At 39.0% G+C, this 72,089-nt stretch overlaps 1 pseudogene; it reads right to left on the bottom strand.

Moving 5' to 3' along the window:
• Positions 1–23,204: 23,204 nt before the first annotated feature.
• LOC149773743 (uncharacterized) lies at positions 23,205–46,232 on the bottom strand (annotated as a pseudogene).
• Between the last annotated feature and the right edge of the window lie 25,857 nt (positions 46,233–72,089).

Below are 72,089 nucleotides of genomic sequence, written 5' to 3'. Positions count from 1 at the left end.
CCTTCTCCCAAAATCAAAGTCCATGAAAGATCGGGCATGTTACAAAGTTTACTGGATTTGTCCAAGCAAGAACTGGCTCGATTTAGTCCGTTGCGTACCCCTGCACGACGTGTCATGCCTGTCCTCAAACTGATAAAACGTAAAGACAATCAGTGGCGACGCGTTCCAGTATAAAAAAGGCCTGTGACCGAGTAGGATATCAGTGTTTTTTTGGTGCTCCTGAAGACTCAAAGATGTCACCCTCCAGAAAACCCCAAGGAAAGAAAAGGAAAGGACTGCCACCACGTTTAGCCAAACATGGGGACATGTTATCTGTCCTGTCCAAAGCTTCTCCACCCCTACGAAAAAAACTCATTCAAACAGCCTCCAAAGAGGTCATCGATACCGTGTGCGAATGTTGTTTGAACGTTTTGAAAGGCACGATCCCTTTGTCCAAACACCAGAAACAATGCTTAAGCAAACATCGTCACGTTCTTCGCCAAATGGTTCGAAAGAAAATTCCCATTCGTCAAAAAAAGAAGATGTTAGTGCAACGTGGAGGTATTTTGCCTCTCTTGTTAGGCCCCATACTAAAAGGAGTCTTGGGAACCATGTTGGGAGGACTGGTGGGAGCAAGATAAAAGGCCTTCGGAAGTCCCAAGATCTCAGAATCGACCCCTGACAACCCCATGGAAGGACGAAAACTAGCTTTAGTGCCTTACAAACGATGGATGGAATACCATCGGTGGCAAGAACAACGCACCCCTCATTTACCTCCCAATCCCAATTTGAGCGAGATGTCCCAGTTACAACACGAATTGCAGTCCTTGATGGATCGCCAAGATTTGTCCGAAACAGAAAAATCGCAAAAGTACGGTCAACTCTTGCAACGACTGCAACTCTTTCACCAGAAAGCTTTAGACGAAACAGCTGTACCCACTTTGAAAGATTTTAAGACCTTGATGAAAAGTCCAGCACCATTACCAGTACCATTACCAGTACCAGTACCAGTGGTCAAGACAGAAAAAGGAAAAGAAGAAGAAGAAGAAGGGTTTCAAACTCCACCAGAAAAAGTACGCAAGTTAACAACACCACCTACCTCCAGAAATGGATGGATTAAAAAGATGATGGCCACCCCTTCTTCATCACAAGAGAAAAAGAAAGTGAAGACAGAAGTGAAGACAGAAGTGAAACAAGAACCGATATCCCCCGCTCAGACATCCTCCTCCTCTTCAACACCTGTTGCCGGTCGCACACGCAAAGCCTTGCAATCCAAGAAAATACCCCAAGAGAAAAAGAGTAGCCTCTTCCAAGAGTGGGTGTCTTATTAACACACAAACACAAAAAAATGGAAAAAGTCTTAGCCAGCATTTACTACGATCCCTCGCATCCTGCAGGTTACGCAGGAGTTCAAAAATTGTATCGTGCTGCCAAAACTCGACTGAAAAGTCTCCGTTTACCTCAAGTGCAACGATGGTTACAAGAACAAGCTACCTACACTTTGCACAAACCCATTCGACGAAGGTTTGCCAGAAGTCGCACCCGAGTGGAAGGCATCGATCATCAATGGCAAGCCGATTTAGCCGATGTCTCTCATTTGGCCAGCTACAATCGTGGCTACAAATATTTGTTTTGTGTCATCGACGTCTTTTCCAAATTTGCCTGGGTCGTGCCCTTGACTTCCAAATCCAGCAGCGAGTTAGTGCGAGCCCTGCAACGGGTGTTGAAACAAAGCGGTCGTCACCCTCTTCGATGGCAAAGGACAAAGGCACCGAATTTCTGAACCAAGCTTTCCAAAAAGAATTAAAGAAACGTGACATTCATTTTTTTACCACCGAGAATCCCGAAACCAAAGCCAGCATCGTGGAACGTTTTCAACGCACTTTGAAAGAACGCATGTGGAAATATTTTACGCATCACCACACTCTGAAGTACATCGACATCTTACCGCACCTGGTACAAGCGTACAACCAATCTTACCATCGAAGCATCGGACGTGCCCCGCAAGACGTGACTCCCGAGAACGAAGTGCTGGTGTTTGAGCGTCTGTTTGGTACGTCCCCGACGAGGGCTGTCCCCAAGAAAAGTGGAGAGTTGACCGTAGGAGATTGGGTGCGCATTGGCAAAACCAAACGCACATTTGACAAAGGTTACTTACCTAACTGGACGACCGAACTGTTTCGCGTCACTGGACGAGTGCATGGCCGTCATCCTGCCGTCTATAAATTGGAAGACATGAACGGAGAAGTGCTCAAAGGAACGTTTTATTTACCCGAGTTACAACGTGTCACCAAAAAAGAAGACGACGTGTACGACATCGAAAGCATTCTCGAACGCAGAACCCGTAAAGTGGGCAAACGACGTGTCAAAGAAGTCAAAGTACGTTGGAAAGGATATCCACCCAGTTTTGATTCTTGGATCGACGCTTCGCAAGTCATCGACTATAAAAAGAAGTGACCATCATGCCCTTTCACACAGCAGACGCAGCTACGTCGACCACTCCTCCTTCACCCAGTTCTTCTGTGCAAGATTTACAAAAACAACCCTTGTGGGTGTGGTGTGGAGAACGTGTGCCTAAAACGCAAATCGTCTTTTTCTGCCAAATCTTCGTGGTGTATTGTGTCATCGGGGCAGCCATCGCCAATTTGAGTTTGCAACAAGGAGACAAACAATTGTGGACCATTTTATTGAGCAGTTGCATCGGTTACCTGCTTCCCAATCCCTCCCTGAAATTCTCCTCGAACGGGAACCACGGGAACCTTGTGTCCAGTGCCAGTGCCAGTCACCACTCCAACCACAACCAGAACCCCATTTTGGGAGGAGACACGCCTCTGACGTCCAGTAACCCCTCGGACAGCCACAGAACTCTGGAATTATGAGTCACCAAAACCAATTTTACTTAACCTTACCCAGTGACAGTTCCATGGAGGTGTTTCCCCACAACACGTTGTGCTGTTACACGGCCAAATTACCTCAAGCCATCCCCTTAGATCACGAAGCCCATTGGGAAGTGGCTTTAGTAGAAATGATTCACCCGACCCAAGTCCTCAATGTCCTTCCCAATCAAAATAAATTTGATGTGGAAATTTATGACGAGCGAGTGCAACAGTGGTTGGATAACCATGGCAAATATGACAAGAAAACCCGTTTACAAAATCAAAAGTACACCACCTATCACTTGTTCATTCCCCCAGGCTATTATTTTAGTGGTCAACATTTGGTCAGCACCATAACCTCCAGGTTTAATGTCATGTTTCTGAAGGCTTTGGAGGATGCCAAAAAAAGTGTCACCATGGAATACCACAAAGCAGCTCGTCGCTTCTTGATGAAATTTGACGGGAGTAAAATCGTGTCCATTTTATTTTGTCCTGAATTGTTTGACATGTTGGGCGGAGACATGGACATGAGAATGACCATGATGAAGAAAAACGAATTACCCATCGTTTACGACAACGAGTCTTTTAGCAAGTTATTTCGTGCCCCAGTAGAACTGAATCAAGGACTGAATTTGATGTTCGTGTATTCCGATGTGGTGGAGTACAACGTGGTGGGACACACCTCCGTACCGTTACTGCGTGTCATTCCTTTCAAAGTGGATTCTGCCACGAACGCTGACGAGGAAGGTGGAAACACTTACCACGTCCACCGCGAATTTGTCCATCCTCACTATTTGCCTGTCAGCAAGTCTTATTTGGACACGGTCAACATTGCTATAAAAGGAGATTTGGGACAAAATAGTCCATTCACCAAAGGAAAAGTCACGGTGAAACTCCATTTCCGAAAATGGTTCTCTCACGACTCGTAAGTCATGTATCCAGTGTACTGAGGGGTTGCTCGACAGCGAGGACACGGTTTAGGAGATATGCTGAAATCAGCCTTTCGTTCGGTGGCCCCGGTGTTGAAACCGATGGTGACACGCGGATTGCACGCCTTGAAAGATGCGGCACTGACGCAAGGCAAAGAATTTCTCCAAAATGTCTTCATCGACAAACAAAACCCTAAAGAAGCCTTCATGAGGGCAGGCAAAAATGTCTTGCTGCAAACGGACAAAGACATTTTAGGCCGACGAGACACACCTATAAATGCCCTGCACGCTACCGAGTCAGGCATTCAGCAAGGACAAGGCAGAAAGAGACGACGAAGAAAACACCCTTTCACCAGACTTCAAGCTAGAAAGGCCAAGAAAAGAAGAACCGTTCGAGACTTAGACGTTTTCGATTATTGAGAAAAGAGACAAAAAAATGATGCACCGAGAGTCTTGCGCTTGTTCCAAGACGGAACTGGATCTGTTTGCCATGCCCCCCACCATGATGACGATGCAAGAATCCCAATGGGTGGAATTTCACCCCGTCTCCTCATTGACAGCCTCAGCTCCGATCGAGTTTGAAATCAAAGGACAGCCCGAAGATTACATCGATCTGAATAGCAGTTACTTGTACTTGAAAGTCAAAGTTGTCGATGAGGACAATTCAACCCTAGATGGCGATGAGGTAATAGCTCCCGTCAACAATTTCATGCATTCCTTGTTTAGCGGAGTGGACTTGTACTTGAACAACAAACTGGTCAGCAGCAGCGTGGATACTTACCCTTATCGAGCGTACCTGGAAAATCTCTTGACGTACGGAATAGACGCCAAGAACACTCATCTCAATGCCTGTGTGGTATGGGAAGCTGACGAAGCAGGCCAGTTTGAAACATTCGAAACTGATGCAACCAAAACACCAAACAATGACGGATTTGTAGAACGAAGAGACAAAATCAAAAACGGACAAAGTTTAGAACTAATGGATCGTTTGCATTTGGACATGTGGTTGCAAGAGAAATATTTGCTGAACGGGGTGAATGTCCGCCTGAGACTGAATCGTAGCAGTGCCGCTTTCCATTTGATAGGTAATACTGCTTGCAAAACTGTCATCGAGGAAGCCAGGCTCTACGTACGACGCGTAGAAGTGTTACCTAAAGTGGGTAACGACATCAGTCAGACGTTGAGCAGAACGACCGCTAAGTATCCGATCCGACGCGTGGAAGTGAAAACCTTCACCATTCCCAAGGGACAGCGATCCATGATCGAAGATCATCTGTTCCAGGGACAGCTACCCAAACGTTTGATCGTTGGTATCGTCGAAAATGAAGCCTTCAACGGAGCTATCGCTAAAAATCCTTTCTACTTTCAACACTTTGGCGTGTCCAAAATCGAAGTCAGTCGCGATGGCAAGACCTTGTGTACCCGACCCTTTGAGCCTGACTTTCAGAAGAAGAATTACTTGAGATCGTACTTGTCCCTGTACGAAGCCACCGGCCAGTTAGGAACCAACACCAGTCACGGTATTACGTACGACGATTATGTAGGAGGCTATGCTTTGTGGGCTTTCGATTTCACTCCTGACCAAGGCAGCGACGAGGGACATTTCCACCCTATAAAATCAGGCCAGATTCGTGTGGAAATTCAGTTTGCAAACCGAGACCCTGATGTAACGGTGAACGTCATCCTGTATGCAGAATTCGATAATACCATAGAAATCAACAGTTTGAGAGAAGTCATTCTAGATTATTAGAAACCATGGAAGACTGTTCTCCCTCTTTACCTAGTGGAGAAACTTTAAAGATGGAATGTGAGGAGACTGTGGAAAAAGAAGAAGTGATCATGATGAAGTCGAGATGGCCAGAACAAGAAGCCCATTTAGTCTCCTGTTTTGCCAAACACTTGGTCGACAAAATGACGGAATTGATCAAGAAAAATTGCTATGGATGTCAAAACGATCATCCCAGTCAAATTCAACACGATAAATGCCTGATGTTGAGTCAAGAAGAAAAATTGGACGAGTATCTGGACGAAGCTTGGAGTCTCATCTCGAACAAAGACGTGTTTCACCAGTGGTATAAAGACTTGCGTGAACATTCTTGTCCACCATTAACCACTCAAGAGATCCATCGTATCGAAGCTCTCCTGAATCAGAGTGAGGAAACAGAACGAATAACCGTTTATTCGTCAGACATTTTCAAGCAAAAAGTCAGGATCGAATTGACGACTTATTATTACCTGTGAAGAAAAAAACCACACAAATGGATACCTGGGAACTTTATTACCTTTTGAACCACAGTTCGTATACGGCTTCTTGGAATCCTGTCGTCTGTGCTAAAGATGAACTCCCTCATCGCAAACCTAAAGACCATCAAGCTTACGTGATCAACACGGACGACAGTCATCTCCCAGGAACCCACTGGGTAGCCGTCTACTTTCCTCAAGAAGGATGTGTGGAATATTTCGATTCGTACGGATTGCCCCCTTTGGAAGACGATATCATTGACTTTATGAGAAGAAATGCTCAAACCACCCGATTCAATAATGTGAAATTACAAGGCACAGATTCCTTGGTGTGTGGACAGTACTGTGTGTATTTTCTGCATCATCGCAGCCTGGGCTATTCCTTAGAACATTTAGTGACTCATTTTGATCCTCGTTCTTCTGCTAGAAACGATGTGAAAGTAGATCGATGGTTTTGTGACCATTATGCTTATCTTTTGTCTCAAGCTAGGAAACGTAGTGTCCATCAATGGCCTAATGATTTCCAACAGTGGAAATCACAATTTCATTCACAACGTTGTCAGCCCTGTTTAAAGTAGACTGTCAATTGAAAAAATTGTTTGATGTTATCATGTTGGATTATTGTTAAAAATGTTAGAGTTGTTGTTTAGTGTTAAGTGATTTTTGAATAAAAAATGTTGTGTTTTGAAAAAAAAATGCCTTTGTGGTTTGTTTAGCTATAGGAATGTTGGATTCATGCTCTTTCATTTCTTACTATCCCTCTCATGACACTCACTGAACGTTGCGACTTGAAATCCGTGTGGGGGATGTTTTCCTTCACGTCCGCGCTTTGACTTTAAGAACCGGGGTTGTTTCAAGTCTAACCATCCATTGTCGACTCATCCTCCTAAGAAGATGTGCTCCAAACTAGTTAAGCTCAACGAAGCCTACGTGAATTTGCATAGGGTCAGACACAGTCTGATACCGAAGCCAGAAGAAATAGAGAATGTGAGAATGTTAAAAATCACTGAAGACCTGATAGAAGAGCTCTTCAGAGAAGAAATGAACAGGGAAAAAGAAGAATGGACAGAGAAGTACAGACTTCAGAGACAGCAGCAACAGCAGCAGCAACAACAACAGCAGCAACAACCTGAAGCTGACAGAGGCTTTGTCGATTGCCGTATCGACACCAAAGAGTTCTTCTTTTCTTTCCGAAGAAGCAGACCTATCGCCAGAAAGTCTATCCTCAGAGGACATCGCATTCTTAGAAACTAAAGAAGAATGCCATAGCAAACAAAAAGCAGCCCTTTTCAGGGCTACCCAATACTCAAGAAAAGAAATAACGATCGATTTGCCAATGTGTGTAGGTAGAGTAGTGTAAATATAAACACTAACTCTTTATTGATAGTGAGAGTGTATGTGTTTGTGTGTTTGTAAGTGCTCAAGTACGTTGGTGTGGATAGTAGATTAAAATCATGTTTTTTGGGGTGTTTGAGGTGTATATTTGGAGTTAGATTGGATTGCTTTGCGTATGTGGATAGTCAATTGAAGTGATTTATAAAAAATTTTAAAACAGTGATGGGTAGCATAAAAAGTGAGTGAGTGTTTCTTTTAGGTCCGCGCGTTGTTGTTTTTTTTTTGGTCATGATCTAGGTAAGATCAATTTCATGTTTTTAGGGATGTTTTCCTTCACGTCCGCGCTTTCACTATAAATTGAAAGTCACTCGTCAGTCCAGCTACCCTTGTTGATTGATCAACAGTAAAAAATGAGTAGCAGACTGAATAAATTAATGGAACTTCAGATGCATCTGGAGTATGCCAGATGCCTCCTGAATGAGCTGGCTGCAGAGGCCCTTGTGGAAGAAGCCAGGATAGAGCAAGAAGAAGAGGAAGAAAAAAAGAGAGGGATAAGGTCTCACGTGTTCATGATACAGAAATGTGAGGTGAAGCCCTGGGTGATGGAACCTCCACAGTTACAACCACAACAAGAACAAGTACAGGACCCACAAGAGGTAATTGTTCATCCTCGAATGAGGAATAGAAGACAAAGAAGACAAAGGGAACAAGAAATGTTCACTATTCCGCAAACGGAGGAGTGGGATAGTGAAGCCACTCACCCCCCGTCTGCTCTTCCAACCACTCCAGTCAATTGGACTAATGATTGGAGTAGGCGTTGTGTCTGTGGTGCCAGACCCGGAAGGTGCCACCATTAGCCAGGTGCCTCTGAAGTTCCAAAAACAGTCCTTTTCAGGGCTACCCAATACTCAAGAAAAGAAATAACCATCAATTTGCCGATGTGTAGGTAGAGTAGTGTGAATATAAACACTAACTCTTTTTTAAGATAGTGTGAGGGTATGTGTTTGTGTGTTTGTGCTTGTAAGAGCTAAGGTATGTTTGTGTGAATATTAGATTATGGGTTTGTTTATTGTTTCTTAGCGTATGTGGAGAGTATAGTTAGGGTTTTGTAAGCGCTCACGTACGATTGTGTGGATAGTAGATTATGGATTTTGTTTATTGTTTCTTAGCGTATGTGGAGAGTATAGTTTGGGTTATATTATAAGAAATGAAAAAGTAGGGGATGTTTTCCTTCACGTCCGCGCGTTGTTGGGTCATGATCTAGGTAAGATCAATTTTATGTTTTTAGGGGATGTTTTCCATCACGTCCGCGCTTTCACTATAAGAACCCACAGTGTTGGTCGTTCGCACCATTCTACGGAATAACGGAAAGAAAATGGTAGCTGTATCTGACCTGTTCAACAACTTGAGACACTGTTATTACTGGATAGTAGATGGAGTATATGTTGTAGAAAGAGTAGAAAAGGAATGGAAATATCCAGTTACAAGGGATTTTGTGACCAGACAAGTGAGGAGTCTGAAACTAGCTATGGATCTCCTTGACGGTATGTTACAAGAAGAAGTGAAGAAAATAAGAGGATTAATTAACCCTCCCTATGTAAGAGTAGGTAGCTTGAAGGAAGCTCTAGATAATACAACATTAGTAAGATGCTTCCTACAAGATATCTTAGTTTGGAGTGAGTGGTCTTTTGTGAAATGGGGTGTTGACCAACTTATAAAAGCCGAGGAACTTATGAAACGAGTGCTGACCCAAGAAGTAGAGAACATAAAGGAAAGGTGGACTAAAGAAAGAAAGGAAGAACAGAATAAGAAGAAGAAATTAGAATTCGACCAACTGAATAACAACTGGATGAAAATACAGGCCAAGTTCCGAGCCATGGGTCACCCGGACTGGATGCCGGAAACAGAAAAGAAAAAGAAGAAAGGAATGATGGACAAAATAAGAGGATGGTGGAAGAAGTTAAGAAGTTAAAAGAAGAAGAAAAACCCAAAGGCCCTTTTCAGGGCCAGAAATTTTTCTCGAAAAGAGATAGCCTTTCCATTGCCTACCCCTTTTTTTAAATTTTTTTAAAATTTTTTTTAAAAATTTTTTTTAAAAAAAAAAAACAAACAAACAAAAAATCCCATGTTCAATTTCCCTTGTCGCTAGACAAGCCCAAACTCTATTCCCCATGTTAATTTCCCTTGTCGCTAGAGTGGCCCACGATTTTTCTCCATGTTAAATTTCCATTGTCGCTAGAGTGGCCCAGGGGTCTCTGTAATGCTAATTCCCATTGTCGCTAGGGTGGCCCACCTTACTACTGACGAGACTCTTTTTGGTGCTGCGAAGATCGTTCACCAATAAGACCTTTTGCGGCCAGTCCCTTGAGGAGGAGAAACGTGGGTCATGTCCAGTGTGGCTTTTCCATCGGTGATGTCAAACTGGTCATTGGATTGTTGTGCGTGTTGAACCGTGTCCATGACTTTGGAAGCAGTCAATTCTGCAGGGCTGCTAAACTCGATCCAAACAGGGGATTTCAAACCGTCGTGTTGTATGGAAAGTCTCAAGCAATCGTCTTCTTTGGGTTGACATTTTCGCTTGAGTGTGGTGAGCAAGAATCCCACACCCCGGTGATGAACCCTTCTGCTTTCTCTAACGGTACTTCGGACTTGAAATCTTTAAACTTCACCGTGTATTTGTAAGCCGTGGTTCTAAATTTTCTAGAGGAGCGCTTTTCCGTCTCTCGAATGGAATAGTACTTTTCAGGGTTGACTGAGGGTGGTGAACTTTATTCAGAGGGTTCGGATTCTGGTTCACTCATGTCCTCTTCAAAATCACTGGCATGAATTTGTGCCAAGACTTCAGCCCTGGTACGAGGCGATAGATCACGTTTCTGCCTCTTACTTTCTTCTTCTTTCATCTCAAATGAATTGGATCGTTTCATCTTGAGTGCAAAACGTCAAATGACTCAAGGTTAAACACCATAGACTAATTTATAATCATGGCAGACCAGCGTATATAAATGGGTGTGTGTCTTGTCCTTTCACTATTCATTTCACTCTCAAACCGAGCACAACGATGGAAGAGACTAGCCAAATGGAACGTTTCATCAGAGCTTTGCGAGGGGTCATTAGAAAATTTTCTTCAGACCAGCCTTCGGACTACTCTCCTTCTTTTCGAGATAAAAGTGAAGATACTTGCTATATCTGTCAAAAGAAAGGGCATTGGTCTTCAGAGTGTCCAGACCGTCAAAAAAGAAAAACAGGGGTTAAAAGAGACAAAAGTCAAGACACCTGTTATTATTGTCAAGAAAAAGGACATTGGTCTCCATATTGCCCAAAAAAGAAACAAGAGAGTCAGAAGAAGAGAGGGATTCTTCAGAGGAAGAAGAGGAGGAAGATAGTGGACAGGTGAAGAGAAAGAAACAGGAGAAGAAAAGAAGAAGGGAAGAAAGTGAGGAGGAAGAGGAGGAAAAGACTGTGACGGTGAAGAAATTTAAAAAACAGAGAAACTCAACAGTGAGACAGAAGAAGTGAATGTACTTTTTAAAGTGCTCTGTTGTGAATTGTGAATTGGCTTGCAACTATTTATAAAAGAATAAGTTAGGTATAAAAAGGTAAGTGTCTTTGAGTTTTGATTTTAAATAAGAAGCTACACTCATGCACTCATATACACGTACTATAGGGGTAAAATTTTTTTTTTTTTTTTTTTTAGTTATTGGCAATTGAAAGCCTATCTCTTTTCGAGAGAAGTGGGTGGCCCTGAAAAGGGCCTTTGGTTTTTGGTGTAGGGGTGAGTTTAAGCAATCAACTTTAACTGCCTTAAGCCTTTGCCACGGCCGAGGCCTACTTCTGATGATGATGATTGGGTTGAAATCACTAAGGGTGGTACGGTAGGCTTAGTCACAGGGTTGGCGTGTTTAGCTCGGGAAGGTCGTATTCTCTTCGGTCGTGATAAAGAAGTCTGATACATTTGTTTCAGACTTCTTAACTCCGCTAAAATGTCTAACAGTACGTGACCGTTTGATTTTCACCCTCTTGTTTCTTTGCTGCTGCTTCTTCTTGTTGTTGTTGTTTTTTTTCCTACCTCTTCTTGCTGTTGTTGCTGTAAAAGAAAAGCTTGTTCCGCTTCCTTTTGTCGTTGTATAAATTTCTCCAATTCTTCTTTCTGTCTCTGTCTAAAATTCTCCACGTGTGGTAATGAAGGTGACGAAGGTTCCGGAACAAATTCTTGCGAGGTAAGAAAATCCACAAAATCCCAATTCACCTCTTCTGAAAGTAAGTCCGGGTTCCCTTGGCTGGTCTCCACTGCTGGTGCACCCCAATTGATCGTTTTCTGAGTTTCCGTCATGTTGAATCACTGTCGCATGGATTGACAGCGCACAGGCACTAGCGAATCTATATAGACCACGTGACGTCACACTGTTCTCTTCGGATTGGATGCGAGCTGACTGAATTTTGTAACGCGTGTTTGGATTGGTCAATGAACTCAATCCGTTTCAATCCTTCCTCTAAATATAAATAAGCGCAGTTCACTGCATTGATTTACCTGTTCTCGTCGCCTCAGCATGTGGACTGACGTTGAATCTTCCACCCTTGTGTCAACAATGATGTTCAGGACGGACATACCGATGTATATCCGATCCGAATGGACAGTTGTCCATAGGACCGCCAGCAACCTCAGGATACGTAGGATTTACGTGGAGAGGCAAGGATGCCTCAAAAGAATCATGATTTACGGTCCTACAGTGAGACGAAGCCTAAGGACAAGAAGAAGTCACAGATGCCCTTCATGTTAAGGGCATATATAAACCAAAAGGCCCTTTTCAGGGCCACTCCAATTTCTCGAAAAGAGATCGACTTTTAATTGCCTACCCCTTTTTTAATTTTTTTTTTGTTTTTAAAAAAAACAAAAAAATCCCATGTTCAATTCCCCTTGTCCCTAGAATTGCTTTTTTTCTCCCATGTTAAATTTCCCTTGTCGCTCAACAGACCCACGATTTATTCCCCATGTTAATTTCCCTTGTCGCTCAACAGACCCAAAATATATTCCCATGTTAAATTTCCCTTGACGCCAAAGTGACCCAGGGGTTTTCGTAATGTTAAATTTCCCATTGACGCCAAAGTGACCCAGGGTGTTTTTTAATGCTAATTCCCCTTGACGCTAAAGTGACCCCCTTCACTACACTCGTTTGTCACATTTTTGTAAGTTGCTTTCTTACTCTCTCTCTCTCTCTTTCTATATATATATATATATATATATATATATATATATATATATATATATATATATATATAGAGAGAGAGAGAGAGAGAGAGAGAGAGAGAGAGAATAAAAAAGCCAACTTACAAAAATGTGACAAACGAGACAATCGATAAAACCAAAAGGAACCGTTGGATCTACAATATCTAGCTGAGGCATTATTTTAATATTGTGGATATCGCGTTTCAACCGATAATATCATAATGTAAATTGTATCTACCTTTATTTTATTACTGACATATAAATTTCTTTTCTGACTCCCTCCTTTTTTATCATCATAAATCTGCACTACTGCATCATCACTGCGCAGAGAGAGAGAGAGAGAGAGAGAGAGAGAGAGAGAGAGAAAGTTATTGAAGTCCTGGAATGCAATAAAATAATAACAAATTTATGGATCATTTCTACAAATGAATATGTGAGAATGAATGAATCCGTAGAATTCCACCAATTATGAACGGAAACGTTTTTTGGTCTTGATCCTGTAAGTAATCAACAAACAAATATATATTCAAATTAATCCTTATAAAAGTGTGTGGATCGCTTTGGTTAAAATCATGGGATTATAATAAATATTGTGTTGATTACATATTCCGAGTAATCATGCTGATAGAGGTACGTGAATTTCTTGTGTTTAAATCATGATATTTGTTGTGGTGATTACCCGCATCATAATGACCAAAAAAAGGTTTCCGTTCATATTTGGTGGCATAGCACGGATTCTTGTTTTTTTTTTCTCTCTATTATTTTGTATCAATGATCCATATAACGTTTTATTTTTTATTTTCATTTTTGTATTTCTTATTATTGCATTCCAGGGCTTGATGAACGAGCTTTTTGATGCTTATTGTCGCTGGCGACCGACACAACAGTCAGATTTACTAGAAGGAATTTCGAAAGAGAACACAGGCATTGCATACACGTATTTATGTAGCGATCACTGATATTTGTTGCCACTCGTACGTCAAGCTGTCAAAACTACCTGCTAAACGTCGCATGAATGTATAATCTTTTCATCATATATTTAATCTGATTATAGAATATGAATACATGCTAAACACTACGTTGAAGAAACGAGACAAATTTGGAATATGAAACTTATAACGTATTCAGCTTTCAAAATATGGATTATTGTTCACAGTCGTAATGGAGTTACGTTAAACTTGAAGAATTATCACGTATTTTAAATACTTACTGAGACGAGCACTGTATTTCTATGACTATGTGTGATTGTCGATAGCAACGCTCATTGTTCATCTAAATTGTCATTAAATGTTATATTAAAATACAACAACAGGTTTCTTAATTTTTTCACTCATGCGCACATATATACACAATCTCTCTCTCTCTCTCTCTCTCTCTCTCTCTCTCTCGGTTGCGCATTAAACATAAAACCTCTCCAAATCGCAAATTAAATTTGATTCAAAGGGTTTTCCGTTTTGCGGGGTTTAATATATAATGTTTTCGGTTTATTGCAGAGAGAGAGAGAGAGAGTGCACACACACCCGCAAACGTTTATTTTCTCTAATATTTACATGCGTTGAGAGTTGTAGATATTTATAATTTAATGCCCGAGGGCCTCATGTGATCAGAAAGTGCAAAAATGGAAATGCGAGTAAGAAAGAGAATTTGAATTCGAAGTGTACTGATTTTGAATTTATTCTCTCTCTCTCTCTCTCTCTCTCTCTCTCTCTCTCTCACACACACACACACACACACACATACACACACACAGAGACAGACACACACACGACTGTCGCACTAATGACGAAAAAATTCCGTGTTGTGTTTCACGACACCACAGTGACAAAACAGCGACACGGACAGATTATTTAGTTCTGATGCAACTGAAGTAAAGTGCCTTCACAGGAAGAAGACAGAGCTTATAATCAGGATGACGATGATTACAACGATGGCGATAATCGTCATATACAAAATAGAGACAGTTGAAATGTTTCCAGATGTATGGGCAGATCATTTGTTTTAATGCAACAATATATTTGTTGCGATATAACCTGGTTGAAATGTCTTGAGTAGGCTCAGATTCTGAATAAGGATTGCAGGCTTTATAGCTGGATCAATTAATTAGACCCGTTTAGTAATAAAAAAAAAATATAGTTTTCTATATGCTTTGTTTTAAACAAGGTCATGGTTTTGATAGATTCCATGACCTAATGGCCCAAAGACTGAATAATATAGCTGAAAAACATTAGGTGCGAACAACTTGATAAAAGTAGATTTATGAAAAGCGAAAACGTTGAAGAAAAAAGGAGACAAATTTGGGCTGAGAAACTTATGAATTATAAAATTGGATTTTCATTCATAATCCTAAATGACTTACATTAGATTTATAAAAGTATCACGTTTATTAAATGCTTACAGAGATGAGGACTAAATTTCTGTAACCAGGTGTTTCTTTCAGCATCAAGCTCATTGTTTACATCGATCTTATGTTGATACAACTTTCCGTTTAGAAGGAATAGCAAAAACAGGATATTCTAGATGACCAATGAAGTGGCCATATTTAACATCAGATCCGGACCATTATCACTTAGGAACGAGATATAACAATTCTTGCCTTGAAAAGTCCGTGTTGAAATGACTACTGATTCAGGTTGAGTAGCTTAAACATTTTCAAGATGGTAGCTATAGTGACTATGATGGATATCCAGTGGGCACCGTTTGGATTTAGAATCAACAATGAAGTCTTCTGGTGAAAACCCAATGTCATTATGACTTTTTCTATCAGGAGGCCACGTTTGACAACTGATCTGGCAACCGGCCATCCCGCAAGCTCTTTTGATCTATGACCGTAATGCTAATGTTAAAAATGTATAAATTCCTAAATAATTGATAAATAATAATAAAAATGCATGTAGGCCATACTGAACGTGTATTAAAGATAATCTGTATTTATTTTCAAATATGTAGGAAATTGACACGGTTAAAAACAAAGTTTTCCTGACAAGGCGTGTAAAATTATGTCATGAGACGGAAACCTTTTGAGATCATGGCAGTAATCATCCTGAGTCAACTTTCTCTGCCACTCTTGTTTCTGGCTACATAAACAAGCATCCCTGGAAGGGGCTAGCACTCTACTGGTTGAAAAGAAATTCCAGAAATGAATGATACAAGATACAATTTGGTGAAAACCATGTCACTATGACCATCCGTTCTGGAGCTGTGTTAAAATGTTCCATGATGCCATAGTAGCAGCCATATTGAATATACAATCAGCCACAATATTCAAGACCAGCTAAATGGAGTAAAATATTCAGGTGAAATCTCCATGTCAATATGACCATCAATTCAATAACAGATTTGATAATAAGATTTTCAAGATGGCCACAATGTTGGACATAGTGAATGTCTGGGCTAATAAAACTAATTAATGCAAGGTTAGCAAAAATGTAATTAACATTACAATAGCACTCCACCAAAAATGTATGAAAATTAAATGAAAATGTCTGAGAATATTTTTAATAGTATTATGATAGTTTCAAATTTTCAAAAAATAAAAATGTATACATAGTGAAGGCACAAGTGACTCACAGACATTCTAGGAAATAAAGACAGAAATGAAAGAACAACTTCAGAAAGTTCAGGTATGGAGAACAACCATAAAGAAAGGATTACATAAAATATGATGCAATTAAAACATGTTTATTTTGTCAGACATAATTATTAAATATATTTTGGTAACAATATTATGTTTTTGATGCATGATAATATACAAAATGACAAACCAAAATGACTAAGTTACTATAGTGTACTTTATGTACTTTACAGTAAATGTTAATTTCCAAGATATATTTCATATAAAAATGCTATCGTCAGACTATCACTTCTTCAAAAACGCATGACTTTGTACTGTCATGAATTTATTATTTTCATATACCCCCAAAATAGTCAATCAAGTTACTATAAAATCTACAACACATAGCCAGCTTTCAAAACAAACTTAATAATGATAGCATTCATCACTTTGCCATGAGGTAAAATAACAAAAAATATAACAATACTGTCCGACTACAAACCATTAAATACAGTTCAAAGCCACTAAGTTTTCAATAATGGATATGACAACAAGTCATGTGACTCTATAAGCAAAAGAGTTATGTTGAAAACACCCACAAAATATTCCAATTAATGCACCTGTTCATTTCACATCACTACTGGCATTAGGTAATAGCCAAATCTAGTGCCACATTCAAAATGGTCACAGGAAAGAGTTGTGCTATTAAACATGGAGTTATAATCTGTCAAACATAGGATTTGATCCAGAAATATTATATACATAATAACCCTTCAGTTGACGATAGCTCAACAGCTGCAAGAAATACCAGTAAGTGTATAAAATGTACACTGATGTGTGCAAATGAAACTGTTTACAAATATTTGCAACTTTTAATGAGTAGGTGTTATCAGTCCCAATACCTGATTTATCGGCTTAGTCCAATAACATGAACATAAACATAATCATTATGAAAAATAAACGATGAATTTGGATGTAGCATTGCTTAGTTATAACATTATTAAAAAAAATCAGTCTCTTGTGAATCATCATAAATAATCATTACTATATTTTGACAATTTATTATGCATAATGTAGTGATTAAATCTTATCTCTTGCCATAAGTTTGATCACTCTCAATTAAATGAGTAACCATATGGATTTAAGAGATAATAGCGAAATACTGTTTGTATCTGAGACAACATTTATGATGAAAACAGTTAACTATATCAGTAAGTAAGAATTAATGTATCTTTATTCTAAATGCAATATGTACAACTGGTAATAAGCAAAAGTTCAGAATAACTCTGCAGATTGATAATTTAAAACAATACTATATTTTGTTATATTTTAAAGATTATTTGTTCTGTTTGAAGAATTCAAAATTATGAATTTTTTCATTTAAAAAAAAGAAAGAGACACCACTAAAAAATCTGATTTTTATCCAGCCAACATTTATGATGAAAAATAGTAAAGTTCAGAAAGTATGTATTAATGTAGGATAAATCTCTGAGTGCAATATGTACAACTGAACAATACATAAATTATCTTCAAATGTCCAAAAAAATGTAACATTCCTGAAATCAAGAAGGTAAGAGCTGAAATCTGTAAGGAAATTAGACGAATTGCATAAAATGAAGCACTCTTTCAGCAGTTCGACTACATACAACTAGTAGTCTCTCTAAGCCCAGATAGGAGAAGGAATTTAAATATCCATCTCAATGTCATCAGCCTCGTCTGAAGATGGGTCTGAATCCATCGATTGATACCCTTCAACATCTAACTGTTCTAGCAGATATTCATCTGATACAAGATTGCCAAGAATAGAGGGAATCTCATGGTCGACACTTGGTAAGTCAAACTGTAATATCTTGTGGAAATGTAATGGAACTTCATTAACAATGCATACATTAGAGAACATATTTCTCAGATGAAGAATACACCTCTCTATATGCAAACCCTCCAAGAGAAGGACAGCCCTGTGCACATCACTCTCTGCTCTCTCAAATGAAGTTAGCACTGCTTCCTGTGGTTTCATGTAAAAGCAATTTGTGCTCCTCGTGTCACATGCAATGAGTTCAGTTTCTTCCTCACATCTCTCCTTTGTTTCAAACAAATCAATTAGAAGCCTTTTAAGTTCTTCTGGAACTGCAGCTGGAATCTCTAGAGATTTCAAGCTGTCCAGATCAAGTTTATCTGGATATGGCATTTTGCTGCCTTCCAACAAATTGTACTCCTTAAGATGATGTTGAACAGCTGTGTTTACTTTTTTTAGCTGTCTCCCAAGTCTTACTGCAACAGCTTGTCCACCTTGAATAGACAGAAAAACAAGAAATATGACCTTTTATTATGCCAGTTATATTTATAAAGCCAAATCGACTTAATATATATTACAATGAAACAAAATTCCATACCATAAAAACATGCACCAAATTAATTCCCGACACATTTTGTTTTATTGTTTCTTGTGATTACTTCTAAAATGATAAATTGTAAAGACTGCCTGGAATATTGTAATTCTTCTTAAACAAAGACAACTGTATATCAAAACACATGTTTTAATTACCCAAAATATCCATTAACACTTCTTTCACATTCTTCCTTATCTCATAATATAAAGGCTTGTTATGTCAATACTTACGTGCATATTTCTTCATCATCTGCAGTAGGAAGGTTCTCTCTGCCATCAGCCTTGTCATCGCCTGGACTATGGCAGATATTGTTTTTCTATTACTGGATTCAGTGTGCATTTTATACTGGTCTGATGTCGAAGACCACCTGGTAATTTTTAAGGACCTTTCGTGGGATCTCAAGACCTGTTCTAGACTGAAAAACATAAATCAGAATACTCTGAACTGCCAGTAAATTGTAATAATCACTACACCTATTGCCTTTAATTTAATTAAGTTACTGCCCCAGTGTTCATTTTAGGCTGCTCATGCGCCAATCGCTATTGTTTTCATCTTTTGCATAACAAATTTTCCTCCAGAACAATTAAAACAGGGGAACAAAAAAAGAGAGAAGAATATTTTAGACTGACTGGATTGTATTATGTGTTGTGATGTGATTTGGATTTTTAACATAGCTTTAACACTGTTTCAGTCATATCGCTACGATGTCTGCAATGTGACAGTTTATAGTGATGTCTAGCACTGGGACATCATGCCGCAGACATGTTGCATGATGTCCCACCCAGTCACATTATCCTGACACCAGGCTGAATATTCCTAACACTAACCTCTTAATGCTGAGCGCCAAGCGAGGTAACCGTTAGTACCATTTTTCAAAAGTCTTGGGTATAACTTGGCCGAGGATTGAACCCACGACCTCCCACATCTGAGGTGGACAGTCTAACCACTAGGCCACCGGAGCGGTCTGACTGAATGGAGTGCATACCAAGATTACTTGATAGTTTGCACTCACAGCAAAAGAAGCATATCATGCTAAATTTTACTGGCTGACAGAAATGTTTTACTTATTTTGATTAACTTGAAAACCAATCAAGAGCCAATGATCACTGAAAGAAAATGAAACAAATAGAAGATTAAATAGATATCAAAAATGCTGCATTTATTTCTAAAGTAGCATACAGACTGGAGAAACATCATTGACTCAAATAACTAAAATACATTTTAACAAGTAATGGTAACCCAATCGTGAGGAATTAAAAATCACAGTATGAAAGATGGGGGGGGGGGAGTCTGATAATGACCACAGGTGCAAGAGTCATTGATTTATTCATTTCTGCAACAAATATTCACTTTTTTCAACATTAAATACTTTGACTCTGTCACTTTGGTCTGATTATATGATAGTTTGTTGTAATTATATCATGAAAAGTGTGGACACTTTAACTGTAGCTAATAAGGAAACTATGGAAAGTGAATTAAAAAGCACAAATGAATAAATCCATGAATGACATGCCTGTGATAAAGCTATGTATCTGAATCTGTTGAATAAACATGAAACAGGCAATGATGTTTGCAACCAGTTTCTAAACAACCCCACTTTTAGACCATTTCTGAAATACTGCCACCATACCTACCCATCAACTTGAAAAAGTGTTGGGTGTGCATTTGTGTGTAGAAAAATATGACAATTGATTAAACTGTTTTGAAAAACCTATTTCAGTCTAAGTTTCTGAAACTACTCTGATGCACAGAAACTATAGAATGACCAATTTAAGCCATCCAAAACTGCCTCGCAAACTATGCACGAGGTTGTTCTATTGTAACTGATCCAGACGATTTCTAGTCATCCTGCCAAACTGAATAGGCTGAAGTAAATATGCATCTCTGCAATTATTAACTTGAAACAATCAACAAAAACATATTATATATTATTCAATGTGACCACTGCATCTTTTTTATTTGTTGGTAGTTTAGTGACAACAGGCAGGTTTGACCTCAGTCATAAAATTACAGCATTAATTTTGAAATATACTACATTCTCAAACTATGATGCTGGCAAGATGCACCTGTGCAGTAAAAGACACTGCCTGTACAACAATGCCTTGAACCATACATACAGTAGTAAATGGCTGAGTGACTTGAGACATAATGAAAATGAAACATATTTACCCAGATATTTTCTTCCTGATGTTCTCTGTAACTAGTGGATCAACAACTCCCAGTGAAGACTGACTGAAAGAGTATATATAAAAATATAACTGACTTGATGTATATTGAAATATAATTGAAATTTATGTGAAGTCTTTCCTTTCAAAGAAATTATAAAATTATTAAAGAAAATATTATTGTTTAGGGCAACACTGGCACATTATTCATATCACCATTACACGTTACAAGGACAAGCTACTGTATGAGGTTTTGTATGTATAATTAACAAAAGGTATCAGTTATAAGAGATGAACAACTTACCTCAAATGGTAGTATTTCTTCAAACTGATGGCATATGTCTCTAATCGGGTAAGCGGTTCCTGAAATTTATTATAAAGCATAAATTAAACATATTGCTTGTGCAATTGCAGCTGACATGGTGAAGTCACCTATAATAATTGGAGGTGGAAAAAATCATAGATTTAATAACATACATTACTGATGTTACAGTAAAATATAACTGATTCAGAGCAATTGAAAATGAGTAGTTTAAAGGTATTTTATTGATGAACTTCATTAGAAACAAGGCAAAAACACCTCCAGTCAAATATATTTTAGCACAGTCACTATATTGGATGATGATCGACTCTTATTAACAATGATTTCTTTCCACTCCAAACTGAAATTCAGATCTGCAGCAAAGCAAAAACAAATTAAAATGAGCAAAGATGAAATTTTAGAGATGTGAATTCTACTGACCTATACATAGGGTGCTATCATCTCTTAAACCAAACTCAATGAATGATGTGCTGGTATACCTTGCTTTCACTTCTTGCAAGAGAGTTGCCTGTGGAAAATCGATTTTTATCCTCCACTGACCATCTTCTAATATCATCTGTTGACACACCTTTAAAAAGACAGCGACAATGAAATTATTTCTGCAAAGCCAGAAAAAGTGATATACATGAAAATAAATTCACAATAAGCAAAAAGCGGTCAAGTAATGCATGCAACGCAAATTTCTATATTACACTAACATGAAGCCACGATGGATACTACACATAACTTTGTACTGTGGTATACCACAACTGACCATTTAAATTGTTTGATGGTAGGTCTTGGGATTTTCTTTCGAACTTTGATTTTTTTCTTTTACCTCAAGAAATCAGAGTACATTTTTTAATGCTATTTGGGGCACAGAATGTTCTTCAGAACAATCCCTGCTTACCATCCAAAAAATAGCAAATGATCAGTCATATGAATTAGTCTGCTTACACTATAAGCTACACCCTGTAAATGATACTGTTATAACAACTGAGTGCTTGTGCATAAAAATGGGAAGTGCTGACACTGAAGCATACACTCCACTAGTGATGATGATACAATTGGCAGGGAAACTGGAGTCTGATGCCAATACCAATGCCCCAATCTTAGAATTATGCATGTACTTTTAACAAATTAACATAACAAGTGAAAAATATCATTACTTTCTTTCAATAACAAGATTACTTTGCAATTTCTGTACATTCCTTCTTGATGATAACTGCTCTAATATTTTCTACCATATAACGACTCACACCATAAATGCTTAACATATGGCACCATTAAAATTATAGTCAGGTCCACTAACTAACTAGCTTGTCAATTTAATGAACCTTTGATGCAATGTTCATGTTTGAAGAAACCAGTCTGTTTCTTGGAAATGGGTCATATACAGTTGCTCTAAATAGCGAATAAGGAAACTCCTCTTGCACTATTCTTACATAGCAGTCATCTTTTCAAGAATAATCTCCAGTGTATGAGTGGAATCAAAGAAATGATAATAAAAATTACAAAAGAACTTTTTATTGTCCTTTTTTGTATGCCAAAAAAGCACAATTCATATACAGGCTAACATAAAATGTAATCTGGTGAGAAAAGCATAATGATTCTGCCAAAAGTGTAATGGTTGGCATGTATGATTTAGTGGAAACATAATGTGGTATGTACAGCTGGAACAAAATATCATGAGGAAACTGCTCTACTGGTAATACCCTGCACCTCCATGAGCAACACTGCTTATAAAAATAAACTGAAAGCATTATATCCATTGCTCGCAATTAAATAACAATGCTTATATAAAGTCAATGGTTTGATCTGAAATTGTGATTGATTCAAAAACGATTTGATATTTTGCTGTAATTTTTAAAGACATTTCCAATTTGTTTAATAGTAAGGCAAACAAGAAATACAGTGTCCACCAGAGATGACTAAAATATGTATAGTGTCAGCTTAATTAATCAATTACAAAAGATTTAGCATTAGAGTTCTTGCCAATTTCATGAAAATCACTTCAAAATACCTGTTATTCATTTGTTAGTTCATGATTTTATCAGGTCGGCATCATTTTAACAAACGCCAGCAAAGTTGTTACAGGCTAACATGCATGGATGTTCTATTGAAAATAATATATCAAAAGACAAAACAAGCACAAGTTGAAAATCTTAATTAAAAAAAAATGATTAATTGTTCAAAATATACATAAAGAAAGAATTAATTATTAAAAAAACCTGAAATATTTCCTAGAGTTTCTTGAAACATTCTGTTGGTCTTGACTTTCAGGGCTTCTGCTTTCTTCAACCTCTCTGAAAAGGTTTTGCCTGAAAATCAGTAAGATGATAATTACTGTGTGTGTTTGTGTATATAATTTCTGTAATGAATGTGAAATCTGCGTGTTTATCTAGATGTACTATATTAAGTTTCAACCAGTCAAATCTATTCACCCCAGGATTTGCATGTTAGGACGGGTGTTAATGTATGTATACATTAATACAACAAAAAGATGGCAAGGAATTTTATATATAAATAACATTATGTTTGATAAAACCTAATCTGTTAATGGCACAATTAGATGGTAATGACATATTTTCTTACTTGCAAAAACTACATATGCAGAGACCAAATGTACCTTGTTTTCTTTTAATTTTATCTCCATAATGCATAAGGCCATCAACAAGCAGATCAACACGATTTTCTGGAGTCATCTCCTTGGAAATGCTTTTAAATTTCCCTAAGTATGCCCACAGGCGCTCCAAGCACTCCCCATCAGTCAGTCCTAATCCAGGTGTTCGCCTTGGGTTGTACAAAACCTACAAAAATGGGGAAAATGTAAATGACAAAACTGAATTAAAAAAAAAAAAAACAACAGTTGAAACATTAATACACAAGATTTTGTATTCCCTTTACATGGTAATGTTCTTTTAAAAGAATTTGTTAATAAAGTGAATGTAAATTCTTGAGAACTGCAGTAATTACAAACGCCATTTAATTAAAACTGATCTTAAATAAAGTTTTCGTGATCTTTAAAATACAGTTATCTGAAACAAACTGCAACATTTTTACAAATGCCAGTAGCAAGAAGATTTCCTTTGTCATTACAACTTTGGTGCATACACCGAGCGTCTACATCATCATAAAAAATTTTCATTAAAAAAGACAGGCATTTGATATTGGAACAGTCAACAATTAAAAACATTTCAAAAGGTATATGAAGATATATTTCATTATGTTTTTACTGGTAAAGGGAAAACAAACCTGGCAAGCCATTTTGTGTCCATAGCAATGAAATATTGGGATAACTAGTTTCACTGCATCCAACTGATCAGTACATTCTTTTTAATAAAAATAAACAATGAAATTAAATTACAAAAATGTTACAATATCACAATGATAGCCATGCTAATAGAATGCACCTGAAGAACAAAATCGCAAGCTGAAAATGATTAGAAACAACACTATCATAGAAATTATTGAACACATAAATAACAGTGACGCCAAAAACAAAATGACAACACTTTCACAAAGTGATAATGAGGTGTCAGCTATGCTTCACACCTCAATCTATTGATAGATTATCTGACATCAAATACCCAACCTAAAATTAATTGTAAACAAGAAGTGTTTTTAATTAATACATTAGAATGATTAAAGGAAGATATGTATTGTACAACAATCAGGAAATGAGAGAGAATCAAAACAGCAAAATTGCTGAATTACTGCATGAAATACGACATGGCCACATACACAACCAAGTCAGGAGAAATTCACCCACATAATAGTCAGGGCAGACATGTACCTTCAGGTGGGTTTCCAGGAGACAAGCTATATCATACAATATGTGCATTTGGCTGTCTTTGTTTTCTGCAACTAATTTTTCAAGCAGGTACACTGAATAACCAATTCTGTAATAAAATTGAAATTCAAACATACAAGATCATATTAAGAAAAAAAATCTATTGTATAAATATACCAAACTTTAGTTGTAAAAGGACTGTTTGCCAGTAACAATAAGTTACTATTAATGCATCTCAATGCTGTTCAAAACAAATAATCATTACAATATTGTAATCGACCAATTACGAATAAATGTAAAATTGATTGAAATAACTGAGCCATAAAGATATTTCATTCAACTATGTAGAATATCTTTAATGCAGTTACTTTCCTTGAGGAGAGAAACTTTATTAAGTCTTTAACCAATTTTCAAAGATGGGAAAATAAAACTTTGCACGACAAATATTTACCCAAATGATATTGTGGATACTAAATTATTAAGACTTTTGATAAAAAACAATTGCATACCTTTCACCATGTTTCAGGTTGAAAAAATAGTGTGGGAATTCATGTCGACAGGCAGAACCAAACAGAGTAGTTTCATCAAGTTTCTTGTTCTTTGCTTTGGATCTTAGGGCACTGCCAGCTTGAAACTCACTACATTCCTGAAATAAACAAACTGAAACTTGCAAAATAAAATAACTACACTACATCAAGAGTCCAGAAGGTGAGGCAAAATTTAATGGTAAATATGCAGTGACTTAATAAACTTAGGTCAGAATCCTTCATCTTTATGCAAAGCAGCTAGATGATAAATTATTAAACGCTAATGCACGAGAATAGAAGTTGTTATAAGGCTCATAATCTACAAGATTTTCACTCAAGCATTAGCTGTATGTAAACTATAATTCTGTCTCCAAAACTGCATATATATGACCTTCTAAACTATTAGGTGGGAATTAAGCATACATGGTACTTATTAAGGTAACCATCTGTAGTGGATGTGGATGTGGTAATACATTAATGTATCTATCATCTGATGGCACTGGGCAGGCAACGGTAAACAAAAAGCATCTAAAAAGATAATAGCTTCACAAAAATATGAGTAAATTAATCAAACTGTCTTGAATTGAGGAAAATAGTACATACAGTATAGAATCAAGTAGTTAAAACTCTTCTTACATTGTGAACTGCCTTTTACCTGCATATTCTTTGTCTTTTCTGTGGAGTATCCATCCATGAATTATCAACTTCATCCTGATCAAGAAAGAAATGACTATCATGTTTAGACTTTCCTGCCTCAGCTACCGATGAAATCTTTCTGACCAACTGGAAATCTGCATCAAAAGAAATAATCTTTTGTGGATTCTGAAAATGAAATTGAAAATGAGTTATAAGAAATGTTGTGGTACATCTGTCTGGTCAAAATTATGTTACAAAAAGCCTTTCATTGTTGACTTATTTAAAAATCCAATTCCTTATACCCATCAATATATGAACAAATAAAACAATATCATACAACAGTTAACTTTCAATGTCAGAGCTGACATGCAATGAAGACTTCTATCAGACTGTACAATGAACATGATCAAATAACAAGTGCCAGATGGAAATGTGCATGCTTAATATTTTGCATAAATTTAGATTTATATATCAACAAAGAAACTGTATTTTTTATGTATAAAAGAGCTGTTTGCATATCTTACTGTATCCAAAGAAAATTTATATACCTGTCAGATGATATATACAAACATAATGAGAAACTGCAGTCTACAATACTAGGAATAATATATATATATATATATATATATATATATATATATATATATATATATATATATATATATATATATATATATATATATATATATATATATATATATATATATATATATATATACATTCATCCATTGGCTTCTTAAAGCAGCTGTTACCTCAAAGCATGCTGGGCACTGGGTTCAAGAATCAATTTCTTCACAAAGATGTATAGGGTGACTGATCCTGTACCTAAAATTTTGATACTGCACCAGACATTCATTCATTAAAATTTTATAAACGTCTTTAAACTGGAAAATAAACAACAAAAAAACAAGAATATAAATAACAAGTTTGATTCATTTTAAACTTTATACTGTATCTAACAGAAGGGCATACAATTTTTATATAATAAATATTACTGTTAACTCATAGCACATAAGATCTCCTGTGGAGATGGAATTTTTTGGTCCTAACGCTTCACTCCCAAAATTTCAACAGGATTTAATAAATGAAAGTATCTAAATATATTTCTTGGTTTAATGTGTCAACTTCACATGAAAGTGAATCTTGTAAACACAAAACTTCATATAAAAGCTTGTTTCAACTGTTTGATAGAAGATAAGGCGATGTGACCAACTGAGATAGTTAAAATATACATACTGGATACTTTGCCAAATAGCTACTAACTTTCAGAATTTTGTTTATCATGGATACAGTTTATTTCTTTTGTCCATTGTAAAACAAGACATTGTGATTACCCAAAACAATGGAATGGAATATGTGTCACACAGATGGTACATCTTCCTGCTATAACATAATATATACCTAAATATTATGAAAATTGACATAACAATACAAATCGAATTCCAATTTTTGTGACAGAACATTTTTTTTCTCCCAAGGGGTGATTGCAAAACTTGAACCCTCTTTGAAATGATATTTACTTTGTGGAAAAGATCGTAAAACGTACTAAGTTTTGTGAAATGTCACCTAGAAGTTTTGAAGAAAAAAAAATCTGTTGATAGGTAGACCAACAAAACAGACAGTTGTTATTGTTGTTGTGGGGTTTAACGCCATTTCTCAGCACCAGATAGGCTATACATGGCAGCCAGTATAACTGGTGCAGGAAGAAACGGGAAAAAACCCAAGAGCCGATGGGAAGCTACTGGCAAGCTTTCTCACATACCCACATTTGCTGAGCCAGTGACTCAAACCCACGCAGACAGGGGTGAGATTGCAGTGATCTGCAATGGAGAGTAATTTAGACCATTTGGCCACCTGGGGCCTCCAAAACGGACAGGCAAAGGGTATTAGTATCATTGTAAAGCATGTGGATTACAAAACAACATTTACAAAGATGCAACAAAATCAAAATTATCAGAAATATTTATTTTAGAACAGGATGCAGGTCTACAGTTATTTCTGTTTTAAACAGACTCACCTGATCAAATCACATTATGTGAAACTGAACCAATGAGCAGAATACAACAACTTCGGAAATGTAGAACACCAAATTATATATCCATACACGATGTGTAAATGCTTTCACAGGATAATGTGACCAAGTCTGTCAAATATTCAACAAACCCAGTGTGCTAATTATGGCAAAAAGCATGGGTTATTAAATCTGGGTGAACTGGATGCTTGTTAGAATATTCTGTAAAATCTAAATTTTATGTCGATGTACGGTTGCTACATGCCACAAATTGAAAACCACAAAAAAACTAATTTTCGCTGGAAACAACAGAACTCATTACAAAAACATATATTTACAAACCACTAAAATAAAAAATTTTCATTATATATATATATATATATATATATATATATATATATATATATATATATATATATATATATATATATATATATATTTAACAACTGTTTTCAAGAAAGAATATAAACACAAAAATGGAATAATTATGAAAAAAGCAAGAAGTGAATGCATTACTTCTGAATCAACCAATCCTTTATGATGCTTGGACAATTTTGCCTTGAAAACTTCACAGAAACCTTTGGTATACACATGACATTCCAGCAACAGCGCTGTCATCCACTCAAGAAGTCCTATGTGGAAACCTAAAATGGGATTCTTAGGTGAGGAAGGCCAGAGATAACTACGGATCATTGTAACTGCCGCAGACTCGCACCCACATAATTCAATGATACGCTTGTGCTGTCTGCCTGTTAAAAGAAAAATGCTTATTGGAAAAATGAAGGTGTAAAAAATGAACATTACCTGAAAGCAGCAAAGTCATTATCAGTGGCTGATTAGTATCATTAGTGCAAACTTAAGAAGCCTAATAATGAGAAAGGTTTCCTCTTAAATTTTGCAGGAAGAACTGAATTTTGTTTCCACATGTAGTAATGATGTACATATCAGATCCAAATTTCTTATCATAAGTAACAGTCTGAAATGTAGCCATTCCTGGATGGTTTTCTTCCTCAGATTTGGTCAAACAAGTTAGGTGATTTATCAGAAGCAGTTTGTTGTTGTTGTTCTTGTAGGGTTTAACGCCATTTTTTAGCACACGATAGGCTATACATGGAGGCCAGTATTAATGGTGGAGGAAGAACCCAGGAAAACCCCGGAAAGAACCACCGACCCACGAGAAGCTACTGGCAAGCTTTCTCACATACCGACATTGGCTGTATCCGAGACTCGAACACACGCAGGCAGAGGTGACATGGCAGTGATCCGTAACGGAGAGCGTTTTAGACCACTCGGCCACTTGGGCCCCCAGAAGCAGTTTGTAAATTTCTGTTTGGAAATGATAATGGACCATTTTTAATTTGTATATATTAAAGAAGATAAATGTATGCAACCATTTTCATCCATTACTACAATCTGCTGACAATAGATGGGTTGACATACATGGTTATCTGGCCTTCTCCACACTGGAGTATCTGTGTCCACACAAACAAATGTACCATTCTGAAAAACAAGAAAATGCTGGTTACTTCTCATTTGAAAAATATATATTCCCTCCTGTGGCGTAATCTCTATAAAATAAAAAAATCTTTTGTAAATAAAATTAATACTATTAATATAACTAGTGAAGAAAAATAATGTTAAAGAAAATAAAGAGAATGAAAAAATCACATTAATATACAAATGTTGCACAATGTTATACTACCTGGGTGAAAATCTGTTTTCATAAACTGACTAGATCATCTGAGGATTAACAAGGTAATTAATAAAAAGATAACCTGGACTGTATATCAACATCTTGAAGATGTAAAATATACAGACAACAATTTCAATTCATACAAAACAATATAAATTGATGCTAACAAAACTTACACATAAAAAATTAATAACAGCTTACTTTAAACACTTCAATCACGTGCAGATGTGGCAGACTATGACAAATGTCAAGGCATTCTCTGCAGTACACGGCTGATGTGCCACAGTCCATGCAGCGAAAAATCTGATCGGGACCTTGTGTACAACAAATGCACTGACTGTAAGGTGGTGTAAACAACACTGCTGTGCCAACTTCAACCAATTCATCAGTAAGAGCTGCCCAATTTTCTAGTCTCTTTTTCTTTTTCTCTCGGTAGGTGACTTTTGTTTCATCTAAGGCATCTGCGAGATTTGTAAGCACTTTATTTGTTGTTGATTAATATGAGAAAAATAACACAGATTATACATCATATGATACATATATTGCAGTCACATGTAAAATCAATGTAAATAAGCAAATACATGTATGAGACAGAAAAAATGCTAGAAATAAATTTGCTTTTGTAGTATATTCAGGCTGTAACCACTGTAATTTTATTCTTCTGTAATTATACCTCTTTTGGCTGTTCTAATTTTATTGCTTTTCTGGAAGCATTTGCCAGTTAAAGGCATTTGTCAGGTAAGCATTTATCATGTACTGAATGACGGAAATGTCAATTAAAGAAAGACACGGTAAATATCAGGAAACATTCAATCAAATCTTATAGGAGGGTATTTTTGTAAATAAGAACATGTTTTTTTTGCAAGGACTCTGCATTAGGATCTTAAACTAGGGACAGACTGTAATTTACCTGAGAAAAAAGCTGCCTCTTCTGATTGTTTATCTACATGTTCTGAGTTTACGGCTATGGACCCAGATGCAGATATTGCCTTTGGAAGAGATCCACTTTTTTCATCTATGGCCACTGGGTCTTGTTCTCCACTAGAAGTTGGTGAAATTCTCTCATACTTTACCCTAACTGACTTGTTTTAAACAGATATATATATTTTCTCTTAGCTGGCTTTCGATCCCATGAGAACACCATTTTCCTTAATAAAAAAACAGACACAAACATTTTTATCAACTGTTAAATGGATTCAACAACAAATATTTGCATTTAATGCAACGCCATGAAATAATGTTTCCACTATTAAAAAAAGCACAAACCATTCCAAAAATTGTGGCACTAACAAATAAAATGGAATTATTAAAGTGATAAAAACGAAGAATAATTACGTCAAAAAAACCCAGTTCTTTTTCAGGAGTTTTATTCACAACTGCTCTCAACTGACTTAAACACAACATTCTCGCTATTGCATCTTGTCTAAACCAATATTGAGCAAACTGCTACAAAAAAATTCAGCTTTGCTAAACTGTTCCTACAAATAAGGCTTTGCACATTTACAATTCTCCAGATACATTTCCAGGGTAATTTGTCAAAGCATTTATTTTTAATTGTACAAATCAACATCACGGAAAATGAATTATCAGGCAATCTCTATCAAAGATAATTACTTCTTCCATTTGATACAAATTATTTTTCTTATAATTACTTCAGTAACAGACAACACAATAAATCCAACATCAAAATCTATCATAAGTTTGGGAATGAAGCCATACTCACGATCTACATACCAGGAACAAAGGGAAATTAAATGGCCCACAGCTTCCGCAACCGGATGTTTTAGTTTTAAAAATTACGCACATGCGCAACAGAGAAAATATTCCAGCAACATTGTTAAGGCTTAGTAGCGACATAACGTATACTGCATCGTACGAAAATATACGTTGTTGAGGGTTGAAGGCCTTAACAATATTAACAATTCCAGGTTTGTAGGCTGTAACAATGGACGTATCGGGTGCGAATACAGATTTGTAAAGAAAATTCAATCGGTGTTGTATCAATCATTGGCTGCCGTAGATGAAACACAAATAAAAGAATTTGTCGATTTATCTCGAGCAATTGAAAAAATTAGGTCAGAATTATCTCACGAATATGAAGCAAAAAGATAATTAATGCCCGTGTGAGACAACAAAAAAATATTAGATAATGACGAAAAGTAAAAACAAATGACGATAATTAAAAAAAAATATTTTGCTAGTTTTTACTGATTTTTATCTATTTTTTTATTTTTTTTTACGACTAGAGGTTGGAAATATTCGAAAATCGTAAATTATTAAGATTTCACAAGTAAATTAATACTTAATGTTTCATTTCTCAAATCCAATAAATTCCCGGATTGATATGTTAACCTGAAATTCATCCTTGATAATAGACGATTATGACATCACAGATAAACAGGATTGATTGGTTCCTGCACGATTAAACATCCAGGATGTTCTTTTGGCGAAAATGAATAAAGAATAAATCCTTGTTGAGCTTGATTTGATATTGCTACGTCAGTGCTGTAACTACCTTCGACGATATCACAACCAAGATTAACCGCGACTACGGTTGTGATATTTACGGTTTCTAGTGAAATATGCCGCCTTCTCCAGATGGATCATTATTATGTCTAAGTATAGTTGCTAGTGGTAATGATTTTCTCCACGTGGCTAGTATTTCAGGAAATAACTCATCAATAACATCATTGACGGATTTTTTTTAACTCCTCCGCGTTATATCCGGGAAATTTAAATTTTGGCAGCGACGCCTCTGTCAACTAAAAATCGTTGTTTGCCGGATGTTATTGACATTTTAGTATCAGTTATTGCCTGAATTAATCGCTGCTGAATATATTCCATGTCGGATGCGAGCTGATTTAATATTTCTACGTGTTTGATAATCTCGTTGCATGAACCTGATACATTAAAAATACATTCTTGAAGTTACTGTCGTAGCAGTTGTAATTGTTTTTTATGTTCTTGATTAATTTCTTTAAAATATTCAATAATCTCACTTAGTTCAACAAATGTACCTCCTTTTCTTAAAATTATTGATTCTAATTGAGAAGTTATCTCACCTAAAAATTTCCACAATATATCGTTTTTATTTCCTCTGAGGTAAAATTCACAACTAATAGTTGTATTTTTCATCCTAAATAAATGATTTTTGTAATGTGGATTAACATCATGATATGACTGCCCGTCCGTAGTATAATCGGATTTTTTAGGTTCTGGTGGATGCGGTTGTGTCGGTGGTTGAATTTCAGGCCATCCTAGGACAGTTCTTATCGTAATTGATAAATATCTACAGCATTATTAGGTGATTTTATCTAGATGACCGAGGTCAAAGTTGGTTCATGAGCTGATATTTTTATTTTAGGTTCTTTTTTCTCCGGTGATATTTTTTATTCTGAGTAATAATTCATCATTGATTTCTTCGATTTGATAACTACCGGTTGGTAATCCAACGACGATCCAATCCGGAGTACCGTCGGGTTTATTCTTATTAGCAAATACAAATGAATTATTCGATAGTAATTCACCAAATGATTTTGATCTGACATTAGGCCACCTGTGTTATGCTAGCGCGACCTCATCTACGCGAATTGCAGTTGGAAAATTAATACTAAATTCTGGCTTTGTCGAACTTACCGAGATCATCGTGGTTCTGTGCGGAATTGTGTTTGTTGCTATCTGTTGAAGTAATTCCGACATTATTAATATTTATATCTTTAATATCAGCTTGATTATAAATTTTAATCATTGATGAAAATTCAAAATCGGATATAACTCCATCGTTTAGACTCTCCGATAACAACGAGGATAATTTCGAGTACGCGACCGTCGCTGTGTGTAATCGGATTACATATTCGGATCATTTTTCATTCGTATAAGAACATTTTTTTTTGCAATAATATTAAGAACACCGGCAATCGTTGTTGTCGCTGAAATACAAATTGTCACGGCTACGGGAGTCATCATTGTTACCGCGGATAGTATTATGCCGGTTTCAGCAACAGCTGCGGATACTGAATAAACAATTACATCAACGATAACTAATCGTCGTCGATATTTTTTATTTTTCCTCTGTACGTGTCGATGATATTTTTCATCGATGCCTGCGATTCACGCGCTTGACTGTATCTCATTATTATTTTATTTTATTTAGTAAATAATTGAGGTGATTCAGCTATAAATTCCATGCACCACCAGAACGATGTTGGATTTGTTGTCTTATCAGTTTCTAACGTAAATGTTTCTTCGACTCCCTTATTTAATAAAACAGTCAAAAATCCAAGAACCCTGTCACTGGGATGTCGCCAGGTATATTCTGTTGCAATTATTCTAAATCTCACAGAACTAAAAATATATAATCTGTGTACGCCAGTGACTGCTGCAGTGTATTTGAGAGTATTATTTTCTTGTGTCCATGTTGAGGATCCACTCGATGTCGTATATACGATATTATTGACCTGTGATTCCGGGTGGAATTTTAATAAAACCAGTTTTATCAATAATTCCAGGAATTAATATTCGAACTCCTTCGAATGTATCGACGTTAGTTTTAATATCAGCAAGTTTTGTATTAATTTTATTAATATTTTCATCGGTTTTTCTAAAATTTTCATTGATTTTTGCAGTAGTAGTTTCATCGGTTTTTCTAACAGTTTCATCGGTTTTTCAAAATTTTCTTGAAGACTTGTGAAATCACTCACGTGAGTGCTATACTCGGTCCGTCGAATTATATCATTCAATTTAATATTACTCGATTTTAATTTTCCGTTTTGATCCTGAAAAATAACAATCTCATCTGGATCTATTCCGGATAGTGCTAAAAGATTATTAACCTCGTCTTTTGTTGCATACTTTGACAAATTCACGTCGGGTTTTTTTCCTTTCATTCGTGAAAAAAGAGATCTTCCGTAAATATCAAACATTATTTATCATTGATTGATTTAATTTATCTGCGGTGTATTCGTGAACGACTTTATGATATTTTTTAGTTGATTTTGATAATTCTTCAAGAACATTAATTGCTTCACGACCACATATCGGAGGATCAGGTAATGTTTGTGTAGGTAACGTTGAATACCAAATTGGAGTATTTAATTGTTGTGCATAATTTAGAAATTCCCGTGGTGGCGCAAATCCGTACGAGTCAAAATAAATAATTTCGCGTGGATTTATCGCGAAAGCAACCCAGTGAGTCCCTGGACCATCACTATTATCAAGATTTATGATACCGGTTTCATTATGATTTGGTTGTTCCGGTAACTGATCTCGCATAAAAACACCTCGGAAGAATTTTATTTTTAATTTTTTAGCGGCATTAATTAAATCAAGATTTGACATTGGTGTGATTCTCGTTACGTCTTTGGGAAACGTTTTGGATACCATGATGGCGGGGTTCCTGGTAGTCTTAGGCCGCGTCCGTACCACGATGGCGGGGTTCCTGGTAGTCTTAATCAGGATCCCTTTTTTATTATATTTTCCTCCTGTTATTTTTTCTGCTATTTTACTACCGGCGTATCCAGCAGCGCCAAATTCAGCCTATTACTTCAGCAACAGCAGCTACTTTTGCAATTAACGCTGGTAATAAACCGAAGAGGGGAAATATTCCACCTGTTTTAATCATATTCTTGATAGCACTCGGGGAAAGATCAATTTGAATTCCAGTATTTGCCGATTTCGCCTTATTAAAATTTTTTATTTGAGTTTTAGTTAGCGATAATTTATTTGGACCACCACTGGAAATTTGATTGTATTTTAATGTTTTTTTTCCACAGATTTTTGTTGTTTTTGATTGAAGTTTTTTCACCTGACCCGGAGTCAGAGTGACATTAACATAACTGTATGGCATTTTATAATAAAAATGATTGATTTAAATTAATCTCACATTTTTTCCACTGGAGCATCAATGACTCTCATTCGTCCACCATTACCCTCGAGAAACATTGTTTTATCGCTAAGTATAACAGCAACTGCTCTAAAATTAACAGGACCTACATTATCTGTTTGAGCTCGGAAATGTATATCAATTACAGATTGTTTAATCAAATCAGTATGTTCTAGTGAAAAATAATAAATCGGATACAAATTTGTAAAATCCAATTGTGATATTTGTAAACCAGTATCAACATTTTTATCTCGTCCCATATAACTCATTAAACGATAATAAACACGTGATACATAATTATTATCAAAATTTAATAATACCTCTTCAGATGGTTCTTGATGTCCATTTATTCTCAATGATACTTCAGTGACACCAATTTTGTCAAATACCATTGGATTTCTTTCTTGATTATTTAATCGATTAATATTTTCAAGAGCAATAAAGATATGTCTTGGTGCAGAAACACCTTGTTATGATGATACATGCCAAGTAAAACTATTATTTACTCTGCTAGTGATGCTATCAGTAATTGTTGTTGACCACGACATTATTGATTTATCGCCTTGATCCATAAAAGAAAGTATCTTCTCTTCTTCAATGATTGATGGAGTCCTCACTGGCATCCATAGTGTAAGTTTAGATAATACTACTTTACCAGCATCACCTTTTCGATGAAGAACAACTGTGTTTAGCTACAAAAATAACCTTTCTGACATTTCTGCAAAATCCAAAAAATGTGAGATAATGGAATTGCACATGAGAATCTTCTACGATCCTCTTTTAACATCATTTTACGAACAGCAAATCCTAAATTATATTCAGGATTACCAACCATAACTACTGGCCTCGTATCAGCGACAGCGTTATCAGCATGGTTTCTTGGTCGTCTTATATCATATGGTCTGTGATCAGCGTGATCAGAATTATCCTTGGCAAACATCATAGTTGGACCAGCTGATCTAGTATAATCGTCTGAGTATCTCGCTAGGCCTATAATCGTTGTAGCAACATCAACATTATCATGAATTGACTCAATTTCTTTTCCATCAATCATGTATATTGCACTTTTAAATAATGCCATAATCCCATTATTAACAAGACCAACTCTGACATCGGCTCCGTATGCTGTATTATCTGTTTTTATAATTTCACCCACAAATTCAATAAATGCTTCACAGGGTAGAAAATATCTGCTTGTATCATGAACTCCTAAATCATTTCGTCCATGTTGATCTGGTATCACCGCATCAAATGAATAATATTGATAATCGCGTATATATTCATCTTTACGTACCTCTGTATCCATGTTAAAGCTGGGTCAGACATTCGCTTAAACATTTTATTATAAATTTGTTATCTTCTAAAACGAAGACCACTTAGTGATATTAGACTCGTATTTATTTGTTCGGTTCCTTGATTTATCAACTCAGATAATTTTTTATTTTCTGCCTCATTATTTATCAACTCTGTTAATTTTTTATTTGCTGCCTCATTTATTACCTTACTAACATCACTAGGCATCACCGAAGTGCTAGGCAATTTGACCGGTTGTTTTTTTCTGCGTATTAATTGTTCTATTCTGTCTTTGACGGTATTGAACGCTTTACGAGCAGCATTACCAATAAAATCCATCGCCTTCATTGATAATTGTTTTGCGATAGATGCTGCTTTAGGAGCTAACCTCGTGATAAAACCTTTAACATCATCACCGAATTCATATACTGGTAACCGCGAGTTTATAACTCGAATAGGTGTGGGTTTACGATTGTTTACATGTATAATTATTTTATTTAATTATTTATTTATTTAACAACTAGTCACTGTAATCATCTACAATTTCATCAATGAGATTTCGATAAACTCTAATATCCATGATACCGCCTTGAAATAATTGCCGACAGATATCAGTTGCCTCATTAATTATTTCTGATGAGTTATTTCGAGCTCGTTTTCCTCCAATAAGAACTTCTAATCGTGATACATCATTGACAATAGTATCAGGACAAACATAATTATTTCCTAAACCACTACCAGTAGCACCAGGTGCATCATCAGGAGATTCTTCTTCTGGAGATTGTGATTGTTGAGATTCTTCTTCTGGAGATTGTGATTGTTGAAATTCTTCTTCAGGAGATTGTGATTGTTTTCTCATTGTGAACACTTCGTTTCTATATGTTTTAAAACCCAGATCTTCTAAATTATAATTCATTTTTTAGAAGCAAAATATAATGAAGGAATCCAATTATTAGGTCTTATTTTATTAATATGTTCCGGTTTCAGATATTCCCCTCTATCATCATAACCAAATGCAGCAATATTAATTAATTTATCATGATCTTTAAAGATATAAAAAGCATCGCCGGTAAATAGCATCGCAGATAATGGTATTGATTTTTTTTTCTGTTTGTTGAGAAGGTTGCTGTTTTGGTAAAGAGAGTTTAACCTGTGGTTGTTGATTCGTGCAATATATCTATCTACTGCTTGATAAAACAAAATGTATCTAATATCAAATGTTCTAGACTGATTAAGTCCAAAATGTATACGATATATCCACTTGTACCATTTTTCACGATCTATAACATCATTAACTTGATCGGGTTTTAAAACATCTTTCCGCTGATCATAACTCCACGCGGCAAATTCACCTAAAGTTCTGTTTCTGGTGTATCATCGTCCTCAGGTATTAAATCTGTACCATCATCGGGTATTTCTTCAGCAGGTTGAGGTTGAGCTGCAGTTATATCAGGTGGAAGATCTCGTAAAATTCCTTTTATTTTTTTAGTTCTCAATGCAGTTTTTTCAGCCTGCGCTGCGGAATGTTTTAATACTGGAAGAATACCCTTTTTTCTTTCCTCAGGATCTTTAATATCTCCCAATATAACTCTCTCAGTAGTCGTTGTAATGGGTTTAAATAATAATTCAGATGATTCTGCTAAATCTTCCAGTGCTTCTCCTCGTGATTTTACTTTTTGTCTGACAGAATTTCTTACTTGAAGATATTTCTTTATTGCTTCTAGTCGCTCTCGTACTAATCTAACATAATGTCCTTCTCCAACATCCATTATTATTATACTAATAATAATTTTAATTTATCGAATCGGTCTTGATAAAATATTTTAATCTGTGTATAGCAGCAGGGAGGCGCGACTCCGACTTGGTACCAAATTTAGGTATAATTTTTTTTTTACAATTCCAGGGTATGATAATTCCAGGGTATACATATTAGAGTCTGTTAGCCCTCCCTGCTGCTGAGAGCCACATCCCCAGGCTTTTTATGTGCTCATGGAACACTTATTAATTAGGCCGTCAGATCGAGGTACTATTTAGTTCCTAGCAATCTGGATGTATGGCCGAGGTGAGTGGGATTGGACCCTGCACGCACTCATTGCTTAGGTTGCATTGCCTTGCTGATTGAGACGAGTGGGATTGGACCCAACGCGCACTCGTGTGTATTGCTATGGAGGCTTGCACTGCACGCGTGATTTTTGATGTCCGGTCATGGCAGAGGAGGAAAAGGCCTATGGATCGGGAGGCGGTTCATGGCACAGTTTTAGCGTTTCTAAGCTCCAGGGTATAGTTTCTAAAAGTGTCGTCCTGCATAATTTGGAGGCTACTCTGTGCTGTTATAGAGTTGGTTAAAGATAGATACCCAGGTTGACAACCATGGGTTTTGATGTTGCCACCTTGTGTTGCGGGCCCTGATGGTCTTAGGTATTTGAGACCACCTTGATTGGTATTGGTGTTAGGGTCTTAGTGCTCTAATAGTGCTGTTTGCGTTGCAGCTTTGTGCTGCTGGATCTGATGGTATTTGGATTTTAGACCACCTTATTCGTGTTAATTTGGGGGTCATACTTCCTAATGCATAGTTTTTGTTTTGCAGCCTTGTGCTGCGTGATCTGATGGTCTTTGGAGTTTAGACCACCTTATACATTGATAATTTGGGGTCATTGGTTCCTAAATCGGACTGAGTGTTGCCGGTCCTGAAGGCCTGGGTTCAAGACCATCTTATACGATCTGATTTTTGGGTCATGTCGGTAATTCAAGGTATTGGTCACCCGGGTTTGAATGAGTGAATTCGTAGAGGTGTTAATATTAATGCCAGATGTTGTTTAAGAGACAAGGAAAAGGGAGATATATACGTTTAAAGAGTAAGACAGGAGAGAAGTATAGATATATAATTATTGTTTGAATTTTTTTTAAATTTGAATTTAAATGTGTAAATACATTTTTTATTAATAATTTTAATTTTAATTTTAAGTCTTGCAATTTATGATTTCCAGGCCATGTGTTTTATCCCAGGTGGTCGTCCTTGTCGATTAATCGAGAGCCTGAGGGAGGCGTCAAGGTCGCCTATTCTGGGCGGTCCCTATTTAATTGGCCTAGGTCCTTATCTTGTGTTATGGGATTAATAGTTTTGTATTTTAGTCCTTATTTATATTGATTTACTTTGATTCCTTATCTTATTGATTAGGAATATAAAACTTATTTTATAGTTATTTAAATCTATTTATATAGTCATGTTTTAATTAATTCCTAATTTCCTATTTTAAGTTTCTGTGGCCTTGGATGGTTTTTATTATTCGGGCTATGAACGGCTGTGTCAGTCTGTGAACCCACGAGACCTAGTAGGCCGTCATAATTCCCAAACAGTGATTTTGTAAATGTATTTTTAATGGTCTTGATTTACTTTTTAATTTAATTTAATTAGATTAGATTCGTGTATGAAACTTATGATGTTTTCGAATGTTAAGTTAATATTGGTGTTTGTGTTCATCAAGAATTCTGGGTATGTTGCTGGGGATCCAATCTTACTTTGCTTAACTTTAAACTTAACCCTTTCTATTTTAAGTGTGAGGCAGTTGTTGAAAATATGCTCTAAGTCTTCTGGGACCCGGCAGTGTTAACAGTTAGGGTTGTGTGGTTGTGGTCCTATGTAGTGTCCGAAGCTGCTAGCCAGCTTGGTTTTGCCTGTGAGTATTCTATTTATGATTTTGTGGTCACTGCATTTTGTTTTGGGTGGTTTCCTATTTCCACAGACTTCTTTAATGATGGTTTTTAGTTTCCTGCCTTGGGTGTTTGTGTTCCATAATTCCTGCCATGTATTGTCAATGATGGTTTTAGATATGCTATAGAGTTCACATATGCTATAATCTAGGTTGATGTGATTGGTTTCGTTTAGTTTTTGTTTAGCTGTCATATCTGATATATCGTTACCTGGTATGTTAATGTGGGATGGTATCCACATAAATTTTACTTGTAAGTTATTATTGTTTAGTTTTTTTTAAACAATATATTGGTTTGCCTAAGATAGTTTTCTCTTGATTTGGTGTTGTTATTATGTATTGAATTTATGACGCTTAGCGAGTCACTTATTATTACCGCTTGGGGTAATTTGTTCTCTTCGATCCAATTGAGAGCTTCAAAAATGGCTCAGATTTCAGCTGTGTATATAGGGCAGAGGTTAAGTAATCTTCGTTGTCTGTAGGAAGTTGTTCAAATAATGTATTGACTAATTTCCCTGCTGGTATGTTTTGTGTTAATTTAGTTCTAAAAGGTATCTTGCATTTATATATAGCTAGCCGGGTGGGGTGTGTATAGGGGTGTGTTGTTAGCCTGGCTGCATATCTGAGGGTGGGTTCTTGCCTTCTAAGGTGGAGCGGCAGTTATCCAGTTAGGATTTGAAGCTCCACTAGTGATGTGGATGGTTGTGCTGCAGTGCAAATAATTAGGGCCTTTCTTTTTATACTGTCTAATTGCTTGAGGTTATTTTGGGGTGCCGAGTTGTAAATGTGGCATCCGTAATCTTGTTTGGATCTAATTAATGATTTATATAATGCTAGTAAGGTTTCTTGATTGGATCCTCAGGTGGTTCCTTTAAGGTTTGTAATGAGGTTAAGGTCTTTATTGCACCATTTGACTAGTTCGTTTATGTGGTGTCCCCAGTTTAGGTTAGAGTCATAGTACATTCCTAAAACTCGGGCTACTTTTACGAATTTAATTTCTTGATTTCGGATGGTAAATTTTGGATACTGATTTTAGGATTTACGTTTCGCGGTGAACAACACTGCTATGGTCTTTTCATGGGATAATATGAACCCCCATTTATCAGCCCATTTCCCTATTTTTTAAATACTTGTTTGAATTTCGCTGATTACTTTGTGGTTGGAGGGATTTCCTGTTCTCTATAGTCCACTATCATCTGCGAATTGTGAAAGTTCAATTAACTTTGATATTAAGTTGGTGTCCAAGTCATTAATCATGATGTTGAAAAGGATTGGGCTAAGTACGCTCCTTTGTGGTGTACCGTTTTCAAGTGTGTGTGGTTCAGGGTAGGTGTTGCCAACTCTGGTTGTTATTTTATAGTTGGCGAGGAAGTTTTCAATGAAGTTAAACATTTGACCTGTGATGGCATTTTGGTTGAGTTTTGCTAATAAGCCTTTTGTCCATACAAGGTCGAATGCATTTTCGAGGTCAATAAATACTGCAATTAAATTCCTATCAGCTTTGCATTTGGAGTTGAACGCTAATTTGATTGCGATTTCCAGTCGTTTTAGTTGATCCGTTGTGGATCTTTTGTTTCTAAATCTGCATTGATTATCGGAGATTAAATTATTGTTTTCTAGGTGGTGTCGGTTTGAGTCGGTTGGTGGCAATGGTTTCCATGACCTTACAAATGTTGTTTTTTAGGGAAACGGTCTGTAAGAACTAATATCATTATGGTCTTTTCCTTGCTTAGGTATTGGAATTAGTATTGCATGCTTCCGTTTATCGGGTAGCTTGCCTGAGGTCCATATTTGGTTTAGTAATTTGATAATTGTTTGTTTAATGTTATTTGGGATATTTCTGTATATGGTGTATCCTCTTTGATCTTCCCCTGGGCTAGTTTCGTTTTTGGTTTTCGATGCTAGGTTCCATTCGTAAGTTGTAATGTCTTTATTTAGGTTCGATACTTTGGGACCGAGGTCTTTAAAGAGATTATTATGGGATCTTTCTACTTTGTCCCTATGTAATTGAAATGCTGGGGGGGGGGGGTGTTACTACTCATTTCTGAGAAACGCTGAGCTAGTTGGTCAGCCTTTTCTTTATTAGTAATGGCTCCAGCTATGTTGGGGAGGGGGGTGTTAGTTATCTTCCCTCTAATTGTTCTAATCTTATCCCAGACTTGTTTGATACTAGTTGTGATGTTGATATTTGTGCAGAAAGTATGCCAAGTTGTTTCCTTTGATTATTTAATTAGGTTTTTATGGTTTGAATTTATTGAAGTCTTTTTCTTATCAGTGATGGCTTGTTTGTATTCATCATTCCACCATGGGACAGCTTGTTTATTTGGGTTACCACTAGTTTTGGGTATGTTCGTGGTGGCTGCCTTTATTATGATATCAATCAAGTTTTCATAATAGTTATTAATATTATCATTTTCTAGGTATTTGGTGTCTAATTTGCTTATGTTTCATTAAATGTTGTCCAATCTGCTTTTGAATATATCCATCTAGGGGTTCTTTTGAGCGAGTTGTACTGGACCGTCATCTGCAGGGTGAATATTACTGGGAAGTGGTCACTACCCAAGGGGTCAGTTTGATCCACCCTCCAGTCCGCCACCTGGGTTATTGATGGCGAGCAAATGATGAGGTCGACTGCGGACATGAGACCGTTTTCTGGGTTGAGGCGTGTTTTTGTACCGTCATTTAAAATGGTAAGGTTACATTCAGCGGTCTATTCTTCAATCAATCTGCCTCTTGTCCGTCACACACCACCCACCCACCCCCCACAGCTAGTTATGGGCATTGAAATCTCCACAGATGACGATCTGATCTACTCGTCTGTGGTCATTTATTTGCTTATATGTAATTAAATTAGTTGTGTCTGATTTTCCCCCGGGTCATAGATGTTAAATACTTGTATTTGACCCTTGCCTGTGTGAATTATGAGGGACTGAACTTCAAATGCTTCATTGCTACCTGTGTTTGGTATTATGGTTATTATTGTTTCATTTGGAATGTTATCTGCTGTAAATATCGCTAAGTCCCCCACCCTCATTGTCCTTTGGTACGATTTTTGAAGTGGCCTGGGGCGTAACCTGGGTTTTTAGGTATTTATTTAGTTCTGCTTGTTATTTTGGTTTCTTGTATGCAGATAATATCTGGTTTGTGTTCTGTATTTTGTATTTTAATTTTAAGTTCACTGATATTACTTGTTAGCCCTCTAGCATTCCATTGCCATATTATTATGTTGCGGTTTGTTGTATAATTCATTATTGGATGGTCCTTTATTGATTGTTTGTATTGTGGGTTATGTTGTTAATTTTAAAGTTAATTCGATTTTGCTTATTATCTGTGCTATTTTGTACACGATGGAGTGGTGGTTATTAATAAGCTCGGTTTTGATCTCTAGGAGTAACTTTTCAACTGTCGGGTTTAACAGTGGTTTGTTTTTTGTGTTGGTATTATATGTTTCTTCGGAGTGAGGTTGTGAGTTTTTGTGGAGTTTGATTATAGGTGTATCTTGCTTATTTAATCTTGGTTGACCTTGGTTGACCTTGTTTGACCTTGGTTGGTCGGGTGTTTGGGTAGTGGTTGCATCAGTTGCTGGTTTGTTTGGGGTCATGACGTAGTGGTGATTTTCGATACTGGAGATTAATTGTTTTGCTGCATGATACGGAATTTGCTAGTTATTCATGATTTCTATAGTCTGATGTTCCTTGATAGTGTTGGGGCATTTGTGGGATTTTGGTGGGTGGGGGTCCCTGCAGTTAGTGCATTTGGGTGTTGCTCTGCGACATTCACCTTTGTGATTGCCCCCGCACTTGTAGCATAGTTGGGTATCTCTACATCTGTTAGAGAAATGTCCCCAGTGTTGGTATTTACTACAGAACCTGGGTTTGTTTATGTAGGTCTCATTGCGGTGACGTACCCCAGAGTGTCCTAGTCTAATCATGGTTGAGATGGGGCGTTTGATTCCAGGATCGCTGTGTTTGTTTCCTGTCCTATGTTATTTTTAAGTTTATAAGCCCTATTTATGGGAGTACCACTGTCTTTGAGTTTGGCAGTGAGGGTTTCATTATCTATCCCTTTATTTTGTCATGTGAGCTTTAGAACTGCTTTAAACGTGGAGTTGTTCATGCGGGTGTGTGTGGCTATGTTATTTGTTCGTTGGTTATTGCTTTTGGCTGTTGGGGTCTGGTTGCTATTGTGAGTTTTGGATATTTTGTTCTTTATCCTTATCTGTTTGTGTCTTTCGACTTTAACTCTAATGTTATTAGTTGTTTCCACTTCAAAGAATTTGGCCCTTTGACTGCGATTGCTGCTGTGCCTATTATATATCTTGTGTTTGGTCTGAATATTGTGAATTGTCCCTGATGGACCCTAAGGAGTGCCTGTGTAAGACTGTTAATTGTTAAGTTTATCAGCTTATTTAAGTTGCTCCTGATATACAGGGTGTGCTCTATGAGGTGATACGAAAATTTTGATTGTTCTTTTGGTTCTTTGGGGTGGGGGTGGTTGAGTTATTTTTGGGGGTGAGTTTGTTGTTGGTGTACATGGGTCCTTTCCCTTTACCCATGCCATCCATTGGAAAAACAAACGACAAACGCATTTTCTTTCAAAACACATTTTTATTCAAATAACTTAAAACTAACAAACAACAAATGTTTAAAAAATGAACAATTCAATTCAATAATAAACATTGTTTCAATAACTATCTATTTTTGACAAGGTTGACAACCTTGTAAATTAAATTGAGATATCCACTGTTGGAAGTCATTGGGTTATCGATATACACTACGTTTCCTACCTAGAGACAAAAGATAACCATAATGGTCACAAAACCATTGATCTACTTTCTCGTCGTTTCTAGAAGAATGACGATCAAAATAAGTCACTAAATGTTCTAAAGACTATCCATGACTGCGTTGATGCAGAAAATACAAACAATATTGTTCACAAACCAATGAATCTGTTCCTTGTAATTTCAAATTATTGAATTGTGTTGTCTGAGCATTTCTTCTCATAAAGTCATTGATATCGTCTTCCAAAGGGGGCAATCCATACGAATCGAAATTCTCCACGCATCCTTCTTAATGAAAGAAGACGGCTACCCCATGGGTTCCTTGGAGATGACTGTCGTCCATGTTGATCACATAAACTTGATGGTCTTGAGGTTTGCGATGAGGTAGCTCATCATTTGCACACACGACATGATTCCTAGAAGCAGTGTACGAATTGTGGTTCAAAAGGTAATGAAGTTCCCAGGTTTCCATTGTTTTCTTCTTTTTTTCTTCACAGGTAATGATAAGTGAGCAATTCGATCCTGACTTTTTGCTTGAAAATGTCTGACAAGTAACCGTTTCTTCGCCTTGTCTCCCAACTCTGAGCCATGAGAGATTCAATGCGATGGATCTCTAGAATTGTTAATGGAGGAAAAGAATGTTCACGCAAGTTTTTATACCACAACACGTCTTCTTCCGAGATGAGACTCCAAGCTTCGTCCAGATATTCGTCCAATTTTCCTTCTTTACTCAACATCAGACATTTATCGTGTTGAATTTGACTGGGATGACCGTTTAGACATCCATAGCAATCTTTCTTGATCAATTCCTTACCTTGTTCTGTCAGAAAAACAGAAGACTAAATGTATAACTTCTTCTAGCCCTCTGAACTTCATCATAATTCGTTTTTCGTCTTTGTCTGGGGGTTCTACTTTCATGGTCTCCTCACATTCTATGTCCAAAGTTTCTCCACATGTGAAGAGGGATAACAGTCTCCCATGGCTTCTAATAGTCTAGAATGACTTCTCTCAAACTGTTGATGTCTATCGTATTGTCAGATTCTGCATACAGGATGACGTTCACTGTGTTATCTGGGAGTAGTGGATTCGCATACTGAAGTTCCACACGAATCTGATTGGATTTTATGGGGCGAAAATGTTCCTCGTCGCTGCCTTGGTCTGGAGTGAAATCGAAAGCCCACAAAGCACAGCCTCCTGCATAATCGTCGTACGAAATACCGTGACTGGTGTTGGTCCCTGACTGTCCGGTGGCTTCGTACAGGGACAAGTACGATCTCAAATAATTCCTGTCACCAAACTTAGGCTCGGATGGTCTGGTACACAGTGTCTTGCCATCGCGATTGACTTCGATTTTGGTTACGTTGTAATGTTGAAACTGGAAAGGGTTTTCGTTGTGAAGTCCGTTGAAGGCTGAATTTTTGACGATGTCGATGATTAAACGTTTGGGTAATTGTTTATGGAATAGATGCTTTTCGATCATGGATCGCTGTCCAGCAGGAATAGTGAAAGTTTTCACTGCCACTCTTCGTATCGGATACTTGGCGGTCGTTCTGCTCAAAGTGTGACTGATGTCATTTCCCACTTTAGGTAACACTTCCAAACGATGCACGTAGATCGTGGCTTCTCGGATGATAGTTTTCTATTCGTTGGCATCGGCCATCAAATGGAAAGCGGCACTGCTACGATTAAGTCTCAGCAAATACTTTTCTTGTAAACACATGTCCAAATGCAAACGATCCAACAGTTCTAAACTACGTCCTTGCATAATTTTCTTACGACGGTCATTAAACCCCACATTGTGAGGATCGTCATCTGCTGTCAGGACTGTGTCGTTAAACGTGTTCTCACCCGCTGTGTCAGGTTTCCATACCACGCAAGGATCCAGATGAGTATTCTTGGCTTCTTTTCCGTACGTCAAGAGATTTTCCAGGTACGCTCGATAAGGGTAAATATCCATGCTGCTGCTGAACAGTTTGTTATTCAAGTACAAGTCCACTTCGCTGAACAAAGAATGCATGAAATTGTTGACAGGAGCTACTCTAGCATCGGCTCCTGGATTTGTGTTGTCCGTTTTGATCACTTTAACTTTCAAGTACAGGTAACTGCTATTCAGATCAATGTAATCTTCGGGCTGACCTTTGATATCAGAGGAGACGGGATTAAACTCGACCCACCGGGATTCCTTCATCGTCATCATGGTGGGTAGCATGGAAAACAGATCTTGGTCCGACTTGAAACAGGCGCAAGACTCTCTGTACATCAGTTTTATGTCTCTATATAATTTAATGATCACAAACGTCTAAGTCTCGAGTAGTTTTTTTTTTTCTTAGTCTTTCGAGATTTAGGTGTAAGATGTCTTCTAAAGGGGTGTTTTCTTCGTCGTCATTGTCTGTCGTGTCCTTGCTGTGGAGTCAGGGAAGCGGGAATGCCTGACACAGTAGTGTTCAGGGCATTTATAGGAGTTTCTCGTCGACAAAAATGTCTTTGCCTGTTTGCAACGCGACGTTTTTGCCTGCTCTCAAGAAAGCTTCTTTAGGGTTTTGTTTGTCGATGATGACATTTTGGAGAAATTCTTTGCCTTGAGTTAATGCGGCATCTTTCAAAGCGTACAATACTCGTGTCACCATTGGTTTCAACACTGGAGTCACCGAACGAAAGGCCGATTTTAACATATCTCCTAAACCATGTCCTCGCTGTCGAGCGACACCTCGGTACACTAAATACATGACTTATAACTCGTTAGAGAATCATTTTCGAAAATGGAGTTTCACCGTGACTTTTCTTTTGGTGAAAGTTTTTTTTGTCCAAGTTATCCAATTGTGTGTTTACACCTTCTAGTCAGTGACAGTGGCAGAATTCACTTTGAAAGGAATGACACGCAGTAACGGTACGGATGTCTGTCCCACCACATTGTATTCCACCACATCAGAGTACACAAAGATCAAATTCAGTCCTTGGTTCATTTCTAACGGGGAACGAAATAACTTGGTAAATTAATCGTTGTCGGAAATGACTGCTAATTCGCCTTTTTCCTCTACTTTCTTTCTCATCTCCAACATGTCAAACAATTCAGGACAAAATAAAATAGACATCATTTTACCCACCCACCATCGCCTCAATTTTCATCAGGAAGCTAGTTTGTGGTACTCAAGGGTGACACCTTTTCTGACACTCTAAAAAGCTTTAAGAAACAGGGCATTAAACCTGGATGCAATGGTGCTCACCAAATGTTGACCACTAAAATAATTGCCTGGGGGAATGATCAACCGGTAGGTCCTCTTTTTAGTTTGTTCATTATATGTTTTATTCTCATATTTTAAATTATTCAAGTACTTTTGCATTTGCTCGTCATGAACTTCGACAGTAAAACAATTTTTGATTTGGAAGGACATTGAGGACTTGGGGTCGGGTGAATGATTTCCACTAAAGCCGCTTCCCAATAGGCTTCGTGATCTGATTGGACAGCCTGAGGTAATTTGACTTTGTAACAGCACAAAGTGTTATTGGGAAACACCTCCATGGAACTGTCACTGGGTAAGGTTAAGTAAAATTGGTTATGGTGACTCATGATTACATAATTCTGTGGCTGTCCGAGGGGTTACTGGAAGTAAGATGAGTGTCTCCGCCCAAAATGGTGTTGTTGTTGTTGGAGTGGTGACTGGCACTGGACACAAGATTCTCGTTGTTCCCGTTCGAGGAGAATTTCAGGGAAGGATTGGTTTTACAATTGTTTGTCTCATTGTTGCAAACTCAAATTGGCGATGGCTGAACCGATGACACAATATACCAAAGATTTGGCAGAAACAGACGATTTGTGTTTTAGACACACGTTCTCCACACCGCACACACAATGGATGTTTCAGTAAATCTTGCAGAGAAGAACTGGGTGAAGGAGTGGTCGCTGCAAGAATCAAAACTGGGTGGATATCCATTCCGACGCACTTTGACTTCTTTGACACGTCGTTTTCCCATTTTACGGGTTCTGTGTTCGAGAATGCTTTCGATGTCGTACACGTCGTCTTCTTTTTTGTTGACACGTTGTAACGTTCCTTTTAACATTTCTCCGTTCATATCTTCCAATTTATAGACATCTGGATGACGGCCAGGTACTCGTCCAGTGACACGACAAAATTCAGTGGTCCGTTTGGGTAAGTAACCTTTGTCGAAAGTGCGTTTGGTTTTGCCAACGCGCACCCAATCTCCTACGGCCAACACTTCAAGTTTCTTGGGACAGACGCCGTTGGGAACGTTCCAAACAGGCGCTAGAAAACGAACACTTCGTTGTTGGTGGTCACTTATTGGTGGGCCCGTCCGATGCTTCGATGGTAAGATTGGTTGTACGCTTGAACCAGGTGCGGTAAGATGACGATGTACTTGAGAGTGCGGTGATGCGTAAAATGTTTCCACATGCGTACTTTCAAAGTGCGTCGAAAACGTTCCACGATGCTGGCCTTGGTTTTAGAATTCTCAGGGGTAACAAATGAATTTTACGTTTCTTTAATTCTTTTTGGAGAGATTGGATCAGAAATTAGGTACCTTTGTCCGTTTTCCATCGAAGAGGGTGACGACCGCTTTGTTTCAACACCAGTTGCAGGGCTCGAACTAACTAGCTGGTCGATTTGGAAGTCAATGGCACGATCCAGGCAAATTTGGAAAAGACGTCAATGACACAAAACAAATATTTGTAGCCGCGATTGTAGGTGGCCAACGATGTGTCGAATGAGGAGTGGACATCATCTGTTAAACCAAAGATTTCATTTCTTCTCGTTTGGGTGTGGGGGAAGGGGTCAACACGGACGCTGCAATCTAACTAGAAATTGGAGGTGCTGACGCTGTTTGAAAAACTTCTGGTATCTCTTCCTTAAGGGTGTTTTCCTGAGACTTTATTGTGGTATTTGTACCCATGACTACTGAGGATGGTAGTAGTGGTGGTGGTGGTGGTGTGGGTGATAGACTTTTCATCTAGGTCTTAAAATCTTTCAGAGTGGTTGTAGCTGTTTAGTCTAAAGCTTTCTGGTGAAAGATTTGCAGTCGTTGCAACAGGAGTTGACCGTACTTTTGTGATTTTTCTTTCGGACAAATCGTGGCGATCCATCAACGACTGCAATTCGTGTTGTAACTGGGACATATCGGTCAAATTGGGATTGGGAGGCAAAGGTGGTGCTTGTTGTTCTTGCCAACGATGGTATTCCATCCATCTTTTGGAAGGCACTAAAGATAGTTGTCTTCCTTCCATACCATGACAAGGGTCACTTCTGAGATCTTGGGACTCCAGAGGTTCTTTATTATCTTGATCCCATGAGTCGTCCCAACATGGTTCCCAATACTCCTTTCAGCAAAGGTCCTAACAACAGAGGCAAAATTCCTCCACGTTGGACCAACATCTTCTTCTTTTGACGAATGGGAATTTCTTTTGAACGATTGGGCGAAGAACGTGCCTAAGCATTGTTAATGGTGTTTTGACAAAGGTATCGTGCCTTTCAAGACGTTCAAACAACATTCGCACACGGTGTTGATGACATGTTTTCAGGCCGTTTGAATGAGTTCTTTTAGCATGGGTGAAGAAGCTTTGGACAGGACAGACATGTCCCCATGCTTGACTAAACGAGGAGGCAGTTCTTTCCTATTCTTTTCTTTGGATTTAGAAGAGGGATGTTTTCTGGGAGGTGACATCTTTGGATCTTCAGGAGCACAAAATCACTGATACCTATGCTTTGTCTCAGACTTTTTTTATACTGGAACGCGTCACCACTGATTGTCTTTACGTCGTATCAACTTGATGACAGGCATCACACGTCGTGGAGGGGTTCGCCACGGACTTAAACGAGTCAGTTCTTGCTTGGCCATATCCAGTAAACTCTGTAACATGACCGATCTCTCTTGGACTTTGTTTAATGGGGGCAGGTACTTTGTGAGCAGCTGCCACTGCAGCTAAAGAGGAGGAGGGTGTCACCACTGGAGGAGAAGTTTTTGGAGACACGGGCTTCCATGGTGTCATCAACGGAGAAGTGGATGAACCTGAGGCTACCGGAGACGCGGTCACCGTCGTTGCAGGTAGTGGTTTGTGCATGTAAGGTTGCGTCCTGGCTGAAGTGCCTCTCTTGCGAGTAGAAGCTGTTCTGTAGGCTTTTCTTTTCCTGGGGACTTCTCTGTTTCTTTTTCTGTGGGCTTTTCTTTTTGTGGGGTTGTGACCTGGTCTTGGTACCGGTGCTTTTTTTCTTCTTTGGGCTTCGTTTGGCTTTTTTGGGAGTGGCTTTTTCTTGGGGAGAACTTTGGGAGCATTAGGATCCCATTTTAAGAGGGAGTGAATGATGACACCTCCTAGAGTACCGCTCCCTCTAGGTTTCAAAATGATTCGCTTTTGTTTGAGTGTCAATGCAGGGATCAGGCAGTTGGGTCAAAGCTACTTGTTTCAATCAAAAAGCATTTGGTTTGATAAGGAATCTGAATGTTGCCTTGTAGTAATTGACGTGCTGTCACCGTAAAAAAATCACAAGACTTATTTGAGACTGGCATTTAAGACACGAGCACGTATTTCTGGATTTTGTTTCGCGACTAATGCCATACAAGGCACGAATCAATTTGACGGGAAGATGAGACTGAAGGAACGTCATGTTGTCGCTGTGTGAGACAGACGAAACGTGTCCGCGGTTTTTATAGATTTATTTGGTTAAGTCGAGGACGGAGACATGTACATGACAGGCCCTCCATCTTGACACATGTTTATGAAATCGCAAATAATCGAGGGTAGTGGGTTTCAAATCGACGAGTAAATAGGCGTGTGGAGTATGAGTGTCATCGTCGTACGCCTGAGTTAGCCAAGGCGTTCCTAACTGTTTAGCTAAGACTTGCACTTGCGATTTATCTCGAGGGCTTTTAAACAAGACCACGTAATGAGCATTGAGACTGATGGTGCGATGGGTTTTACTTTGTTGAAACAAATTTTGAGTGATCCAAATGACACTGGCATTACGATGATGCCCTTTGCGCGTAAACCAAAGGTTAATTTCTTCTTCGTCTTCTGCTAACATGTCGTCGAAAATGACCAGATGGGTTTGACGGGGGTCAGATACGATTCCGTCGTCTTCGTTAGGAATGTCATTCACAAACATGATGGAATCGCAAGAGGCTGTAAGCCGATTGCCACTCGTTGCAACACCACACGATTCGTTGAGGTGGACGATAGATTAAATGATGTTTATGTTCGATCAAACGTTTGACAAATTCGGTTTTGCCTGAACCGCTAGGTCCAGCAATGAGCATGTTAAAAGGATGACGAAGATACAATGTCTCCCAACTTGCACGAACTATGTGTAAGTCGATGACTTTGAAGGTGGAGGAAGAGGGAACAGAGACAGAAGAGGTAGCCATAGCTCAGAAAAGTCACTTGTGACACTAAACAAGACAAGAGTTTTTTTACTGAAGCACTTGACTTTATCCCCTTCGCCCAAGTAGAAAAAATCTGGCTCTGGCTAATTCTTCCGGGGTTGGTCCTCCCAGATATTTAGGCTATTTTCCTTTGACCAATTGAAAACGATTTTCAAAGTTGAAGTATTCAGGTAAATGCGAAGGGAACGAATATTAGTTGTTCACAGTTTCGTTTCGATGAGGGTAGGGTGACATCGATATGAGTTTGCTCAGGGCTGAATGACATCTGTATGGTGGTAGACGTGAAGGTTGACATCCACAATGAAAACCAATAAAGTGTCCAAGATAAGGAGCAGCATCGCTTTCGCATCCGTCAGGTTTGACACGCACATCATCACTTTGCATGATAGGTGCAGTGGTAGTAGTAGTAGTAGTAGTGAGAATAAAGTTCCCATTAAACGTTGCTGCATCGCTCACATCGCAAGCCTCAGCATCGCATCCGTCTGCAAACTCCGTTACGAAATTACAATGGTAACCGCATGGACACTTACAGTTTCCTTCCGAACATTTTCCATCGCAACGCATGGGTCTTATCCATTCACAACTAGGTACAGTATGGGGAGGTAAATTTCTTTTACAATCCCCGAACTTGAATGATGTCTCTTTCAAAGGATTCATCTTGTTCGCTTGGTCTTGGTAGTCACAATGAACTATCCATCTTGCATATTGTCTCTTTTTATATGCTGACCAATATCGACGTGACCGAACGGCAAAGTGAAGTGGTTGGGAAGCCGCACTCGCTTCTGGTACACGATCTGATACAGTTTTTCCAAGGGTCGCCTGACGATTTGCTGAGTGGGTAAACGTACAATCTTCTGCGGTTGTAGGTGGACACTTTTAAGTTTAAATCGTCTTCAGATTGCAAGGCTTCTTTCAATACCCAAAGTTCATCTCTCGACTGGTGCGATAACTGAGAGTCAATCCTTTTACTTTACACTCCGTGTGCACTTCTCCTTGTTTCTACCGGTATTCGCAGCCTTTATTGTTAGGACCGCCACTAGCGAAACTTAAAATCATCTCGACGAGGTGTTCGTCTGTCCAGGCTCCTAAACGGTATCCTTCGATGTCAGGGTATTGCTGACCCAGGTGATACATATAGATGCAACTGTCCGTGTCAAAGTACAGCACACGATCCCTTAACAGTTCTAAAGCTTCGTACAATTTTAAGCGAGCATGGGCTGTCACGCAGGCCGCAATGATGACATTTCCAAATTCGCCGGCTTGTACAAAGTTCAAATCTTCTTCGTAATTGACTAAGATAAAACCCTCGCGAACGATGTGTTTCATGTATTTGGTTTGGATGTGAATCATCGGGAAGTAGCGGGAAGGTTCTGTCAAATATTCCGTCTTGCGTAGACACGGTTGTTGTGTCATTTTGCCCCACAAGCAATTTAACATCAGTTTGGCAAACGATCGCCTGCCTTCGTTTTTCTCGATGTGGTCTAAAGTGATTCCTTCTTGTTCCCAGTATTTCACTTTGAATGTCTTTTGGTCTTTGGGAGTGTGACACCAGGAAGGATAACCACTGGCTTATTGTTTCAGTTTCAAAAAGGCATCCACGTTGTCTGCGAAAATGCCTTTCTGAACTGGGTCACCCTTGTGGTATTATTGTCTTATGGGAAAGTGATAGATTTCGTATATTCTAGCAGTTGGTATCCCATGTCCAGAGCTTTAAACAATTCCACACTGACCCACGTTCCCGTCAAGGCGCGTTCTTCCTGGGTGTGCTGACAAGGCTGGTCTTGGTTAAGTAAAAAGGGATGGTACAAGTCGGTGGGAGGCAAGATTTTGCACTTGATCAAGTCTTCGTATTGTCGAATGTTGTCCAGGTCGATGTGTCCCGTCATCAATTGCGGATGCCCAGTAGGAAAGCGACAATATTTGCACACGTAGAGATACAGTGAACACACGTCCAAGTATTTGGTTTCTTCTGCTTTCTGTTCGTTAGCGTGGTACAGCAAACAGGTGGCATTTGTCCGTTCTCCGTACAAACTGTCCCTCGGGTTCAGTGGTTCTATCAACTGTAACTTTCTACGATGCGTCTAAACTCGGGATCGGTTTTCAAACGGTGATCGTATTCATGTTCCTACATTTCCACCACTTGGTATCCTTGCTGTTCTAACTTCAAGCGTCGCTGCCAAGTGGGCTGGTACAAGTCTTTCATTATTCATTGTAAAAGCTGACTTGTTGTGCTACGTTATGGGTAGCAGACGGGACATCCGTGAAATAAGCAACCGTTAAACTCGTACACGATCTTTGGGTTTTCTAAGTCCCAGCCATCTACCGAATACGTTCCGATGGTTTTTTCGCCCCCTCCGTTGCGTGCGTGCTGAATCCATTTGTCTTCCTTGTCGCATTAAGTAATGTAGCCACTGTAGGGCTTTGACCAAATACTGGCGTTTGACAAAAGTTGGTTGCAGGCATCTTTCAAAGGATCCACCCCACCGTATTCCAGAACATTTCTCGAAATTGTCCACAGTAACGAGGTAAAATTTCCACGTCGGAACGACAATACTTTACAATTTCTTCCTGAAAGTAGAAAGGGTCCGAGGCATGAGCCTGGTACCAAACGTAGAAAGCTTCTCGTTGTTCGGTACGCATTTTGTCGGGATCGTAATAGTCATTCTCAGGCAAATGGGTTCGGACGGAATGTTGATTGGCTTCGGTATTGAAAAAGTGTGGAAAATAACTTTTGGCCATTTCGGTCATTCCAAACGTTTTAGGCATTCTACTCAAATGCAAGGCCAAGTAGTTCATCGAATCTTTAAACTGTACTTGCCCCACTTGCATGGAAATGATTTTGGCTCATTTCAAAGTCACTTTAGTATATGCGGTGCCTTGTTCCGTATAGTATCTCAAAAGAAAATGTCCATCGTATCCCGAGAAATTGTGAGCCATTACTGTGGCATGGTAATTACAATCTCCTTAACGTTCGATGTTCTCTTGGCTCCACGTTTCGTCGATGTGGTCTAAGATCTATTGGGAGAATTTGGCTAGCATGTTCGGTCCTCGAAAGATATTTTGACGTCCTCCAGGAATCTTACTGCAGGGAGGAGAACCACTAAAGATAGGTTCTTGGATGCACTTTGCGCACGCACGATGAGCCACGGTGAAATTAGGAATGTGTGCCGGTCTCTTGCATGCATTCGAAATCGAAAAAGATGAAAATATCTTTCTTCTTGTGGTCATCATCTTCCTCTTGGGGTAGGTATTTTCGAATATAGCATTGGTGTTCCAACTCCACGATTTAGTGAAAAATGTGACATTTTTTCTTTCCTGAACATACGTGTGCCTTGGCACTATTGGTACATATGCCTCAAACGTTGACAAGTACTTTTCTGCTGTGAACTTTGCGTCTTCAAATGTTATTCGTAACATGCAGGGCTGACAAAGGTGCGCTAACAAGTAGGACATTGCGCTCATTTTTTTCCTACATCCTGAGCATTTCTATCCATAATGTTTGTGGTGCTCTCTATTGTTATAGCCATAGTCACATTTCTCACAGTAATAACTGTATCCCGGGAATCCAGTGATACTGGTAATGGCATCGAAATGCTCATTGCGATGATAGACGTAAATGTATTATCCATCTTTAAAATCTTTGTTTCGAAACAACAGAGACCCGCGCACTTCTCGAGGGTGAACTTTCAAGGTGTAGAGAGGAGCTAGGACATCTTGCAATTTTTGCATTTAAGGAATACCACAGGTGTGTGTTTGGAAAGACCAGCTTGTTGTAACAGGAGTTCTGCTTCACTTCGTTGTTTGGCTCAGTCCGATTTTTGAATAGTTTTCCAGGCTCTTTTCCATTCTACCGTGTCGTTCTTGTCGGCATACGTTCGTACTACCACGATAGCTCGGGCTAAATACATCTGGTCTTGAGAGTTGTTAATTTGGACGAGGCTACGCTTGAGGCTACGAAGGTCGACCACCAATAACACCTTTCTGCATTGTCCGGTCCCCTATTGGAGAGAGAAGCGTGGTTCATGAACAGTGTCGCTTTTCCATCGTTGATGTGAAACTTATCGTTGGATTGTTGCACGTGTTGAACTTTGTCCATGACTTTGGAAGGTGTCAGTTCTGCTGGGCTGCTAAACTTGATCCAAACGGGTGACTTCAAGCTGTCGTGATGAATGGAAAGTCTCATGCGATCACCGTCTTTGGCTTGACATTGGTGTTTCAGTATGGTTAACAACAAATTCCACACCTCGGTGATGAAGCCCTCTTGCTTTCTCCAACGGTACGACGGACTTGAAATCTTTAAACTTCACCCTGTAAGTGTAAGCCGTAGTTCTAAACTTTCTAAAAGAGCGTTTTTCCGTCTCTCGAATGTGATAGTAATTTGCAGGGTTTAATGGTGAACTTAGGTTAGGTAAAGACTCTTTGGGTCTGGATTCTGGTTCACTCCTGTCATCTTCAAAATCACTGGCATGAATTTGTGCCAAGGCTTCTGCTATTGTACGAGGCGATACATCAGGTTTCTGAGTCTTACTTTCTTCTTCTTTCTTTTGGAATTGATGCGAACATTTCATCTTGACTTCAAAAAGTCAAATGACTACATGTTAAACACCATAGCTCACTTTATATCCATGGCAGACCAGCGTATATATAAAGCGTGTGTGTCTTGCCTTCCACTATTCATTTTATTAGCAGCAGGGAGGGCGAATCCGGCATTTTGTCCAATCGTCATTTGACTTAATTAATACTTTCTGCACTCAGCGGATCCGGTGTCGTCAGCGCCTGGTAAAAAAAAACGACGTCGTCGTCGGGGGATCGTCCAATCGTCATTTGGTTTTATTAATACCTTCTGCGCGCCGATCCCAGCGTCGTCAGCGTCGGGTAAAAAAGCGCGACGACCGCGTCGATGTCATCGCCCTCCCTGCTGCTAAGTGGCTATTTACAATGATTTTACAATTTAACCGAATATTTGGTCAAGTCCGATACGATATCGTGTCCGAGGGTCATGTAAATTTATCGTTACAAATCCATGTGGGGTCGACTGAGCATGACTAAAAAAGTTTCGAAAAACATTAAAGTCCATGTCACCGCCGCACCATGTCTGCCAAATATTTCGTAGCGTGTGTGTATCGACGCCGTTGAACACAGCAAGGATATTACAGTTGTCTCTGATTACTTTTGGAATCTGAGTGTATCGTTGAGTGACATATATCACGTCAGTGTTTTTATGCCTGCCTCTGGAAAATATCCTAGCTGGGTTTTTTTGATTGTCTAACATAACATCATCGTACACGACTAAATTGTTAACGTCGCCATCAATATCATCGATACCTGGTGCATCAATGATATCTGTAATAAACTCAATAACATTTTTTTCAGCGATCGCTGATGCATTCTCGTTGAAATCTTTCAACACCTCGTAGCATCGTTGATCATCTACGCTAGGGGCGATTAAATACAACTTATCCCACTTCATCCATCTCATTATTAAATTAAGTAACAATTGCGTCTTGCCGGATCCAGATGGTCCGATGATAATCATCCGGATCGAGTTTGGTAACGCTGCAACATGCTTAACTGGTTCTCTTGTTTTAGTCGCCGAAAAATCAATTATATTCATATCTCTATACATAAATTATGGATCTATATTGTGTGAAGTGTAGAGTGCGTACTGGCACAAATGATATGACAACCGTTACAACAAGAAATAATAGATCGGCACTTACTGGTAAGTGTGTACAATGCGGTACAAAGAAATTTAGATTTATTTCTATTAGACCCGGGGATTTTTAAAAAAAAAGCGAGGAGGTGATATTGCAGCCAAGTTATCAAAACCCCCCGGAACACCGTGGGCAAAGTATCCAGGAGAAAAGCACCTCCCAGGATATAGCTACTGTGGCCCCGGAACACGATTAGATATCAGACTCGATGATCAAAATCAGCCCAAACCCGGTGAGTATCCAATAAACGCTATCGATAAGGCGTGTCATGCTCATGATGTTGCTTACTACAAAAGTAGCGATCTGCAACAGCGTCATATCGCGGACGTAAAATTAATTCACGCGTTAAATGCTATTCCTGATAAATCCTTCAAAGAAAAATTGGCTTCATGGTTGGTAAAATCGGCTATGAAAGGTAAATTAATGATTGGAAGCGGAGCTTCTCGCGCTGGTAATTGAAAACGCTAGCGTTTATAATAACAACATGGAATCCATCTATTATTCTCCGAGAGGATACTGGAAGGGGAAGGCCGCAATTGGTAAGCTTGCAAGCGCTGCAAAGGTAACGAGGGCCACTGCGGCTAATTGGTTATCCAAACAGGCTATATGGCAAATCTATCTACCACCGCCTAAACAAATCAACTTTTCGCGCTTTGATGTCAGCGTACCTAATGAAGTTCATCAGGCTGATATACTATTTCTGCCGCATGACAACGGTTACAAATACGCGCTAACCGTAGTTGATGTTGCGAGTCGATACAAACAAGCGGAGCCGTTAAAAACAAAGTCAGCAACTAAAGTAGCCGATGCGTTTGAGCGGATTTATCGAAGAGGTCCTCTGCGCTGGCCAAATCTATTACAAGTTGATCCTGGTAGTGAATTTCGCGGCGCTGTTTTATCAACGCTGAAACATCATAGCGTCGCGGTACGACGAGGTCATACTGCGCTACATCGTGATCAGGCAATTGTTGAACGATTCAATCGGACTCTTGCTGAACGGTTATTTGGATATCAATACGCGAAGGAATTCATCCAAGAAAAACGATCTCGTGAATGGGTCAAAAGGTTGCCAGGCGTAATTGCCGCGTTAAATAACGAGATTACCCGAGCAATCAACATGAAGCCCAGCGACGCGATTAAAAAAAAAGTATATACCCGGAAGATCAAAAATAGATAGCGTTTCCAAGCCGATTCTCGGCGATGTCACTGTTAGATATCTATATGAACCAGGAGAGCTTGAAGGCGGTAAAAAAAGAGCTACTGATCCTATCTGGAGTGTTACCACACATAACATATCAACGATAACACGATCAACTAATAGACCACCGATCTATAGACTGGATTCAACTGCCCCGCAGTGGGGGTTTACACGCGAGCAACTACAAGTGATACCTGACGATACTCAATTACCCCCGCGTGGTCTTAACTAGCGCCGTTGCGTCTATTGCACTCAAGACAGGTCAATCTCACATTGTTTTTGACATGACCGAGACTGTTATCGATTCTGTCCACGGTAAATTGGCGAGCGTCTTTATCCGAATAACGCCAGCGCATTACACAATTACAACTCGCGCAGTGATTATTCTGTTGTTGTCGTAACGCAATTATTAATTCGGCATCAATATCAAAACGCCGCTGTTTTTTTTTTTATCCTGTTGGCGGTAACCCGAGAGTTTTCTATCAATGACGCTTGCATCGATGATGTCGTTGGTGACTTTGTCGGTGACTTTGTCACCGGCTTCGTCAATAACAATTCTTCGAAGCTGATTTATCCTCCGTACTCGGGACACTGCAAGATAGACTAGATTTGACCATTCGATGCGATTATCAACTATCCAAACAATTGTGTCCGTGATGGTTAGTCCCTGCGAGGAATGTATTGTCGTTGCGTATCCTAGCGTCCACGGGGATTTATCAGCACGTAGCGCGTCCTCGACGACGCTGATATCAACGAGCACGATATCATTCAGCACGAGAATTTGTTTTTTTTTTGTCCCCGACGCTGTCGGGCCCGGAATTTCAACTTCAATGTTCTGCCGCCGTGTATCCGCGGGTCTATAACATAACGGCACTGGGCGCATTGGAAACTTTTCCTTATGCAACGTAAACAACTTCCGCTGAAGTGTGTCTCTGACTATCTTTCTACTCGCTACAATCAAATCGTTTGGTCTCCATGTTTCCCAGAATTCATTTAACGGCGTTTCCGGAATCACCTCGCGGATTATTTCACATTGAACTCTATCCGGCTGTAATCTGATTAATTTTTTAACCTCGCGCAGTTGTTCATCAAGTGCTCGGTAATCAGTATCGGTTTCTTCATAATAGTCCACAAAACCCTTTAACCAATCATGTGGGCCCTCGCCGACAAATGGTGGTGGTTGGCCATGATCTCCGCACATTATCACCGCTGTATTCGCGAGCAGCAACCAATCAAGAAACATTTGTAAAACATCTAACGAAACAGTACATATCTCATCCCAGATGATAACCTCAGGAATAAATTTTTCACCCATTCGATCAGGAGTCCACTCACCGCCGCTGTATCGAAAAAAGCTGTGATAAGTAACGGCGTCAACATTTCGTTGTTTTATCTCTCGCGCTAGTCTATGGGTCGGTGTAAGCACGATTATACTTGCCCGCGTTCGAAATAATTCAATTGCCCGAGTCGTCTTTCCTGACCCGCCACAGCCGCTTAAATAAACTGTTTTGTGCCTACAAATTGGATCAGAACACGGTGGTGCATTAGACCATTCTGACAATTTATCACCGCGTAAGTAGTTGTTCTTAACGGTGACATCTGCTGACGGGGAATAATCGCGTCGTATTTCGTTTTTAATTCTCCATGTGCCCCAACTCTCGTCCGGACTAGTAAACTCGGCTATGTTTTCCTTATACTTTACGTCAATATAAAATGAATCAATCGCAACTCTAACCGCGGTGTCGGGAAATCTATTTATCATCGAGAATAAATTGATAGCGGCGTAACCCAGCATAGACGCCCTCAAATGCGGGTATGCTGGGCTGTCTCCATCGCTGTAGGTAACAACTGTACCCAACCTTGTTCCATTGGACAAGAAAGCTGTTTTGCAGTTCACGTATCTATTTTTCGCCACTGCGTCCTTGATTACGAAATCATATTCTGCGTCATCTATAATCAGCCGTGAGCAATATCGTTTGTAATCGCAGTTTTTTCCACCTTGTGTGAACTTACCGATTATTCTTCTACCGAGATCTTTTGCCTCTCTGTTTCGTTGGTTGAATATCTTTTTGGACCATTCGATGATATATTCCTCGTCGGCATCAATGTGTTTTCTGGACTCGTCAATTATGCTATCTAGACGCTCCGGTTCTGGTAACCAGACTTCAGTCTGCGCCCGGTATGATATAATTGCGTCACTGACAATCAACGAAACTAGCATTTTACAATCAATCATATACCGTAGCAGCGCTATTGGCAACCACTTCTTTTCATTCATGTGTCTACCGATCCAAATATAGCAACAGCGATGAAGTCCTGCCGCGAATTCAAATGATACTATGCGAGCGAATCCGGTTAAATCAAAATCAGGCAGTGGTCCATTAATAGCAAAACGAGTCATTTCATGTCTGGGGTGTCCAAATCGTTTAAAGTACCCAGCGGCGGATCCATACCCGAGAAAACTCGCTGGATAACAGGCAACCATATCAACGGAAATCATAGCGTCGCTGTTGTATCCAGTGTTCCATAGTCCACCGTGATAGTATTCCAAACAACTGGATTGTACATCCGGTAGAAATTCCTTGCGTGTTGGACTCCACGCATTTTTCCTTGCTGCAACATGAGCCGCAACCGATGGAATCGTAAAACAATTTGTTAGCAGTTGTTCATCATGCTCCTCAAATTCCATGGCGGTTTTTTTCATCTTGTTGTGAAACGCTTCAGTGCGATATAACTCACCGTTTGGTCTTACAAACTGATCAAAGGTATCCGCATCGTTTTCAGCCCTGCGAAGTAACCACACTGATACAGGGTCGTTTTTACACAAACAAGCAATAGCATCAAATAGTTTCCTCTCCGCGAGAAAACCATCCCGGGAGAATTCTTCTCCCAAAAATTCTTCAGGTATATACTTTACTGTTCTATCCCGTGGAAACACTGTGATCGCGGGCGTCCATGCGTGCTCGTTATGATCAATAATTTTGATTGGGGCTCCATTTGATTTATACTTCGATTCGTATAATACTTCACCGGTTATCGTTGTAACGGTTATTGGAAATGTCAACGACGTTTCTAATCTTGCTATGTCGCTGATGGTTGCTCCACGCTCGCGCACTGTCTCCTCCCACTGGTTGATTTTGCTACGTCGTAAATCAGTCAATTTGTTTCCTCGACGCGCATTTGTAAAATGCTCTATTACTCGTTCTGCTACACAATTTATCCCCGTTGACTGTTTCATCGGCGCTAGTTTTCCGATATCAGGTTTCTTATTTAACGGGTATATTCCATAAACAACTGCTGTTTTAGGATACGCTCGTTCATAGTATGGTCTGTCAATTCCGGTTAACAGCCCCGGCTTGGAGTCGCGGCTAACAATGACTGTTTTCTTGTCGCTGAGAACTGGTTCAAATTTATCACGTATGATCCAATTACCTGATTCCACCCTGACAATGAATTTTACTCTGAAGAAATACTTTTTACCGTCAAGTTGTGATATTATCGTTGCTGCGCGGTTGTCGTTCATGGTAGCATCAACAGCGCCATCAATTCGAAATGTTGACCAACTATGAGATGCACCATCACGCTTGAATTCATTGATACAATCGCGTATTTTATTCAACAGGGTTCTATCGTTTATTAACGCTTTTGGTGCGTCCTTGAGGACTCTGTCGACATTAAACCTAATATTTTTCCAGGGCTTAATTGCCGCTAATCTCTCGAACTCCTCCATATAATTAAAACAAGTATTTAAATGAAAGAATATAGTATAATGAATCACTGCAAATGGTTGATGATTGGGTCGCCAACCCCGTGCAATAAATCATGTAGAGGTGAATTCTGCGGGTATCATTTACAGAGCGTTCGTAATGGTTCTCTTGGCCCCCTCCCGTGCTTGGTTTGCCACGTTGGTGTAAGAGGAAAATCGCAGTTGTGTATCAACTGTTGCGGAAAGCGATACAGAGAGTTAAAGCGTTATTACGATAAACGAATAAAAAACGCCGTCATTGACCCCACCGCTGACTCCGTCAAGGACAAAATCATCAAAACTCCTCAGGACTACATTGAAAGGTTTATAATTAAACCAAATAATGAATTAGACAAGTATTATTATTATACAAATGAACCAAGAGTTCAGACCCCACCCTGTGCTCGTTAATTACGAGGCATCTCGCGACGGTGTTGTTAGAAATTGTAGACTAAAAAAACCAGTTGGATGGAAAAATAATCAGGGGTATTTGATATTTAATGCTGGTGGGAAAAACCATCTCTGTCACAGAATTATCTATGAATGCTTCCACGGATTGATCAAGGATGGTCTCGTTATTGATCACATTAATTCTAATTATCGAGATAACAGACTGTGTAATTTGCAAGCTATCTCTCAAAGCGAAAATATTAAAAAAGGCCAAACTGGTAAGTGCTCAAAGCAAGCAAAGGGTGTCAAATCGTTTAATACATCAACCCACGAGGAAAAAATATTTCAGTCGATGAATGAGGCCGGAAAATATTTCGACATTTGTATCGCCTCAGTACGATTTGTTGCAGAACAAATATATCAAACAGCGATCTCAAAAAGGACCGGACACAGAATTCGATTTTCGTACACAAATCCTCCGATTATATCAGCGAGTGACAAGGTCACCATGACGAATTGTCTGTAATACCTCTTTTATGTTTAAATACTATCAATAGTAATAAATAACACACCTCGGGATTGATGCGCGGGGTTCATTTTGTAAAATAATTTTTTTTTTATTTAAAAATAAGATGTTTTATAAGAATATGAATATCGAAGACATCAATAATATATTAACCGAGATTTCAAAATTAAAAAATCAAGGAATTGAATTATCTGATGGTCTCAACAGCGAAAGAATATTATCCGATTATGAGATTATTAACGAACAATCGAAACGGGGACGTTTTACCCTGGCCCGCGAGTACTTTTTTATAAAACGATTACAACATACGATTAATGAGAACCTGTACCACAATGACGTAAATGCATTCATTGGACTATTTACTGCCGTTGAAATAATACGAAAAAAACTTGGACGTGTTTATGAACGACGCCGGGAGATTTCTAGTAAGATCAAAAACATTAGAAGGATTATAGACGAAAACTCCGTGGAGCCCCCGATGGCACATTAAATGTATACATATTTCCCCCCCCCCCATTCCTGCCACACTCGGCGGGAAATTAGAAATTGCGGAGCAATTGCAATAATGGTAGGTGAATCACTTACTACTCGGCTAGCCAGAGAGCGGCTAGCAGCGCTTAAAAAGTTCATACCGTTACGAGACAGGGTCCGAGAACAACTTCAAACGCGGCAGCAACTACAAACTGATTTTACTGTTGGAAGTGAACAACTCTTTGCTCCGATAACGAGTGCAGCCAAAGACGTGAAAACAGCGATATACGGGGATATTTCCGACGAAGAAAGAAAGAAAAAGGCGCCACTGCTTGGCGTACTTGAAAAGATAGCGGCTCAGACCGAACTAACAAAAAGGTCTTTAGAAACACCTCCTGCGGAAATAGCGGTTGCTACAACACGGAGGCCACCACCACTCGCTATAACGGACCCACAAGAACCCTATGTTACAATGGCCGACGAAGAAGAACTAGGTGCTACTGCGAAAGAACCAGAAGAAGAAATACCGGAAGAAATACCGGAAGAAATACCGAAAAAAAAGAGAAAGGGGAGAATATACCCCGTAATGTACTTAAAAAGGGCACAATAGATAAAATTAGAGGCCTCGACAGCGAGGAAGAATTAGTTAATTTTACTGTCACAAATTTTGCTAAGAGCACACGAGATAAGAAGCATATCAATAGCGGTTACGAGGAAAATGTAAAGGAGTTAAAGGATTGGGCAAGAATGGTGTATTTAGCAAGTAAATATAAAGATGCGGTACCACGTGGTGATCCCGATTACAAAGCATTCCTCGATAAGGTTAAAAGTACAAAACCAAAGAAAGGAAAAGGATACAGCGGTGTGGTTGAAAACGCTTGTCCTGGTAGTGTTCTCAGTGATATATCACGGCTGGAAGTACTAATCGGAGGAAAACGAGCCGGAAATAACTCTCCGGAAATAATCAATGAGGCCGCTGATATTTGCAGGCGGTTATTTGCAGGCGGTATCATGGACATTAATGCATATCGAACGCTCATAGACGAGCTCGTGGATGATTAATTGGAAAACTGGTGTTTTTATAATAAAGATGATCATACACTACAACCATGATAAACCAGTACTCGTCTACGTGGTAAACTCGCGATTGCCTGTTTACCGCGCGTACTATGGAGATGGTCTCGGTAGCACCATTGCGGGGTTATTTACAAGAATGGCTCCAAAAGTAGCGCCGTTAGCCAAACAATTAGGAATGAATTCTATTGATGTTATTCGTGATAGGGGTATTAGTGCTATTGGAGATGTTGCCGGAAAGGCGTTTTCTGCAGCAAAGGACAAACTAATGTCGTTGGTGAGAAAAAAAAAACAAATGCCGTTGCGTTCTACAACAGTGATGCCTGCAAATGTCAGCAGGGTAATAAATAACGCGATGGAAAAAAACTAGCGACGATGGCTTCGCCATTGGCGGAGCCATCCGCCGATGCAACAACCAGCGCTATCATGAACGCGATAGCGGGAAGTGGCCTTAAACAGAATTCAAAGAATTTACGACGAAAGCGACGTTGATGAATTGCAATTGAAAACACTCACATGATAATAATAAAATGTTTGCGCGAACCGCTGATCCCGCGTTTGATATGGATGCCCCAGTGCGCAGGGATGATTCTGTCCGTGATTATCAATTGTATTCCTATCAACCACCACAAGCCGACCTACGATCGCGAATTGAACTTCAAGTCCAAGATACCAGTAGATACTTTTTGCCGTGTGAAGCGTTTATCGAAATTGAGGGAAAACTCGTGACAAATGTCGCCGCTAATACACCATACGCAGATGACCCTCGTGTTCGAGTTGGCTTCGTCAACAACGGTATCATGGCGTTATTTGGGAGTGCCAGATATCTTATTGACGGGCGAGAAATTGAATCAATAGAAAACGATGTTGATGTTGCAACAACGATAATTGGGTTAGCGAGATACTCGGATGATTATACAAGATCGGCGGGCCCATCTATGATGTTCGCAAAGGACGCCACTAATAGCGCTGATCATCTTCAGCACATTAACGTGCTGGTGAAAGAAAATACCGCAGTTGACCAGGCTGAAGCAGCTAACCCAGACCGCAGAGCAAAACCAGGCGCTGATTTCACTGTTATAAAAAGTATTAACGGTAATTACAATCTAGGATTCGCAACACGATTAGGGATGTTGCAAGGACAACACCGACAGTTTTCATGCGCGATTCCACTCCATCACATATTCGGATTTTGTAGAAATGTCAGAAAAGTTATCTCTGGGGCTAAGCATACAATTGTGCTAGCGCGAAGGGGCGATGATAACAATGCAATATGGCGTGCTGCTGGCGTCGATGACGGTAAAGTCGTTTTAACTAAAATAGCATTGTGGATGCCGGTGTTGACTCCATCAGTTACCACGGAAGCACGATTGTTATCATTTATGGAACAGGGAGGGAAATCGTTGTTGAGTTGGCTAGCGGTAACAACTGATGCCAAAGAGGATAATGTTGCTGATACATTTACATGGCACTTGGCATCAAAACAAGGCGTTTCAGCCCCGCGTCATATATTTATAGCGCTACAGAATAAGGATCGATTGGGCAATCAAGAACACAGCCATATTATATTTGATCAATTGGGAGTCAGGGATGTTTCGCTGAGAATAAACGGACAACAGGAACCATCCGAGGATATACAGCTTAATTACGGCGACAATCATGTCGCACGTGTGTACCATCGATTGCTGTCATATATGGGTCGTGATCAAAACGTCGACACTGGTTTGCAAATATCACAACTTGATTTTAAAAACCTGTATCCGATTTATTATTTTTCGTTGGAACATCTTGATTTAACGAGACAATCCGTCGTTGATATACACTTCCGAGCTCGTATAGCCCCGGGTGGTGCCGATTATAGAGCGGTTGCTGTCATTCTCAGCGATAAATCAATGCTGCTAGAAGGTGTTGGTGGACGAATGAGAATCGTTGATGCGCCAGTGGAAAACATGTAATTGAAAACACAAACGCGTTTACAATAAAATGTCGTATAGTGTTGTCGGCGTTACACTAACTGATGGTCAAGTCAAGAAATTACGATCAAAGTCGGCTAAACAATGCGGAACCACAATAACGCTAAATTCGTCGCAGATGGCAGGTGGTAATCATAAAATATCGTTGACGGCGCGTCAAATAAAACATTTCAATGATGCAATGAAGAACAAAAAGGGTATTCAAATAGATTTTTCAGCCGCAGCGATTAAAAACATGGAAAAGACCGGTGGGATATTTCCGCTGTTAGCTGCGATTCCAGCGTTGATTGCCGCGGCCGCACCAGCAGTGGCTAAGGCGGCGGCGTTGGGGGCCGTTGGTACCGCGGCGGGGATGGCATTGAAGAAGGCAGCCGGAAGAGGCTATAAAAAAAAGAAACAAGGACGATCCGTGGCCGGAAAGGGTCTAAGACTACCGGGAACCCCGTATTCATGGTATTCGGGAAAGGGTCTAAGACTACCGGGAACCGTTTATTGACGCAAGAGTCAATGACTCCTATGTCTAATTTTGATTTAATAGATGCCGCCGACGCGTTAGCGATAAAAAACTTCAGAGGTGTTTTTATGAGGGATCAATTACCGACAAAACCAAGGAATATTGAAACCGGTATAATTAACCTCGATAAATCCTCCGGAGCGGGAACTCATTGGGTTGCGTACGCGATTGATCCGCGTGCGATCGTCTATTTTGATTCATACGGGTTAGCCCCGCCGAACGAGTTCATGCGGTATATCCGGGCGTGTTCAGCCCCGGTTTTTTATTCCACGCTGCCAACACAGCAATTAAGTGACCCACCGATATGTGGCCGTGAGGTATTGAACGTACTCGCGGCGATTTCATCATCGCGGAAACCACCTCATGTGGTTGTAAACTAATACACTAGTGGGGTCGTAGAGGCCCGGTTGGTTAATTAAAAACACCGTTTTTTTTTACAATAACGATGATTGATATTTGGGGACGACCTATCTCGGCGCTGAAAGAATCCACGGAAACGCCCGCCACCGATTACAAAAAAAAACTAATCGAGGATGAAATCGCTGAAACGTTAAATCTAACCAGTGTTGACCCGGGCGAAATAGTTGTATTTCAAGACCGCCAGGGTAAATTAAAATCCAGTAATGTGTCACTCGACGATGTTTTAATACGACAGCGTGATGCCGCCGAGAACACTATCGCGCTGCATACCAGCGACGGACGACTCAAACCGGGTGAACATCTACTGACGATAACGAATAGGGTGACATTAATCCAAGACGGTTTTATAAGGTTGGATAGATTGGTAACCGAACTTGACACGCAGGTGAAAAAATCTGTCACCGAGGTGAAAAAATCTGTCGCCGATATACAACTCACTACCGCTAGTTTTTTTGGGACCCCGACGGTAACCGAACCGAATATTACAACAATAAAAAATACTATTTCGGAGTTTACAACGCTGTCGGGCCAATTTTACACGTTACGAAAAAATGTTAACAGGATCGATGACAACTTTGATAAATTCTTTGGTAAAAAAAATACCAAGCTGGATGAAATTACAACAACTATAAATGATATCACTTCTTATGGACAGGAAATAAAAACAATCAGAGCTGATGTTGCAGCGAACAAAGGGAATATAGACGCGTATACAGGGGAAATAGGAACGCTCAAAACTGATGTTTCAGCGAACAAAGGGAATATAGACGCGCATACAGGGGAAATAGGAACGCTCAAAACTGATGTTTCAGCGAACAAAGGGAATATAGACGCGCATACAGGGGAAATAGGAACGCTCAAAACTGATGTTGCAGCGAACAAAAATAATATAGACGCGTATAGAGGGGAAATAGGAACGATCAAAACTGATGTTGCAGTGAACAAAAAAAGTATAGACGCGTATGGAGGGGAAATAAGAATAATCAAACTTGATGTTGCAGCGAACAAAGGGAATATAGACGCGCATACAGGGGAAATAGGAACGCTCAAAACTGATGTTGCAGCGAACAAAAAAGTATAGACGCGTATGGGGGGGAAATAAGAACGATCAAAACTGATGTTGCAGTAAACAAAAAAAGTATAGACGCGTATGGAGGGGAAATAAGAACAATCAAACTTGATGTTGCAGCGAACAAAAAGAATGCAGACGCGCATTGGAGGGAAACAAGTATACTCATTACTAGTGTTGCAGCGATTAAAGACAGACTACCTAGAATGACGGAGCAACTCGAAAAAATGAAAACACCTCATGGGAGCATCGGCAATAGCGTATACACGGTTCAACACGGATCATTCGATTGGACTCCTACGCATAATGTAGTAAATATCACCGCAATTGTTAAGGGCATTTATCGATTGACATTGATTTCGGCGATGCAGTTTAATAGATCATCGTCGAGTTCATCCGGGTTTAACAATACAATATCAACAATCGTTGACAAGAATGCAACCGAACGGTTTATGATTAGAGCCGTTGATAGCGGTCTATTTAGGACAAACATCACATGGTATGTGGAATTTGTAGTGGATCTAAGTGAGTAATTGAAAACACTAGCTCTTTTTAAATAAAATGACCACCAGGGTAATTGAATCAGAGGTATCACCGACGTCACATCAATATCGATTCGATACCGCAAAAGAATTCTTCGCGAACTTGAAAACGCTTTCCGAACAATACCGCGCAAAAATAAAAAAATACCGTCGTAAAATAACCGCCATCGACGTGGCCGTGTACTCGGTGTCCGGTATAGTAGCTGGTACCGGCGTCATTTTATCCACGGTGACCATGATAGCCCCGATCGCTGTTCCAATCGCTATCTCCGCGGCGACAACAATTGCTGGAGTCGCCAACGCAATCACTAGAAAGATATCATCGTGTTCTCAGAAAAAACTCAACGAGTATACAGTAAAACATCAAATAGTATCCGACGCGTACTCGAAATTATCCGGGCTGATCTCGTTGTCAATTGATAATTCGTTCATATCCGATGTTGAATTCTCCACGATGGTCCAGTTGTATGGCTCCGCGATGTCAAAAATCGAGGATTTTCAACTGGAAGCCGGAAACCACGTCGCTGAAACCACTTCAATGGGCTTAAAACATTCTTCTGAAAACAAGCAGGTTGTTAATATTCGGTGTCGAAATTAAACACTAAAAACAACGAATAATAATAATGTCGCTGAACCCCGAAGGGTTTCAATTACTTCAACGGATCGCGGAAAACACCACTCCGGTACAAACAAGTATGATATCGATAACATCAACGAAACCCGAATTCAGTGTGAACTTCCCATCACCGGTTCCAGTGAAGGAAATAGCGCTGGCAAAATTGCGAGTATATCACAGTTGGCCTAATATCCGAGCGGATACATTTAACGGACAACAACCTAATAACTCGCTGGTTTTTGCATGGACAAATAAACGCGATGGGACCCCAGACTGGAAGGAGGTTACAATACCAACTGGGTCATACCAAATAGAACAAATCAATAAAGAATTTCAACGCAGGATAAAATCGATCACAGGAAAAGAATCAAAAATCGCTATTACGGTTCATGAACCGACGTTATCGTCGACGATTGAAATAAGCACACCGGGGTATATGGTTGATATTTATAACAGTTCAATAAGAACCATACTAGGATGGCCTAAGAATCCACTTCATGAAACCCCCACGGACTTGCACACGAATGCGCAATCGTATCATGGAATTAATCCCAGTTATCGAGATGATTTGTCTATTATAACAAGCGCGTTATTACCCAGTAGGTTTATATTTCAAAACAGGAATACCATGCAATGGTATTTTCCGGATAAGCAAACTCCTGAATCGTCCGCCGTGGTCACAGTTGGTTTAAATGATATCACTGGTGCGTTTGCCGAGATTAATCGTAATTACCGATCACAACTAGAACAGCTACGGAAAACAAAAGCACGAAAACACGTTGAGGTGTTAAATCAACTTATATCAGACATGGAATATATTAATGAACGAATCGTTAAGACAATATCCGCTAACAGCGATGATGATAAACAAAAATTCCTAACCGAGTATAATATCACAGAAGCCAATTTACCCGATTTCAAGTTTCCAGGATACAACGCACCAGAACTAAGAAAATCTCTTAATGATTTTCTCGCCACATCAACTATCCTCAGACACGATAACGGAGAGGATGGTAGGCATATTGCTCCATACAACGTAAATATTACGTCTGTGATAGCAATCAATCTAGTGTGTGATGTTATCGAAGGGAGTTACCAGGTGAATACCAAGCAATCAAATCAGGCTCAACAGGG

This window comes from Sinohyriopsis cumingii, unplaced genomic scaffold, assembly GCF_028554795.1.
Source record: "Sinohyriopsis cumingii isolate HCF-2022 unplaced genomic scaffold, ASM2855479v2 utg000615l, whole genome shotgun sequence".
Classification (NCBI taxonomy): domain Eukaryota; kingdom Metazoa; phylum Mollusca; class Bivalvia; order Unionida; family Unionidae; genus Sinohyriopsis; species Sinohyriopsis cumingii.
This window is presented reverse-complemented; position numbering and strand designations above follow the sequence as displayed.